The sequence below is a fragment of the Oncorhynchus clarkii genome, chromosome 3, assembly GCF_045791955.1.
Source record: "Oncorhynchus clarkii lewisi isolate Uvic-CL-2024 chromosome 3, UVic_Ocla_1.0, whole genome shotgun sequence".
Taxonomy (NCBI): domain Eukaryota; kingdom Metazoa; phylum Chordata; class Actinopteri; order Salmoniformes; family Salmonidae; genus Oncorhynchus; species Oncorhynchus clarkii.
The window spans coordinates 36,640,419-36,712,507 of NC_092149.1; the positions used below are offsets into that span (position 1 = coordinate 36,640,419).

Genomic DNA, 72,089 nt, shown 5'->3' on the forward strand with positions numbered 1-72,089 from the left:
GCACATACTTACTTATTTTCTCTCTTACACTTCAAGTTTAAGAAAGAAAAGTGTACAATTACACAATTAGATGAGTGCGGTCAAGATATCCTCACACCAAAACACTCCTTCCTCCAGTTCCCCTAATTCTTAGGTTGGACTACGGGAGTTGGACTGATAGGCTAGCAACCTCACAGGACATGATTGGACTGATCTAAACCAATTGTAGAGCTTCCCATGACGAGAGAGGTAAACACATTGATAGAGTCAGCCAATCATTAAGGCACAAATTAGGGAAATGTATTGGGCCTATTTCTACCTAGAACATCCCAAATATTTATGCACCAACTTACCAATTCTTTATTTACACAGTTCATATTGAATTCACGTCACAGGAGGTTGGTGGCACCTTCATTGGGGAGGACGGGCTGATGGTAATGACTGGAGCGGAATGGGTGGAATGGTATCAAATACATCAACCACATGGTTTCCATGTGTTTAATGTCGTTCTGTTTGCTCTGTTCCAGCCATTCTTATGAGCCGTCCTCCCTTCAGCAGCCTCCACTGATTCACATTATATTCATATGATTATTGTCCTGTTTTCCAAATAGTATTGTTCACAAGATGTATCATGTATGTTACTGCCAAGGTCAACATTGTTTGCCAAAAAACTCATAATGAATATAAATGTTAGCAAAGGGGAAATAACCTTATGAAAGCAATCTTCAACAGACAATCGTTAGGATGAGATGTTTTCAGTGCGTTGTGTTGTCTTGTGTGTGTCGTTTATTTCATTTCACGTCTTGCATTCTAAACACGATCGAATTTACAAAGAATCGCCTTACCATGTGGCTAAAGTGGACCGTCTCCTACAGTAGTACGTGACTAAATCATTCAAGTGCTCTCGGGTACGAAGGCACACCACACTGTACAATCAACCTCTTTTACTTCATGATCCTCCACTTTGGAAAATATAAAACCTTGACAATGTAAACACTAGTTAAGTCATAGAGCAAGACCGGCATTCTTCCACTGAAGACATCCAGTCTGGATCCAGCAGTAATGGGATCTTGATTGTGACTTTAGAGTTAGTTACATTAGGGAGTGTTTAAAAATATATATATATATATATAAAAAAAATATGAACCGAGCTTCTGAAGTGTTTTGGAAAAAGGACCCACTTTGGGTTAATTGGTTTGATTTTATTTTCCCTTTGCGGGTGACATCAAGGGCAGCAAAGAAAAGAGAGCTCCTAAGAGGATTGAGAGAGACGGCGGCAGAAGATAAAGTGTGAAAAATAAAATAAAATGTATAGGCACTTTTTTTTTTTGCAATAAAGAACCAGTGATAAAAAATGAAAGCTTCACACTGAGATAGCTGCTCTAAATGAATTACCTGGAGATTGCATGTTGCGTTGCATTTGCAGGGGTATTCAATTTTAATTAGTATTTTGGAGACATCTTTTATCAGACTGTCACTAACCTCCTCTCTTTCAGCTGAGATTTGCTCTCTCTCTCTCTCTCTCTCTCTCTCTCTCTCTCTCTCTCTCTCTCTCTCTCTCTCTCTCTCTCTCTCTCTCTCTCTCTCTCTCTCTCTCTCTCTCTCTCTCTCTCTCTCTCTCTCTCTCTCTCTCTCTCTCTCTCTCTCTCTCTCTCTCTCTCTCTCTCTCTCTCTCTCACGTGCACACAAACACTCAAGAATTTGCATTCGATAGAAATGTACAACAATTTTAATATTAAGGTTCTCAATAAGCCATGAATTGGGGAAAGAAATAAAAGTCTAATTTCAGTTTGGAGAAAATCATTATTTCCACAATTAATTGCATTTTCTGTGGGGCAAAGGTGATAATGAATTTTGCTCAAGAAGACACACAGACACACAAAGAGGCACACCAATATACATACACACATAAAAGTTCAATAGTCTTTTTGCCTTCAGTCCTAAAATCATTTAATTCTATCATGGGACTTGTGAAACTTCTTCCTGGGAAATAAATCATTTCCATTATCCTGCCTCTTCCATTTTGTATATTAAAATCAACTAATTTGTTATATCTGTTAAATGAATGTCACTTTGATATTCCCAAGAATCTAAAGAAAACAATACATTTTTTAAGACCCCTAAATATTTATTTAAAACAATCTACTATCATCTTCTGGTCAGATCAAAATGATGTACACAGAACTACACAACATGTTAATCATTCCAAAATAGACTACAGATGCATAAAACCATTTGTATTTGATACACGTTGCACCCCCCCCCCCCCCCCCCCCTTTCTCCCTGCTGAGTGTTGTGAGGTTATACCCTGTCTCCCTCTCTTCATTCCTGGTCCACTTCCATTGTTAGTCACCTTGTTTATTGGCTGGAGCAGCCGTGCCGTACTGGACATCATCTGAAACTACAAACGACAGGATGCAATAAGCTGGAGAATAGCAGCAATCTGAGGAAAGTTCTCCATTCACTAGAGCTCCCTAACTCTCTGTCTTCTTATCCTGAGCAGAAAATAAAAAAATCAATAGCAGCTCACCGGGCTTGATAAAAGCACTGGACAGGGAGAGTGGCTGCGCTGGATATAGTAAATTAAAGTGATCAAAATTTTCCAGTCGACTCAGCCCGCAGCCTACATAAACTAACAACCCTGTCTCCACAGCTGCCTGTCACCCAACCTCTCCCCACTGTCTTTTCTCTCTCCCCCCTCACCTTTATTTCTGTATTTTCTTACTTTCACTATCCTTTTTTTCTCTCTCTCTCTTTCCTTCCACCCCTTACTGTATTTCAATTTTAGCAGTGTCTTAGCCTTTTGGCTCCTGAGTATTCATGGTGGCAGGTGCCTTTACACACGTATACACGAATGCACACACATACACAGGCACACACACAGATACACAAACGCACACGTGCACACACACACACACACACACACACACACACAACAAACAGGTATTAGTTTCATGAGAGTGCTGGTTGGGTGTGATTTCCCTTTAAGAGCTGTGGGTTTGGAAGTGAGGTGTTACCTGGCCCGTTCCATGAATGTATTTGATTTCTTTGACCTACAGTAGCCTGACATGGACAGTGTCCAAAGCCAGTGCCATGTTCTCAGAGAGGAGCTAGGCTTGGATCATATGATAGTATTTGACCTTCACAAAACAACAGATTCACCATAGTGTTTGGGAAATGATGACACACCCACTGTAAAAGCACTTATCTGAAGAACTATTTTTAAAAGCACAACACTTACAAAGAACATGTACTGTAATGGTTCACATGAATATATTTTGTAGAAAAAAAGTTGGCATTTCCTGAAGATTTCAATGATTTATAGTCCCAAATTGTTTCAGCAACCATGGCTACATTCCCCTCCCAATATGGACGTGAAAGCAAAAGTATAACAATCCTAGCAAATCCTTTTTTGTCCACGTGACTGACTAAGTAAATGTTATGTATGTATAAACATATGTCAAATCCTCAAACAGAGGCATGACCCTAACCCTGACCCATATACAGTATCAGTCAAATGTTTGACCACACCTACTCATTCAAGGGTTTTTCTTTATTTGTACTATTTTCTACATTGTAGAATGATAATGAAGACGTCAAACTATGAAATAACACATATGCAATCATGTAGTAACCCCAAAGGTTTTAATCAAATCAAAATATATTTTATACTTGAGATTCTTGAAAGTAGCCACCCTTTGCCTTGATGACAGCTTTGCACACTCTTGGCATTCTCTCAAACAGTTTCATGAGGAATGCTTTTCCAACATTCCTGAAGGAGTTCCCACATATGCTGAGCACTTGTTGGCTGTTGTTCTTTCACTCTGCAATCCAACTCATCCCAAACCATCTCAATTGAGTTGAGGTCGGCTGATTGTGGAGGCCAGGTCATCTGATGCAGTACTCCATCACTCTCCTTCTTGGTCAAATAGCCCTTACATAGCCTGGAGGTGTGTTGGGTCATTGTCCTGTTGAAAAACAAATGATAGTCCCACTAAGCGCAACCGAGATGGGATGGCGTATCGCTGCAGAATGCTGTGGAAGCCATGCTGGTTAGGTGTGCCTTGAATTCAAAATGATTTCACAGACAGTGTCACGAGCAATGCACACCCCCACACCATAACACCTCCTCCTCCATGTTTCACAGTGGGAACCCCACATGCAGAGATCATCCGTTCCCCTACTCTGCATCTCTCAAAGACACGGCTGTTGGAACCAAAAATCTTTGGACTCATCAGACCAAAGGACAGATTTCCACCGGTCTAATGTCCATTGCTCATGTTTCTTGGCCCAAGTAAGTCTTCTTCTTATTGGTGTCCTTTGGTAGTGGCTTCTTTGCAGCAATTTGTTTTTAATGGCCGTTTTACGGTCTCTTAACCAATTGTGCTATTGTGTGTCTTTTTTTTGCGTTATTTGTAACTGATTTTGTACATAATGTTTCTGCCTCTGTCTCTTATGACTGAAAAAAGCTTCTGGATATCAGGACAGCAACCCACCTCGTACTGGAAGAATATGTTTTCTTTAATGAGTCAGACACAAACGATATACTTCAGACACCCGACAAGGACAACATCCCAGTCATTCGCAGGAGAAAGAGACAGAGATATCGGGGAAGGAGGTCGGGATGTCTTGTAAGGATCCGACAGCGAATGGTTAATCTGCCTCTACCATCAGTACTATTAGCCAACATACAATAACAGGATAACAAAATAGACGAGCTACGATCACGAATATCCTACCAACAGGACATTAAAAACTGTAATATCTTATATTTCACCGAGTCGTGGCTAAACGACGACATGGGTAAAATAAAGTTGGTGGGTTTTATGCTACATCGGCAAGATAGAACACAGCTGGTGCACCAAATATAATAGTAAGGAAGTCTCAAGGTTTTGCTCACCTGAGGTAGAGTATATCATGGTAAGATGTAGACCACATTATTAACCAAGGGAATTTTAATCTATATTTTTCGTAGATGTCTTTTTACCACCACAAACCAATGCTGGCACGAAGTCTGCACTCAATGAGCTGTATATGGCTATAAGCAAACAGGAAAATGCTCATCCAGAGGTGGCACTTCTACTGGCCATGGACTTTAATGTAGGGAAACTTAAATCCGATTTATGCTAAGCTACAGGACTGTTTTGCTAGTAGAGACTGGAATATGCTCCAGGATTCTTCCGAAGTCATTGAGGAGTACACCATATCAGGTCACTGGCTTCATCAACAAGCGCATCGGTGATGTCCCCACTGTGATCGTACGTACATACCCCAACCAGAAGCCATGGATTACAGGCAACATCCGCACTGACCTAAAGGGTAGAGCTGCCGTGTTCAAGGAGTGGGACTCTAATCCGGACGCTGATAAAAAACCCTGCTATGCCCTCCGATGAACCATGAAACAGGCTAAGTGTCAATATAGGACTAAGATTGAATTGTACTACACCGGCTCCGAGGCTCGTCGGATGTGGCAGGGCTTGAGAACTATTACAGACTACAAAAGGGAAGTACAGCCGCAAGTTGCCCATTGACTCGAGCCTACCAGACGAGCTAAATTACTTCTATGCTCACTTCAAGGCAAGAAACACCGAAGTATGCATGAAAGCATCAGCTGTTCCAGATGACTGTGTGATCAAGCTCTCTTTAGCTGATGTGAGCAAGACCTTTATACAGGTCGAAATTCACAAGTCCGCGGGGCCAGACTTCTTACCAGTATGTGTACTCTGAGCATGCGTTGACCAACTGGCAAGTGTCTTCACTGACATTTTCAACCTCTTCCTTTCTGATTCTGTAATACCAAAATGTTTCAAGCAGACCACCATAGTCCCTGTGCCCAAGAACACTAAGGTAACCTGCCAAAATGACTACCGACCTGTAGCACTCTCGTCTGTAGGCACCAAGCGCTTTGAAAGGCTTGCCATGACTCATATCAACACCATTAACACCAAAGACCCACTCTAATTTGCACACCGACACAACAGATCCGCATATGATGCCATCTCTATTGCACTCAACACTGCCTTTTCCCACCTGGACAAAAGGAACACCTACAGTTGAAGTCGGAAGTTTACATACACTTAGGTTGGCATTATTAAAACTCATTTTTCAACCACTCCACAAATGTCTTGTTAATAAACTATACTTTTTGCAAGTTGGTTAGGACATCTACTTTGTGCAAGTCATTTTTCCAACAATTGTTTACAGACAGATTATTTCACTGTATCACAATTCCAGTGGGTCAGAAGTTGACTGTGCCTTTAAACAGCATGGAAAATTCCAGAAAATTATGTCATGGCTTTAGAATCTTCTGATAGGCTGATTGACATCATTTGAGTCAATTGGAGGTGTACCTGTGGATGCATTTCAAGGCCTTACCTTCAAACTCAGTGCTTGACATTGCTTGATATCATGGGATAATCAAAAGAAATCAGCCAAGCAAAAACATTGTAGACCTCCACAAGTCTGGTTCATCCTTGGGAGCAATTTCAAAACACCTGAAGGTACCATGTTCATATGTACAAACAATAGTACGCAAGTATAAACACCATGGGACCACGGAGCCATCATACCGCTCAGGAAGGAGACGCGTTCTGTTTCCTGGAGATGAACGTACTTTGATGCGAAAAATGCAACTCAATCCCAGAACAACAGCAGTGACGATGCTGGAGGAAACATCCACAAAAGTATCTATATCCACAGTAAAACAAGTCCTATATTGACATAACCTGAAAGGCCGCTCAGCAAGGAAGAAGCAACTGCTCCAAAACCGCCATAAAAAAGCCAGACTACGGTTTACAACTGCACATGGGGACAAAGATCGTACATGCCCTCTGGTCTGATGAAACAAAAATAGAACTGTTTGGTCATAATGACCATCATTATGTTTGGAGGAAAAAGAGGGAGGCTTGCAAGGCAAAGAACATTATCCCAACCGTGAAGAACAGGGGTGGTGGCATCATGTTGTGGGGGTGCTGTGCTGCAGGAGGGACTGGTGCACTTCACAAAATAGATTTAAAGGCAACGCTACCAAATACTAATTGAGTGTATGGGAATGTGATGAAAGAAATAAAAGCTGAAATAAATCATTCTCTCTACTATTATTCTGACATTTCACATTCTTAAAATAAAGTGTTGATCCTAACTGACCTAAGACCGGGAATTTTTACATAGATTAAATGTCAGGAATTGTGAAAAACTGAGTTTAATTGTATTTGGCTAAGGTGTATGTAAACGTCCGACTTCCAACTGGAGCTTGTTTCTGGTTAAAAAATTACAACATGCACCTAAAATTAACCTTACAATTAGCAGTGTTGGGCGACCTGGAAAGCCATAGCCAGTCAATAAATAATATAATAATACTCGTGGGAACGGTTTTCATCTTTAGCTCACAATCTGTGGATAATATATAATTAGAAAGATTTTAAAAATTTTGTAAAACGTCACAGCACAATTGAAAAATATATGGCACATGGAAACCAAACAAGGGTGGTCTATGGTTATAGGTGGGATGGGCTGAGAGTGGCTGAGGGTTGGGATTAAAGAGTTGGTAATGTATTGTTGTTATATAAAAAAGTACCATGTACTGTATGTAAAATGTACAGTAATTTGCAAAAGTATTCACCCCCCTTGGCATTTTTCCTATTTTTTTGCATTACAACCTATAATTTAAATACATTTTTATTTGGATTTCATGTAATAGTCCAAATTGGTGAAGTGAAATGAAAAAAAATGACTTGTTTCAAAATATATATATATAAAAAGAAAAAACGGAAAAGTGGTGCATGCATTTGATTTGTATTCACCACTTTGCTATGAAGCCCCTAAATAAGATTTGGTGCAACCAATTACCTTCAGAAGTCACATAATTAGTTAAAGAAAGTCTACCTGTGTGTAATCTAAGTGTCACATGATCTGTCACATAATCTCAGTATATATACACCTGTTCTGAAAGGCCCCAGAGTCTGCAAAACCACTAAGCAAGGGGCACCACCAAGCAAGCAGCACCATGAAGACCAAGGAGTTCTCCCTACAGGTCAGGGACAAAGTTCTGGAGATGTACAGATCAGGGTTGGGTTATAAAAAAAGATCTGACACTTTGAACATCCCACGGAGCACCATTAAATCCATTATTAAATAATAGAAAGAATGTGGCACCACAACAAACCTGCCAAGAGTGGGCCGCCCACCAAAACTCACAGACCAGGCAAGGAGGGCATTAATCAGAGAGGCAACAAAGAGACCAAAGATAAACCTGAAGGACCTGCAAAGCTCCACAGTGGACCACTTTATGCTGTACACTCCACAGAGCTGGGCTTTACAGAAGTGGCCAGAAAAAAAGCCATTGCTTTCAGGAAAAAAATAGGCAAACACATTTGGTGTTTGCCAAAAGGCATGTTGGAGACTCCCCAAACATATGGAAGAAGGTACTCTGGTTAGATGAGACTAAAATTGAGCTTTTGGCCATCAAGGAAAACTCTATGTCTAGTGCAAACTCAACACCTCACATCACCCCGAGAACACCATCCCCATAGTGAAGCATGATAGTGGCAGCATCATGTATGTTTTTCCTAGGCAGGGACTGTGAAACTGGTCAGAATTGAAGGAATGATGGCGCTAAATACAGGGAAATTCTTGAGGGAAACCTGTTCTTCAAGAGTCAAAAGTCTTCAAGAGATTTGAGACTGGGACGGAGTTTCACCTTCCAGCAGGACAATGACCCTAAACATACTGCTAAAGCAACACTCCAGTGGTTTAAGGGGAAACATTTAAATGTCTTGGAAGGTCCTAGTCAAAGCCCAAAGTTCAATCCAATTGAAAATCTGTGGTATGCCTTAAAGATTGCTGTACACGAGTGGAACCCATCCAACTTGAAGGAGCTGGAGCAGTTTTGCCTTGAAGAATGAGCAAAAGTCCCAGTGGCTAGATGTGCCAAGCTTATAGAGACATACTCAAAGAGACTTGCAGCAAAAATAGCTGGAAAAGGTGGCTCTACAATGTATTGACTTGGGGGGTGAATAGTAATGCACACTCAAGTTTTCAGTTGTTTTGTCTTATTTCTTGTCTGTTTCACAACAACAAAAATATTTTGCATCTTCAAAGTGTTGTGTAAATCAAATGATACAAACCCCCCCAAAAAAATCGGTTTCAATTTCAGGTTGTAAGGCAACACAATTGGAAAAATGCCAAGGGGAATGAATACTTTCGCAAGCCACTGTATGTGCAAAATGTATACAGTGAGGGAAAAAAGTATTTGATCCCCTGCTGAATTTGTACGTTTGCCCACTGACAAACAAATGATGAGTCTATAATTTTAATGGTATGTTTATTTGAACAGTGAGAGACAGAATAACATAAACAAAATCCAGAAAAACACATGTCAAAAATGTTATTAATTGTTTTGCATTTTAATGAGGGAAATAAGTATTTGACCCCTCTGCAAAACATGACTTAGTACTTTGTGGCAAAACCCTTGTTGGCAATCACAGAGGTCAGACGTTTCTTGTAGTTGGCCACCAGGTTTGCACACATCTCAGGAGGGATTTTGTCCCACTCCTCTTTGCAGATCTTCTCCAAGTCATTAAGGTTTCGAGGCTGACGTTTGGCAACTCGAACCTTCAGCTCCCTCCACAGATTTTCTATGGGATTAAGGTCTGGAGACTGGCTAGGCCACTACAAGACCTTAATGTGCTTCTTCTTGAGCCACTCTTTTGTTGCCTTGGCTGTGTGTTTTGGGTCATTGTCATGCTGGAATACCCATTCACGACCCATTTTCAATGCCCTGGCTGAGGGAAGGAGGTTCTCTCCCAAGATTTGACGGTACATGGCCCTGACCATCGTCCCTTTGATGCGGTAATGTTGTCCTGTCCCCTTAGCAGAAAAACACCCCCCAAAGCATAATGTTTCCACCTCCATGTTTGACGGTGGGGATGGTGTTCTTGGGGTCATAGGCAGCATTCCTCCTCCTCCAAACACGGCGGGTTGAGTTGATGCCAAAGAGCTCTATTTTGGTCTCATCTGACCACAACACTTTCACCCAGTTGTCCTCTGAATCATTCAGATGTTGATTGGCAAACTTCAGACGGGCGTGTATATGTGCTTTCTTGAGCAGGGGGACCTTGCGGGCGCTGCAGTATTGTGTTACCAATTGTTTTCTTGGTTACTATGGTCCCAGCTGCCTTGAGATCATTGACAAGATCCTCCCGTGTAGTTCTGGGCTGATTCCTCACCGTTCTCCTGATCATTGCAACTCCACGAGGTGAGATCTTAAATGGAGCCCAAGGCCGAGGAAAATTGACAGTTATTTTGTGTTTCTTCCATTTATGAATAATCGCACCAACTGTTGTCACCTTCTCACCAAGCTGCTTGCGATGGTCTTGTAGCCCATTCCAGCCTTATGTAGGTCTACAATCTTGTCCCTGACATCCTTAGAGAGCTCTTTGGTCTTGGCCATGGTGGAGAGTTTGGAATCTGATTGATTGATTGCTTCTGTGGACAGGTGTCTTTTATACAGGTAACAAACTGAGATTAGGAGCACTCCCTTTAAGAGTGTGCTCCTAATCTCAGCTCGTTACCTGTATAAAAGACACCTGGGAGCCAGAAATCTTTCTGATTGAGAGGAGGTCAAATACTTATTTCCCTCATTAAAATGCAAATCAATTTATAAAAAAAAATTTGACATGCGTCTTTCTGGATTTTTTTGTTGTTATTCTGTCTCTCACTGTTCAAATAAACCTACCATTAAAATTATAGATTGATCATTTCTTTGTCAATGGGCAAACGTACAAAATCAGCAGGGGATCAAATACTTTTTTCCCCCTCACTGTAGGTAAAATGTATGTGCTGTATATGTAGCAAAAAGTCTGTAAAAAAAAACTAAGATATTTGTCCTTCGAAGAGGGGCGGTGGAGGGGTTAAATAAAACATTTTTTTAAAGGGCTTGTAAGTAAGCATTTCACTGTAAGGTCTACTACACCTGTTGTATTCGGCGCATGTGACGAATACAATTTGATTTGACTTGATTTGACAATGAATGCCTGATTCACGCAGTCTCCTCTTTGAAGCATTACCTTGGGCTGCAATTTCTGAGGCTGGTAACTCTAATGCACTTATCCTCTGCAGTAGAGATAACTCTGGGTCTTCCTTTCCTGTGGCGGTCCTCATGAGAGCCAGTATCATCATAGCGCTTGATCATTTTTGTGACTACACTTGAAGAAACTTTCAAAGTTCTTGACATTTTCCAGATTGACTGACCTTCATGTCTTAAAGTAATGATGGACTGTCGTCCTCTTTGCTTATTTGAGCTGTTCTTGCCATAATATTGACTTGGTCTTTTATCAAATAGGGCTATCTTCTGTATACCACCCCTATCTTAACACAACTGACTGGCTCAAACACATTAAAAAGGAAAGAAATTCCACCAATTAACAGGCCCACCTGCTAATTGAAATGCATTCCAGGTGGGTGACTACCTCATGAAGCTGGTTGAGAGAATGCCAATAGTGTGCAAAGCTGTCATTAAGGCAAAATGTGGCTACTTTGAAGAATCTCAAAAATGAACTATATTTTGATTTGTTTAACAATTTTTTGGTTACTACATGATTCCATGTGTTATTTCATAGTTTTGATGTCTTCACTATTCTTCTACAATGTAGAAAATATATTTAAAAAATGGAATGGAACCAGTAGGTGTGTCCATACTTTTGACTGGTACTGTATATTGCCAGCTTTGGACAAATGGTGTCCTTCAGTAGCTCTTAAATTAAAGTGCATTTGGAAAGTATTCAGATTCCTTAACTTTTTCCACATTTTGTTACGTTACAGTCTTATTCTAAAATCGATTCAATGTTTTTTTTAGCATAACTGAATAGTGCGCTGGGCTTTCATGAGTTGTCTTACAAAATGCAATTAATCAATTACAGTAATGCAGTAGACAGCTGACTCATAAGGCTAAGGAGGCCAACCCCTTGCAGCGACCCTTGGCATTCTGTCCTGAGAATAGTGAGTAGGGATTAATAAGGATTGACCAATCAGCTCTAGTCTCTAGGTGATGGAGCTTTACAAGAAAACATAGTGGCTGTGCTCCTTCTTTGTCTCTCAACATCAACAACCCATATTATTCCAAGTCGTTTTTAGTAGTAGGCGCATCATGTGTGGCACCATGTTCAGGCTATACGATTCCACATAACATGTTGTGTACTTTTGATCGCCTTCATCTATGTTTTGATGATCGTGAGGTGTGATGTGGAGGCCTGTTTGTAGATGACCCTTTACTGCCCCTACTTGAGTGGTAGGACTGTGGGCTAGCGGGAGAGAGAGAGAGGGTGTCTATGTGTGTGTGTGCCTTGGTGGTTGCGTGCTTTGGTGCGTGTGTGTGTGTGCAGCCTGCACTAGTTATGGCCTAATAGCCAGCTGACCTACAAAAGGTCAGACAGCCTTGAGACGCTTAAACCCAGCGGTAACCCCAAGCGCCCTGCAGTCTCTCCGCTTAGCCCAGACCAACCTCTCTGCCTTCCCAGGGAGAGGGGTCATGTCCTGGCCAAGCTGCCACTCCTACAGCCCCCAGCTCCAGTCTCCACCCACCCACCCAGCCACCAACCCGGCTCCTCTGTCCACATCTGAACACCTCTAACTCACAACTCTGCTGTGATCTCTCAATTCACCTTACTCAATATGTACAATAGCACTTATTTTGGATTTGCCATCTGTAGTCTACAGACTATCAGTAACATTTAAATTAACTATCTATTAACACTAATCCTAGCCCTAACTCTATCTTTAACCCCTACTCTAACCTTATTCTAAACCTAACCATAATCTTAGAAAGCAGTTGCTTATCAACAGATAGTGTGTTGATAGTATGACAGAGCACAGACGGACTATCCAAATAAAGTGTGACTGTACAATATGTTATTTTACTTTATAATGTTGTTTAAAAAAGTGTTTAATAAAAAATAAAAAATAAGTTTGTTTTTCTTTATGTCAATTGTTTAATGCCCTGGCATGTTGGAATTTGTATCATTTAAATTGAATAATTAGTTTATCATATTTAGCCTATAATTTGCACACTGATTTACATTTCATTTACAGTGTAAAATATTAATTGCTGCTATACAGAAATAAAATTTAATATTTACTGAACAAAAATGTCAACACAACATATAAAGTGTTGGCCCCGCATTTCATGAGCTATAATAAAACATCCCAGAAATTGTACATATGGAAACAGACCTCAATTGGCAATTCCCACAAAACACCAGTCTCAACGTCAACAGTGAAGAGGTGACTCCGGGATGCTGGCCTACTAGGCAGAGTTCCTCTGTCCAGTGTCTGCGTTCTTTTGTCCATCTTAATCTTTTCTTTGTATTGGCCAGTCTGAAATATGGCTTTTTCTTTGCAACTCTGCCTAGTAGGCCAGCATCCCGGAGTTTCCTCTTCACTGTTGATGTTGAGACTGGTGTTTTGTGGGTACTATTTAATGAAGGTGCCAGTTGAGGACCAGGGAGGCGTCATTTGTGCACCGGGGCCTCCCACTCCTCTTTCTATTCTAGTTAGAGACAGTTTGCGCTGTTCTGTGAAGGGAGTAGTATACAGCGCTGTACGAAATCTTCAGTTTCTTGGCAATTTCTCTCATGGAATAGCCTTCATTTCTCAGAACAAGAATAGAAGAATAAAGAAAGTCTTTAAAAATCTGCCGTTTCCAGCTACAATAGTAACAATGTCTACACTGTATTTCTGATCAAATTTATGTTATTTTAATGGACAACAAATTAGCTTTTCTTTCAAAAACAAGGACATTTCTAAGTGACCCCAAACATTTGAACGGTAGTGTAGATTGACACTACCCTCATCAGAAACACTTATCAAATTACTCAGACATGCCATGTGTCATTAATGTGTCAGAATAAAACTGTAAAACATTTTTTCTAAGTCTACATAAAAAAACATAAAAGAAATCCAAGGAAGCCCAGACATACAGTACCAGTCAAAAGTTTGGACACCTAGTCATCCAAGGGTTTTTCTTTATTTTTTACTATTTTCTACATTGTATAATAATAATGAAGACATAAAAAACACAAAATAACACATATGGAATCATGTAATAACCAAAAAAGTTTTAAACAGATCCAAAAATATGTTATATTTGAGATTCTTCATGTGTCGGTCCTCTTGAGAGCCAGTTTAATCATAGCGCTTGATAGTTTTTGTGACCGCACTGGAAGAACCTTTCAAAGTTCTTGACATTTTCCAGATTGACTGATCTTCATGTCTTAAAAACTTCTTATGGATCAAATTCCGTTAACGGGATCGATTTGACAACATCCGGTGAAATGGCAGAGCGCCAAATTCAAATTAAATTATTCGAAATATTTAACTTTCATACAATCACAAGTGCGATACACCAAAATAAAGCTTAACTTCTTGTTAATCCAGCCACCGTGTAACTCTTACAGTGCATTTGGAAAGTATTTGGATCCCTTAACTTTTTCCACATTTTGTTAGGTTACAGCCTTAATCTAAAATTGATTAAATAAATTGTAACACAATACCTTGAAATTACAAAGAAAAAACAGGTTTTCAGAAATGTTATTAAGAAACTAAAGAAATATTGGATTTACATAAGTATATCATTTACTCAGTACTTTGTTGAAGCACCTTTGCAGTGATTACAGTCTTGATTCTTCTCGGATATGATGCTACAAGCTTGGCACACCTCTATTTGGGGAGTTTCTCCCATTCTTCTATAAGGTTGGATGGGGAGCGTCACTGCACAACTATTTTCAGGTCTCTCCAGAGATGTTTGATCGGGATCAAGTCCGGGCTCTGGGTCGGCCACTTAAGGACATTCAGAGACTTGTCCCGAATCCACTTTGGCGTTGCCTTCGCTGTGTGCTTTGGGTCGTTGTCCTGTTGGAAGGTGAACCTTCGACCCAGTCTGAGGTCCTGACCACTCTGGAGCAGGTTTTCTTCAAGGATCTCTCTGTACGTTGCTCCGTTCATCTTTCCCTCAATCCTGACTAGTCTCCCAGTCCTTGCCGCTAAAAAAAACATTCCAACAGCATGATGCTGCCACTGCCAGGCTTCACCGTAGGGATGATGCCAGGTTTCCTCCAGACATGACACAGAGCGTTCAGGACAAAGAGTTCAATCTTGGTTTCATCAGAACAGAGAATCTTGTTTCTCATGGTCTGAGTGTCACGGTTTTCGTCATCTGAAGAAGAGGAAGAGGAATCATCGGCCCAAAGCGCATCGTGGTAAGTGTTCATGCTTTTTATTTTAACTGAACACTATAACAAAAATAACAAAGAGAATAACCAAAACCGAAACAGTCCTGTAAGGTGCAAAACACTAAACAGAAATTAACTACCCACAAAAACTATGTGGGAAAAAGCTACCTAAGTATGGTTCCCAATCAGAGACAATGATAGACAGCTGTCCCTGACCATACACAGCCAAAACAAAGAATACAAAAACATAGAAAGAAGAACATAGAATGCCCACCCAAATCACACCCTGACCAAACCAAAATAGAGACATTAAAAGCTCTAAGGTCAGGGCTTGACACAGAGTCCTTTAGTTACCTTTTGGCAAACTCCAAGCAAGCTGTCATGTGCCTTTTACTGAGGAGTGGCTTCCGTCTGGCCACTCTACCATAAAGGCCTGATTGGTGGAGTGCTGCAGAGACGGTTGTCCTTCTAGAAGGTTCTCCCATCTCCACAGAGGAACTCTGGAGCTCTGTCAGAGTGACCATAGGGTTCTTGGTCACCTCCCTGATCATGGCCCTTCTACCACGATTTCTCAGTTTGTCCAGGAGACCAGCTCTTTGAAGAATCTCGGTGGTTCCAAACTTCAATGCTGCAGACATTTTTTGGTACCCTTCCCCAGATCTGTGCCTCGACACAATCCTGTCTCGGAGCTCTACGAGCAATTCCTACGACCTCATGGCTTGGTTTTTTTCTCTGACGTGCACTGTCAACTGTAGGACCTTATATAGACAGGTGTGTAGCTTTCCAAATCATGTCCAATCAATTGAATTTACCACATGTGGACTTCAATCAAGTTGTCGAAACATCTCAAGGATGATCATTGGAAACAGGATGCACCTGAGCTAATTTTCAAGTCTCATAACAAAGGGTCTGAATACTTATGTAAATAAGGTTTCAGTTTTTTTCTGTATAAAAAATATTTTTCTATTTGTCATCATCAGGTGTTGTGTGTAGATTGATGAGGATTTTTTAAATATATATTCCATTTTAGATTAAGGCTGTAACATAACAAAATGTGGAAAAAGGAAAGGGGTCTGAATACTTTCCGAATCCACTGTATATTCAGCCTGTGGCAACCATACACCATGCTCAACGCTGTACAATATCTATCTATTTGAATCTCTTTATCAAGAAAAAGGATTGCAATTGCAAATGTCAGGGGTGGCAATCCAATTGAAAACAGTTGTCAGTCCTATGTTTAAGCAGTGATTTACCAGTTAAAACCTTAAGGAAAGATTACCCCGTTCACCCCTTCTTTAAAGCGTGCGTGCAACATGCTCAGGATGTAATGACTAAATCCTCTGAAACTATTTCCTTAAGTGTTTCTGTAGAGACATGCGATGGCAAATTAATTGTGGGTTTTACTGTACAGTGCAAAGCAGTTCAGGAAATTAACTTCAATTAATGCTAAGCCTTATGTCTGTGTGATTTAGACAAGCCTTAGGTCTGTGTGATTTAGACTGTGGAGTATACTGTAAATTAAGTATAACTATAATGAACTCAATGGAATGGCTCAGCAATATATGTTGTATGTTAATTATGTGAATGACTAGACTCAAGAACTGGAATACAATGTGATCCATGATCTTACTGGATGCTTTAATTTAAGTTAATGTGTTCATAAAAAAATACAGGTTTTCCATGTGTACATTTGATTATAGTAATCCTATCAATAAGAAGGATGTTTTAGAGTGTGTGTGTGTGTGTGTGTTCAGGGATGTTTTTGTATCCTGGCTGCAGGAGCTTAGTGATGCTTTTCCCTCATCAATACCCAGCATGCTCTGGAGACATGGCCCTCTGTAGATGCTGACATTGCCTGTCCCCTCCCACCACACACACACACACACACACACACACACACACACACACACACACACACACACACACACACACACACACACACACACACACACACACACACACACACACACACACACACACACACACACACACACACACACACACACACACACACACACACACACACACACAACCACTCTTTTAAATAATTTCCTAGCACCTTAATCACAGCTAAGCCACTAACTGATCCATGACAGATATGAGGAGCAACTTGAGCATGCTAACAGGGTTCTATTCTTTTCATCTATTTATTTATTGTCTCTCGTTTTAGAGATAATATTTTGTCTCTGTTAACAGGCCTCTAGACGCTGGTCGGGTATTAATTAAAATCGAAATACTAAATATTGATTGATACGTTATCAGTGCATAGCAGTTGGTCCTCGGGCTATTGATCCGCCCTGTGATTTATTATCATATTTAAGAAAAATCATTTTGTGTGATTATAAGAGGTAATGGACTTTTAGTGAGGGTTGTAATTCTTGTTTGTATCACGTTTGTTGTGTGGGAGGCGGGAGACGATTTCTCAATCGCAGTCGGAGATCACCGATATCCTTGGAGCTGCTCTCCCTTGCGTAAGAGAAAGATCCTGGCCTCTGTCATTGGGAATAATGGGTATTGGGATTACCTCTTTAATCACAACAAAGATTAACAGATGGTATGAGAGCAGTTATTAGCAAACATCTTGCACTCATCAAATCAATAAGTTGATTTGTAATCAGGTTGTTGGTGGGTGTAGGTGGAAAGGGGAGCCGGGGACTGTTCCCAGTGAAAGATCCTGGCAATCAGAGGCTTCTGTGTAGCAATTACCTCTCAGCAAAATAGGTGCTCTTCCTCTTCAATCTGGCAGGCCTCCAAAACACAAGGCAGACAGATAGGAACATGGAACATTAACACACCGACACATACACTGCATGAGTAACCCTGTTTCTGAAACACCCTCGGATGCGATTGATACATTTCCATGTCAGTGTTCTAACTTGTCAGAATATCTCATGACGTTGTGAAGTGTCCCTGTTGAAATACGAGACCGGTGTCTCTATGTTCTTAGAAAACAAAATGGCAAACGCCGCACGCTTCCGTGAGGAATTAACGTTACTATAGATTCGAAAGACGAGGATTCCACAGCCAAGTGTAAGGAGAGAGAGAGAGAGAGAGAGAGAGAGAGAGAGAGAGAGAGAGGGAGAGAGAGAGAGATAGAGAGACAGAGAGAGAGACAGAGAGAGAGAGAGACAGAGAGAGACAGAGAGATAGCAGACTGGGGACCTGGCAAACCCAGACATGAATTCAACAAGTCAAGGACTACTTACACAAAGCTGTTTCCAGCTGTAGCCTCAGTGACCTGGGCTTTAGCGGCATCATTTTAATAAGCCTTTTGATTCATATACACCACGTTGTTCTAATTGATGCTGTCTCTTTATCATGGTAATGCTCTACTCTGCCTTTTCACATGCAGAACCCACAGTGCTGTCTGCAGCTCTTTTTAGTTGTTGTTTTGTTATTGCATGCTGCACATATGAATTTCAGACACACAACTGTCCATATTAGAGGGGGGGAAGCGCTTTTTGTTTTGAAGAGACAGTTTTGTTCTCTCTGTGAGAGTTCTGAATCCAGCTCGGTTTCTTTTTTTGTATTATATTATATTATACTCGATAATTATGCTGTCTCATGCTTGTACTGACTACAACTATTTAATTTTTCTCTGTTGGATCTGACTCAGGGAGAGGTAGATGCAAATCAGTAAAAAAAAACAATTTTCTCCATCTAAGATCATTGCAGTGTTCAATGATTTATGTGGATTAGTCCCATGGCCTTTAGCATTTCACTTTGGTGAGCAACACCCTTTTTTCTCTCTATTCACTGGCTTCCAGACAATTTCCAGACAACACATTTGTTCACATTGAGGAGTATCAGCTTAAGTGACTTTTTTCTTCTGCTTTTAGGGCACCCAAGGGCTGCCGAGCTTTCGAGCATTTCAATAGACCCTACTTGTTCGCATTGAAACCCACCTCCGTGGTAGAGACCAAGGGAGTTCAATTAAACATGGCTGATGCAGGATAAGGTAATGTGGATTGAAAGGAAACAGTCATTGGAGGAGAGCTCGCAGAAACACACATTTTCCACCTTGGCGGATTGGTGCATTCATTACAACAAGAACTAACTACTCATGCGTGAAGAATCTATGTGGGCAATCGCTCTCCTTCATTCTCTCTTTCGCACTCTTTCTCAGACACCACGCGTGCACGCACGCACGCACGCACGCACGCAAGCGTGTGCACACATACACGTTGTTAGCCCATACCCTCTACAAACAATGCCTTAATGTTGTGATATTCATTTCTAATAAAACACACGGTTAGTTAAGTCACCTGAGCACTATCCGTCCCTCCCGACACTGTCAGATATGCACTTACCAAGGCCAAGGGTGCCAAAACAATGACAGTCCGGGGTAACTGATGCTGTTTAAAAATTCAAAGGCCTCTATTGAACAGACAATGTGGCACACATACCACTGGTCTAGAGACCCCAGATCCCCCCCCTCCATGGTCTGCCTCCTGTCCAACACAGACAGTCTCTGTCTCACGATCTTCGACCACTTTAAGTGCATGTCTTATGCTAACATGCCTCTCTCGCTCTGCCTCCGATTTAAATTGGGTACGTTTAGCATCACATACTGTATGTGAACTTTACGTTACAATTATGAACAGGGAATTGTCACTATGCGGAATGTTGGTGTATAAAGCATCAACTGTCATTTTCCGCAAGTCCCTCTTCGCTAGTTCACATCTCTTAATATCGATTAAACAAACAAACGTAAAATGATTTATAATGTCTGTGCCAATTTTTTTTCTTCTGAAACACACTTACATATCATAGACTGAAACGCGCAAAACTATTTTAGATGCATGTGCACACACAAAAGCACGCACAGGAAGACACACACAGACGAAGATGCAGGGAGACACACATAAGCACACACGCGCACCGGGTGTCACTTGTCGAGTGGTTAATATCTTTCCAAGGTCAGGCCTGGCAAGGAATTCCAATGCGATTAAGTGTCATCATTGAGGCTTTAGCCCTTTTCTGCTCATTGTTCTTGGAAATGGCATTAGAGCCACAGCTGACCAGACCAAGGCCTCAAAGTAATTGCTGTACAATCTCTCCTCCACACCGGCTACGTTCCTTCAACGCTGGATATATCTAACGGCCACCTCTACCACACACATATACTCCATACACACGTACGCATGCACACACGCACAGACGTGTACACACACATGCAAGCACCCACTTGCACGCACGCACAAACACACACACACACACACACACACACAAAAACTCATTATGATAATGCATTATGAGAATCGCTGAAAAAAAGTTATTAAATTCAGTTATGCACTAGTGTCTTTTCCCTGCATGAGAATCTGACTGGTTAAGTTAAGGGCTAAGGTTTGGGATAGGGTTGAAACAGAAACGACTTGACTGTTAAGTTTAAGCATGACTTCTGAATGGTTAAAGGCAGGCAAAGGTCTCCACAACAAACAAAAAAAACACAACACTACATAATAATGCTAATTTAGGCTTCATTAAATAGGTCTCAACAACATTTTTGTCTTTGACTACATTTTAGGTGTACTTTCTGCTTTTTGGTGAAGATTTTTTGGCCATAGAATGCAAGGATTACATCGTTTGAGGGCAAAAAATAAAAGAATAATGGCTTACTGCAAGGAGCACAAGCTAGAGACAAGGCTTCTATGAGTAATTTTATGGATAAGAAATGATACTGATATGATGTGAGAAGACACTTGTGTATCTGGGAAATAAACATGTACGTCAATAATACTGACTCACGGCCCCATTATCTGCAAATAATGAGATATGATCAAGCTAGATAGCTATAGCCAGACAGTGTATTTTAATTGATAAGACTCGTTGTATGACACAACAGATGTACACTGAACTAAAATATAAACGCAATATGTAAAGTGTTGGTCGCATGTTTCATGAGTTGAAATAAATGGTCCCAGAAATGTTCCATATGCACAAAAAGCTTGTTTCTCTCAAATTTCGTGCACAGATTTCTTTACATCCCTGTTTTTGTGCATTTCTCCTTTGCCAGGGTAATCCATCCACCTGACAGGAAAGCTTATCAAGAAGCTGATTAAACAGCATGATCACTACACAGGTGCACCTTGTGATGGGGACAATAAAATGCCATTCTAAAATGTGCAGTTTTGTCACACAACACAATGCCACAGATGTCTCAAGTTTTGAGGGATCACGCAATTGTCATGCTGACTGCAGGAATGTTAACCAGAGCTGTTGCCAGGTCATTGAATGTTCATTTCTCTTACATAAGCTGCCTCCATCATTGTTTCAGAGAATTCGGCAGTACCGCAGACCAGGTGTAATCACGTCAGCCCAGGACCTCCACATCCAGTTTTTTTCACCTGCAGGATCTACTGAGACCAGCCACCCGGGCAGCTGATGAAACTGTGGGTTTGCACAACAGAATAATTATTGCACAAACTGTCAAAAAACGTCATAGGGAACTCATCGTCCTCATCAGGGTCTTGACCTGACTGCAGATCAGCATTGTAACCGACTTCAGTGGGCAAATGCTCACCTTCGATGATCACTGGCACATTGGAGAAATGTGCTCTTCACAGATGAATTCCAGTTTCAACTTGACCGGACAAATGGCAGACAGTGTGTATAATGTCTTGTGGGCGAGCGGTTGCTGATGTCAACGTTGTGAACAGAGTTCCCATGGTGGCGGTGGGGTTATGGTATTGGCAGGCATAAGCTACGGACAATGAACACAATTGCATTTTATCGATGGCAATTTGAATGCACAGAGATACTGTGACAAGATCCTGAGGCCCATTGTCGTGCCATTCATCCACCGCCATCACCTCATGTTTCTGCATGATAATCCACGGCCCCATATCGCAATGATCTGTACACAATTCCTGGAAGCTGAAAATATCCCAGTTCTTCCTTGCCCTCCATTCCCACCAGACATGTCACCCATAGAGCATGTTTGGGATGCTCTGGATCGACGTGTACGACAGCGTGTTCCAGTTCCCGCCTATATCCAGCAACTTCGCACAGCCATTGAAGAGGAGTGGGACAACATTACACAAGCCACAATCAACAACCTGATCAACTCTATGTGAAGGAGATGTGTCGCGCTGCATGAGGCAAATGGTGCCTCACCACGTACTGACAGTTTTTTTTTATCCACTCCCCTAACTTTCTTTTTAGGTATCTGTGACTAACAGATGCATATCTGTATTAACAGTCATGTGAAATCCATAGATTCGGGCCTACTGAATATATTTAAATTGACTGATTTGCATATTTGAACTGTAACTCAATAAAATCCTTGAAATTGTTGCATGTTGTCTTTATATTTTGTTCAGTGAACAATGAATGTTAGCTAGCTAGCTAGAAATATTGTTTCCCACTAAGTAAACCATCTATCCATTGGTGCTGCAGCCAGCAAGCTAAGTAGCTAACCAGAATATGGCTAACTACCACATGAAAATAATTCAGCAAATTTGACCATATATAGCTAGCTAGTCCCTTTCTGACAATTGCACTGTGGACCCAAGATTAGCTAGCTGGATAGCTAGCTAATAAACATTAGCTATCCCAACTGTGGCTTAGCTAGCCAAGAACATCCATGATCTTGATCTTCCCTGGTGAATTTGCATAAACCCGACCGACAAGAATGTCACAGTGCAGCACTAGTGAAAATTGAAAACTATTTTGATATATCCTGGCACCGGATTAATTCCTGACTGGAATAGCTGGTCCAATGTGAAATAGAGTTCAATTTTTTTTAATCAACAGTACAATATCCAGCAGGTGAGCAGATTGTGCACTAAAATCCGATAACTTTGAACCATCATTTCCAAGCATTCCTGTCACGCCCTGAACTTAGAGAGCCTTTTTATGTCTCTATTTTGGTTTGGTCAGGGTGTGATTTGGGTGGGCATTCTATGTTCTATTTTCTAGGTTTTTGTATTTCTTTGTTTTGGCCAGGTATGGTTCTCAATCAGCGACAGCTGTCTATTGTTGTCTCTGATTGGGAATCATACTTAGGCAGCCTTCTTTCCCTGTTGTTTTGTGGGTAGTTGACTTTGTTACAAGCATTATAGCCGAAGTTAAGCTTCACGGTCGTGTCCTTGTTTTATTGGCTCCATTTCTATAAATAAAAGGAATATGTACGCTCGTTGTGAGCTGCACTTTGGTCCACTTATTCCTTCCAGGAAGACGGCCGTGACAATTCCAAAGGAGCATGTTGACAGGTAGCCGTCCCTCTTTGTGTGTTATATCAAGGATACAACATCTACCTTGACAATTATATTACTGCAGATCATTTGTATGATGTATTTAGCTGTTGTATGTAGAAAGGTTTGGAAAAACAGGGAAACCTTTGCCTGTGACCTGTAAGTTAAGTGCTTTGGTTTGGAATAGGTTTTACAACAAGAAAACTAAAAACGAGTGCCTAGCAATGTATGCTCGTGGCTTGCTAGAGTGTTTTTATATATTTTTTGCCCCTAATGGCCATTATTCACGTAATCTCCCGATGGGGACCTGGATGAACGTGTGTGTGTGTGTGTGTGTGTGTGTGTGTGTGCTCGCGTGTGTCCATGAGCACACATGCATACGCGCGCACACACACACACGTGCACACGTGTTGATACAGTTATCTCTTCACATCACGAGCACAGATAGCTGCCCCAACACACACTCTCACATACACAAACTGCTTTATCTTCAAAGAGATGCTCCTGATTTCATGCCTGCGAAACTCACAGCATTATTTCATATTCAGTCACTCGTCACTGAAATATTTTTTTCTGTAGCAATGCCAGAATTTTACATGTACAACTTAGCAATAAAAATAACTACATTATGAAAAGATAAGAACACATCTATGACACTCTGAATGTGGTGAAAATATACAGGATATACAGTGCCTTGCGAAAGTTTTCGGCCCCCTTGAACTTTGCGACCTTTTGCCACATTTCAGGCTTCAAACATAAAGATATAAAACTGTATTTCTTTGTGAAGAATCAACAACAAGTGGGACACAATCATGAAGTGGAACGACATTTATTGGATATTTCAAACTTTTTTAACAAATCAAAAACTGAAAAATTGGGCGTGCAAAATTATTCAGCCCCCTTAAGTTAATACTTTGTAGCGCCACCTTTTGCTGTGATTACAGCTGTAAGTCGCTTGGGGTATGTCTCTATCAGTTTTGCACATCGAGAGACTGAATTTTTTTCCCATTCCTCCTTGCAAAACAGCTCGAGCTCAGTGAGGTTGGATGGAGAGCATTTGTGAACAGCAGTTTTCAGTTCTTTCCACAGATTCTCGATTGGATTCAGGTCTGGACTTTGACTTGGCCATTCTAACACCTGGATATGTTTATTTTTGAACCATTCCATTGTAGATTTTGCTTTATGTTTTGGATCATTGTCTTGTTGGAAGACAAATCTCCGTCCCAGTCTCAGGTCTTTTGCAGACTCCATCAGGTTTTCTTCCAGAATGGTCCTGTATTTGGCTCCATCCATCTTCCCATCAATTTTAACCATCTTCCCTGTCCCTGCTGAAGAAAAGCAGGCCCAAACCATGATGCTGCCACCACCATGTTTGACAGTGGGGATGGTGGGTTCAGCTGTGTTGCTTTTACGCCAAACATAACGTTTTGCATTGTTGCCAAAAAGTTCAATTTTGGTTTCATCTGACCAGAGCAACTTCTTCCACATGTTTGGTGTGTCTCCCAGGTGGCTTGTGGCAAACTTTAAACAACACTTTTTATGGATATCTTTAAGAAATGGCTTTCTTCTTGCCACTCTTCCAGAAAGGCCAGATTTGTGCAATATACGACTGATTGTTGTCCTATGGACAGAGTCTCCCACCTCAGCTGTAGATCTCTGCAGTTCATCCAGAGTGATCATGGGCCTCTTGGCTGCATCTCTGATCAGTCTTCTCCTTGTATGAGCTGAAAGTTTAGAGGGACGGCCAGGTCTTGGTAGATTTGCAGTGGTCTGATACTCCTTCCATTTCAATATTATCGCTTGCACAGTGCTCCTTGGGATGTTTAAAGCTTGGGAAATCTTTTTGTATCCAAATCCGGCTTTAAACTTCTTCACAACAGTATCTCGGACCTGCCTGGTCTGTTCCTTGTTCTTCATGATGCTCTCTGCGCTTTTAACGGACCTCTGAGACTATCACAGTGCAGGTGCATTTATACGGAGACTAGATTACACACAGGTGGATTGTATTTATCATCATTAGTCATTTAAGTCAACATTGGATCATTCAGAGATCCTCACTGAACTTCTGGAGAGAGTTTGCTGCACTGAAAGTAAAGGGGCTGAATAATTTTGCACGCCCAATTTTTCAGTTTTTGATTTGTTAAAAAAGTTTGAAATATCCAATAAATGTCGTTCCACTTCATGATTGTGTCCCACTTGTTGTTGATTCTTCACAAAAAAATACAGTTTTATATCTTTATGTTTGAAGCCTGAAATGTGGCAAAAGGTCGCAAAGTTCAAGGGGGCCGAATACTTTCGCATGGCACTGTAGGGCCAAAGTGATCCAGACTACAGTAGCAGGGAGCAGTGTTCACTATGATGGTTAAAGTATGGTACAGGCTCTGTATTGGTTCATCCAAGAGGATTTTGAGTGTAAAGTTGGTCTAAGAGATTCTAGTAGGGCCCATCATTCTACTCCCAGGAGGATTAATTCAAGGGAACTAAGGGAACTTTGACGACTCCCATTTCTCAGTCAAGAGTATAGTCCGAGTCAGGATTGGGGTCAATTCCATTTCAGGTCAATTCAGAAAGTAAGCCAAATTCAAATTCTAAATGTTCCTCGTTGAAAAGCATTGAAGAGAATTGGAATTTCTGTGTACTTCCGAATTGACTGGAACTGAAATGGAATAGATACCAACCCTGGTCCGATTATAATCTGCCATAGCCCTGACCCCTGGGACAAGGATCAGAATCACACTATGATGAGACTGACACATTGCGTTACGTGACATTACATGCCACAGGAAGAACAACGGCAAGTGTCCGGTATACCCCCCCCCCCCCCCCCCCCAAAAAAAAACGATATTTTGCCAACTCATTCATACTGTATCTCTGTCTTCAGGGGCACTTCATCTCTTGTTTCTCCACACGTGCCACAATATTGTCTGACGCTGACAGATGCACCAAATATGTTTTGTTTGTGTGCTGAGCTGGTAACACAGGGGTCCTGTCAATGCGTCCGGTTGCATTTGGTACACTGCCTATCACGACCAATTTGACACGTTGTTCTTTCTTGAAAACGATGAACATTTCACTGCGTCTCCCGTGCCAACTCAAAGTCCAATTACACCCAAGCTACAAATTTAATTACAGTAGCAGATTAAATTGGTCAACTCAATTAATTTTAATAAGGCTTGATTGGGCCAGTCAGATCAAATTTGACTCATCTCCGGTACAAGACCTTTGTTTCATTTTTAGTTAATCTTGCCTAATTTGAAACAGTGTAAACATAAACTCAACGTGTCAAATCACTTAATATTGATTATGCTATGACATCTGATAGGTAAATCAGACAGTATTGTTAGTATAAATATACAGCCAAATACCTAGCAAGCTAGCACATAGTGTTGCTAACTAGCAAGCTAGCTAGTTAGCCAGCACACAGTGTCACACCAGCTTCCCGCCTGCTGTGCTAGAGTGAAGCGGGGGCAACCGGTACACAATGTCCTTCACCCCCGTTTGTCGGGCACACTCAAAAGTGTCACACAGGCATGCAGATGTGTTGCTCGTGGGGGTTCATGCAGGAACCAATGGGATGCTCGGGGACACAGGAATGCTCCAAATTGCGTGCTGCAGTTGCACACTATTGCAAGGATCTGGCAACGTGTGTGTGTGTGTGTGTGTGTGTGTGTGTGTGTGTGTGTGTGTGTGTGTGTGTGTGTGTGTGTGTGTGTGTGTGTGTAATTTATACAGTACCAGTCAAAAGTTGACATACATACTCATTCCAGGGTTTTTCTTTATTTTTACTAATATAGAATAATACTGAAGACTTCAAAACTATGAAATAACACATACGGAATCATATAGTAACCAAAAAAGTGTTAGCCACCCTTTGCCTTTGACAGCTTTGCACACTCTTGGCATTCTCTCAACCAGCTTGTTGAGGTAGTCACCCGGAATGCATGTCAATTAACAGGTGTGCCTTGTTAAAAGAAAATGTGTGGAATTTTTCCTTCTAATGCGTTTGAGCCAATCAGTTGTGTTGTGACAAAGTAGGGGTGGGATACAGAAGATAGACCTATATGGTAACAGCTCAAATAAGCAAAGAGAAATGACAGTTCATCATTACTTTAAGACATGAAGGTCAGTCAATCTGGAAAGACCCAGAGTTACCTCTGCTGCAGAGGATAAGTTCATTTGATTTACCAGCCTCAGAAATTGCAGCCCAAATAAATGCTTCACAGAGTTCAAGTAACAGACATCTCAACATCAACTGTTTAGAGGAGACTGCGTGAATCAGGCCTTCAGGGTCAAATTTCTGCAAAGAAACCACAACTAAAGTACTCCAATAAGAAGAAGATACTTGCTTGGGCCAAGAAACACAAGCAATGGACATTAGACCAGTGGAAATTTGTCCTTTGGTCTGGAGTCCAAATTGGAGATTTTTGGTTCCAACCGTCATGTCTTTGTGAGACGCGGTGTGAGACGCGAGACGCGGTGTGGGTGAACTGATGATCTCTGCATGTGTAGTTCCCACCGTAAAGCATGGAGGAGGAGGAGGTGTTATGGTGTGGGGGTGCTTTGCTGGCTACACTGTCTGTGATTTATTTAGAATTCAAGGCACACTTAACCAGAATGGCTACCACAGCATTCTCCAGCAATATGCCGTCCCATCTGGTTTGGGCTTAGTGGGACTATCATTTGTTTTTCAACAGGACATTGACCTATCACACCTCCAGGCTGTGTAAGGGCTATTTTACCAAGGAGAGTAATGGAGTGCTACATCAGATGACCTGGTCCCCACAATCACCCGACCTCAATCAAATTGAGATGGTTTGGGATGAGTTGGACCACAAGGTGAAGGAAAAGCAGCCAACAAGTGCTCAGCATATGTGGGAACTCCTTCAAGACGCTGGAAGAAGCTGGTTGAGAGAATGCCAAGAGTGTGCAAAGCTGTCATCAAGGAAAAGGGTGGCTACTTTGAAGAATATAAAATATATTTTGATTTGTTCAAGACTTTTTTGCTTATTTCATAGTTTTGATGTCTTCACCATTATTCTACAATGTAGAAAATAGTAAAAAATAAAGAAAACCCTTGAATAAGTAGGTGTTCTAAAACCTTTGATGGTTAGTGTATATATGTGTGGGTCGGTGTCTGTGTACGCGTGCATGCACAGCCAGGTCACCCTTGATACAAGTAAGTATTTGACTTCCATCCATTTCGGGAGGGGATGTGGAAAGCGGTCACTAGGGGCAACAGTGAGCACTGTTACCGTCAAGTAAATGTTGGTTTTGCTAGGGCTTTGTGGATGGGGTTGGTGGGTGAGTGTAAGCACCTGCCTCTGATTAGGAAGTAGTTTTAAATATTTTAGTTTGAAGCCCTATCCCAAACCTTGACCCTTACCTTCACCATTCAGAGTTAAATGCCGAACCTTAAGAATTGAATTCCTGAACTTAACCTTAAACACTTCGAAATTTGACTTTTGAGAAACATGGGGATGGATGTCTAATGCTGTGCCTGTGAGAGCTGGGGTTGTGGTGTGGTGTCCTGAAATTTAAACAACAACCACAGATTTAAATATATCAAGCAAATAGATTCCGAGTTCCATGACGTGACCTGGTGTGTGTCTGTTGCATAATACATCTGCTCTGAGATGTGACCCACTGTTGGTTTAGTCCTGACTTTGGGCTATGACAAACCAATACAAAATAATGTAATAAATTAGACCACTGGGGTAATCTATGTACTGGATTTCGTAATATATTTAATCAACAAAGCCCAGCAAGACAATTTACTTCAGAGCTGTGGCCTATGATGAAATGTTTAGCCCCAGACAAAACTATGCACATTGGTGAGGGTGGTGGCTTGTAAAACGCATCCTATCGGATTAGAAATCACAATAGCACAAGTCGCAGCAACGGGAACTCTCTCTGTGTTTTAGCAAATTTGAGACATGAATAACGAAACATTGACTACTGCGGATATTCCCCTCAAAATACCGTGATGAATGATGATGTATTACCTCCAACAGATAAATGACCACCCCACACAAACACGTTTCTGTTATAACACAGCTACATAGGATAAATGACGAAGATTACTTTAATTTGCTTATTCGTCCCTATGCATGCAATAGGCTACATCCCCTTTACAACGACTAGGACTGTAAAGCAACACTTTACCTTCAAGTCCCATTGTAACAGTCTCGCGGCCCCCTGTGTATCCTTTGAAGTAGATACTGTAGGCTATCTGTTCATCGCAGGGTGTTTGGAAAGAGTATGGAATAAAAGTCAGCCGGTACATTTTATGTTAACAATACAGTACTAGCAGTAGAAGTGCCCTGTTCTTACCTTACGACACAAATCCAGGGGGAAAGGACTAAAACGGTTGTTTGGGTGATTACATGTTTCTTGTTTGCCTCATTCCCTCCCTCCCTTTACCAGCGCACTCTCCCTCAAGGAGCGGATACAGACAGAGTGCACGGTTAATAGCATATATGCAACAAACATTTTATTGTAAGCCTAATACAGTCATCATTAGGCTAACAGTGTTAAAAGGCAGAAGAGTTGTATTTCCGTATCAGGTTCACAAAATAGTTATACGTATATTTTATGCATGTGTTTGGTAGGCTATTCGAGTTATTGATAATCTCCATATGTTTTTAATCCAATGCCAACAAAACTACTCATTTACAAAACCTAATTTTCCATTAAAATAAATATCCAACTCAAACCCCAAAGAAAACGCCATAACTGTCCACAACTGCATCATAAGAATGGTGACAGGAATGGCGTTTTGGGTGAAGGAGTGGGCGGGAGGAACAGGGTATTAGACTATTTTAACGTGATGAATGAGTGCCTCCCATAGTGCCAGTTTCACGCAGGTGAAGGTTACGGTAGGTTTGAACTAGAACAGTGTTATCATCTTTAGGAGCGGCATGTAGCCTACTGATTAGAGTGTTGGGCCAGTAACCAAAAGGTTGCTGAATCGAATCCCCGAGCTGACAAGGTAAACATCTGTCCTTCTGCCCCTGAACAAGGCAGTTAACCCACTGTTCCTCGGTAGGCCGTTATTGTAAAAATGATTTTGTTCTTATCCGACTTGCCTAGTTAAATAAAGTTGTTTTTTTATCTTCGGAGATTGACGTTTATGGAGACGCGTGCGCCCACAGGCTACATCAATCAAAAAAAAGCACGTCAAATGAATTAACAATTTCAACATAAGCCTCTCCAGTCGACAATACTACTGATCCAATTGTGTCTTTCTTTCACACAAGGTGTGTGTGTACAGGATTAAATGGCATTTTGTATCTTTTATTTTCCTTTCATCATCAGCGAAGTAAAGATTAGAGAGGAGATTGTGAGAGCTCCCTTTAGAAGGCACAGGGGATCTTCATTCCTCTGCCTTTGTGATGATATTGATGATGATGATGGCCAAGTGGACAGTTTGATTTTTGTGTGGCGAGCTAGTTATAAAGAATCAATATTATATCAAGGGGTAACTTTCGTGATAAAGGACTTTAGCCACTCTAGCTATTCATCATAAGTCTGTAGCAAGCAGATAGGTCAAAAGAAATTATATTGCTCTAAAGAGTCTGTCTTCTTATCTCTCTATACCAGGGGAATGGAGGACACGCCGATCGATACAGTAGCTGCGGTATACTCCTTGCAATTATCAATAGCTGATTTTGTCTTCCCAGGGCTGCATCTATTAATACCAGATAATAACATCCTTCTGGACATAACTTCTAAGGGGATGATGGAATTTTTTAAAAGTTTGCTCATTGGATGACCTTGTTGTCAATGAAAATGTGTCTCACCACATGTTAGACACAGGGGAAAAGACCCAGCCCAATGCAATGAAAAATACTCAGCTGTAGGCCTATCTTGATAGCAAACACAGAGGATCCTCTAACAAGGTGCACTATAGGAAATAAAACGACATAAACTAAGAATGTAATTTATAATCGTATTTCTTAGGTTAACTGACATATGTTAAGGTATTAACCTACGTTATCAGATCATTTACATTTGGTTGATAAGCTGCTGTTTGATTTGGGGACAATAGGAAAAGTGCACTTTTATTGATGTAATTGTTGAGAAAGATTACATTTCATTTTTTGGGTGGGTGGGATATATATAAAGGACTATACAGAATTTCACAGTAAGGAAATATTCAAGTGTTAGAATGGTATCCATACACGACGGGGAAGTGCTCATTCCTGTTCGTTTCTGCATCAGGGAAGAGAAACAAATTGATAGTCTACTATGATATGAAAAATAACTAAATTAATTATTACTTACCGTTTTCTATGTGGTTAACACAATCTGACTTTTGAAAATCAGAAGAAAAAAATGCTTGACGTAAACCATTGACAAAATATGGCAACACAGGTGTTTGTCACTCATACAGTCCAACCCCGAATTAACCCCTCCCAACCGCCCCAAGTCCCACCCTTGCAAACTAGGCTACTAGGCTACAATGTAAATCACCATTTGCAAGAAAATGTAGCCAGGGCATGTTTATTTAACACAGGAGAACACCGAGGAAGAGAAAAAACACACATTCATATTGTTTCACAGATGAAAATACATTATTGGTTGTTTGTTATAGCCTATCTTGAACTGAAACTGAACTAAAACACGTTGCACACTAAACATGTAATTGTAGACTGCTGCAAATAAACGCTCTTGTGGATAATAACGCTATTTTTAAAATTAATATTGCATCGAAAGGGGGTGAAGTAGGCCTCCAGCACAGCATCACCAAAGTCAAATGTACAATGAAATACAAATTAACTCTTTGTGTCAACACTTTTGTTTCCAATCTTTTCTTCCACATTATGTACACACATTTAAATTAGGGCTATATGATAAAATATAGAGCACATCGTTCGCAATAAATTAATGTTAGAAGCTATAACGAAACGTAATCTAATTAGATATACATAAAGTCACAGACCCATTTTTAGATACATTTATTTACTACACTAGACAAACTGATTATTCCGATGGTTGATATTTGGAAATATATGTCTCTATATGGTATCAAATACGCTTCGTCGTGGAATCCAGAGCCTAGTGTAAAGCTTATGACTTAAACAGTAACGGTGTGGTACATCCTAGCGGTCGCTCAACGCAATGGGCTGAACCTAGCCCAAGGTTTAACTCTCTCACACACACAGCACAGTCCCCACACACCGAGCTAAAGGCGAGGGCAACAACGGCTACATCAAACCTCCCAAGCAGTGCTCCTGTTACGAACCCTCAAGTGAAGTCGAAGACGACTGTCATGTTCGACATATGAGAACGGAGATCGATCCGGAAAAAAATCTAAAGCTCCTTGGAAAGGACCGGGGTCTTTGGCGAGCCACTGACGGAAGAGAGGGGACTTTGGAGAGCAGCTCGAGACAAACGCGCAGCCGGGAGCAAAGCACCACGAGGGGGAAGAGCACATCTAGCCACCCAGCGCCAGCTGGGGTGTATTTTTTGTACTTTTTATAAACGCTCATTATACAAACGATTAGGTGCGTATAGAGAGAGACAAGGAACTATTTCATACTTCATAACTCCGACAAGGCGCGCCGATTCTGAGAAGACGCAAAACAAACTTTGAGTGGCAATTCGAACGAGTATGTTCCTTGCTTGTCCGCTGGCAATCAAACCGAACTTTTATAATTCCCCTTTACAACGGAATTGCATCATCAAGGCGCACTGGGAACAACTCACAACCATCCTCAAAAACTTTATCCGTCCCATCCGCTTCTAGCGGGTGTCGGCGACTGATGTCCAACGGCAAGGAGGTTATTTGAATGAGGATGCTGTCAATTACATGAAGATTTAAAAAAAAAGACTGAACCACTTCAGGGACATTCAAAACACTTTCAGATGCACACAGCCACATTCACAGGAAGTACTCAGTCGTGGGACAAAAGTTATCTAGCCTAAATGAGATGGAAGAAAAGATGGACGGAAAGTATGAGCATTGAGGCAAACTGTTCGAATTCCGTCATCTAAATTATCAGAAGTTCACAACCCAAGTGGAAAATACTACTTAAAAGCATGGCTGAAGTATTGGATACACGCAAGAAAAGAATTGCATCAATGAATCTCCAGCACCAGTGAAAGAAAGCTCCACAGAAAAGGAGAAAAGCTGACCTTCCGCGACGTAGACCCCCATGAATGCTGGGCGTAACAAGCGAGATTTTGTGTGTTGTTGGAGGAGGTGGATAGTAAGAGAAGAGAGACAGATAGTCTGAGAGTGAAGCAGCTAATTGCTTAGTCTGTCTCTCATTACCATATCCAGTGTGTGTCCGCTGGACTTCAGCCAATCCCTCTCACACAGTACCATTAATCGTAATGCATTATTCACTATCATAATTATATACCGACATGCGCAATCCACGCAACAGCAACACTAGCTAATTCCCGTAATTTTTGCAACCAGACTATTTGTGATTTTTTTTTTTTTCATTTGGTCGCTGCTGATGTATCTGCAAAAAGCAGAAACATCTCGCAGCGTATCAGCAGCATGTCCCGTCGCAAGCAAGCGAAGCCACAGCACCTCAAGTCGGACGAGGATTCCACAATAGCCGGGGTGGTATCCGAAAACGGTAAGTTATGCTTCTATCTGCGGTTGGGACAATCTTTTTAAACGCATGTCCAAGTCTACAAAACGTATTGTTTTCTCCGAATGCAAGCTTTTCCGGGACATCATTTGTGTTGGAAAGGCTATGTTTTTATGTAGAAGTGACTTTATAATATCGGTCATATGACTTAAAATTGAATGTGTTTCTAAAACATTTTGTCGCGGTCCCTGCGAAACTTTGCTTATGGTTTTACGCATAGATCTCCTTGTCGCTTCCACCGGTTTCATCATGTTGTGAAACCCAACGCAACCTCCAAATGAGATGGGAACTCTTTATTTACTTACTCCAATAACTAGCCTACCTGTTTTATTACAAGAAAGTAATTTGGTGACATTTCAAGCTTTATTCAGAGCACGTTAAGGTACTATCAAAAACACTTTTGAAGTCACTTTTAATAGCCTACCGTTGTTGGTTGTGCTTTTAGGTAACAAAGCAACATAACACAAGCAAATGCAATGGCCTCAAGTCGGTATTTAACCGTTTTAATTCGATAACTCCCACAACAATTTCATACCTGTCTTAGTTGTTACATGCAAATAGATCTCCTACTGCGTTATACGAGTGCAAGTGAGCTATCTGTTTCAGAGTATGGTTCATAAGAAACTCCGTTTTCGTATCAAGAAACTAAACAGTTTGAAACTATTTTAATATGAGTTCAAATATTATATGAATCAAAAATGTTTTTTCTTTAAACGCAACCTCATCAGTTGGTGTGGCTCTCTCTCTCTCTCTCTCTGACACACACACACACACACACACACACACACACACACACACACACACACACACACACACACACACACACACACACACACACACACACACACACACAGCACGCAAGATGTAAACATTTGAAATACCAAGCAATGTAATTATGTTGAACATACCACGCTTTACATCATATTTATGGCTTCGGACTTTGAGAAAGTATTTACATCAATACATTGCATAACATTTTCTTCCTAAAAGAGGACAATACATAGTCGTTTTGATTTATTTCTGTCGGCATACGGTAGGTTATTTTCCAGTGTCGATGCCTATCCTGGCATTCAAAGGAGCGGATTGCATATAATGCGATAGATTAAGTGCAGAGCATGTTTTGTCATGGAAATGTTTTTGTTTACTCCCTCACATAAATGTATCACACTTGGTTTGTTTTCGTGTAGTTCCCTATGTCTACACGGTCAGTTGGCAGGGTTAGCCGTGTGAGAGGTCACTCTTTTCTAGAAATATGTGCTGCATGCGCCTGAAGAGTGTAAAACCTTTTAATTAGAAAACTAAAGTGAAATCTTCACCCAAAGCACACGACACGAAAATGCATGTCAGTTTGTTTTTATAGCCTATCCGGACATTTTTTTAAATAAAGATTAAAAAAATTCCTCCATATATTAATGTTGAAAAACCTTTTTTATCGAATACAAATCTTCGATAGCGTTTTACATCAGGTCCCGGTGATTTGTCTATAATGTAGTTTAATGCACATGTAAACGCATACATGGGTAATTATGCACGATTCATTATTGAGTAAAGATTCGTTCAATATTTTAACTACATTGTTTGTTTTGTTATTTATTTTATATTTCAGGAATCGTGATCAAGCTACATAATTATTTGTAAAAATAATTTAAGTATCTGCAGCTTGCAAAAGTTCCTATTTACCTTAAAAATAATATAAATATATTTAAGTTTAGTGCGATATTTTACCATTTAAAACCTTCACAATACCTCTTTGTTTTTCCTATCCAAAATGTATATTGCAATCCTAAGGATTTTTCAAGTCATTTTAACAGCATTCTGAAATTACCAACACGTTATTTTCCTTCTTCCTATTAGATCGAGAAAGAGTGTCATGTGTTAGTCAGCATTTCTTATTGACCATCCATACAGCTTACGTGGTATTCTCGACAAAACAACTGTCATTATCTTGAACCATCGCTGACCAACACATACTGCACATCCTTTGTACTGATCCTGTAAAAAAAATAATTAAAGTGTGATGTCATCCCTAGGGAAAAATAACAGTCTTATTTCCTTGTGAACATTTTAGGGTGACCGAGTCACAATGCTGAGCATGGGTTGTGATTCATTTATTCACGCGTTGTCTTATCATACCAGACGTAACACATGAATAGGGCAGTCAGTGTCCCCCCAAAAATGTAATGTAGCTAGCTAAGCTGATTGGACAATACATCACACTTGCCTCGCTTGTAGGTTGATTATAGCCATGAATTGCAAGAGTAAAGCCAGGGTTAAAGTATCATCTGTATAACAGGCTAGAAATACATTCTCTTGTATATATCAAGAACCATGAATAGTGAAATGGCATCTATCTATTAGTTACAGGCATATATGCTGAAAACAGCGTGGTTATGATTGTCATATGCCATCTATTGTGTTTTAGAGGGTAATAATGACCTTATAAAGGAAAGCATTCATTTAAAGATGATCCTCGTTAACTATAAGGGCGTTTTACGTGAGTAGGAGGAGGAAGGAGATCCGTATTTTCCAAATGAATTCAATAAGATGAGAAAATAAGTGCTCTATGTGACGCATTCTTAAGAGCCTACTGTCATGGGCCTGTTCAAGAAAAAGTCACATCTCCTTCTCTCATATCAAAATATCAAAACAGCTGTGTCAATGAGAAAGCCCTCTTCAGTTCTGTTGGTTTGGATATTTTCCTTTTTATGGCAAATAGATCTGAGTGGAATGCCTCTCTCCTTCTGTCTTCTAAGTCTTGACTTATGAAAAGAGATGAAGACGAACGTAGTCGGTGGATCATGCTGCGACCAGCTCTCAGAGTCTCACGTCAGAGTTAGACGTTCTTTTAAACGTCTAATTTCAATACTGACTTGACCTGTCTGCACACACGGCTACACTCACTCATAGACATGTGCGCGCACACACACACACACACACACACACACACACACACACACACACACACACACACACACACACACACACACACACACACACACACACACACACACACACACCATACATGATGGCTGTGTGTGAACTACCGACGCCATACTGCTTAGCATTTTAATAAGTTGATGTCGATTGCTACGGAGGATCCTTTCTGATGTTGGAAGAATGCACTGACTTGCTTGTTGTCAGAACAGACTGTGCTTCACTGAGAGAAGCCTTCACACGCCTTGGACAAAAGACAGTGATATACCATTGGATAAGATACCCTACAATGCCGTATTTCCACCGATACGACCTGAAGTAACCATACCACTTTATGTCAGACAAAACGTATGATGTAACTGTGATCCGTTTACGTACTGCCGTAGTACAGCTACTGACAACAATATTGATTACTCTGCCTGAAGTCAAAATGGCGCATGTTGTATGAAGGAATTCAGAGGGTCCAATTCTCTTTCAGTACACTGTTAGGACTTATTCTCCATTCTGTTAGTCGCCGACCTGGCTGATTGTGTGTAACATCCCAGTCACGACACAGCAAGGGAACAGAGGCCTACAGAAACGAGTTGCTATACCTATACCCTAGTAGACGTTTTTCTAAATGTTATTGGATGAATCCAGACTTCTATTTTTATATCATATCTTTTCGGGGTTCCGGGTTCTGCAATTCTGATATCATGCTGTTGCTCTCGGCTGCGTTACACCTCCTGTCTGCGTCTAATTGGGATTTATCAGTTACTTAAATCCCGCCTTGATTTGACCTTTTTTTTGTGCTTAGGGCTTTTGTGGGGAATTTACACTGTTGTCTAATGTAGCACTTTAGGGCCCTATTGTGTGGTGGCCCTGAAAAAGTGGAATCGCATGCAGTGCCAACAAGCGTCTCTCGCCCCCCTACTCCCCCTTACACCCCCCCAACCCCACCCCCCAGGCCTCCCAGCCACTTGCCCTGAAGTTGGCTGGTTAGAAAAGCTATGATAGAGCTGGCTGACTTAACCTTTGCCCACCTCGCCCTGCCAGGGGCTGCGGCTAGATGTCAAGCTCATAATACAATTAGAACAGCTGTGCCATTGACCTTGGCAGCGCGGCTTACCCGTGTCCTAGACAGTGTTAACAGCGACAAGCTTTCATCTCACTGCTGCTTCCTCTGCATCAGGTCCCTTTAGAGCTCTTTCCTCAGGGGTGAGGGAGAACACACACACACACACACACACCTACCTGAAAATACAACTATTTAAAGAGAATCCTCTCCAGCCGTTCATAATGGCAAACCTCTTTAAGTGACGCAGTGTTAGGGTGTCTGCTAACACTTAGGAAACATTTGCAAGTGAACGAGCGAAGCAAGAGAGGGAAAACATATTCAAGTGGATGGATGGAATTAAGAAAGAGATAGAGAGATGATATATAGTGAGGGAACGTCCTGATAGCAGTGACAACATAGGCTGTATCCCCACTTGCCATTCAGTGAGGCTTTGTTTGGCATTTGTTTTAATCCTCTCTCATCATTTCAGTGGAAGACTCTGGACCACCCACACAGCCATGCCAAATATGTTTCCAAGAAGAAGGAACCCCAATAGGGCTGTCTTTTAATTAACACCCCGAGAGCTTAAAAACACACAATAACTATCATTCCCCTTGATGAAGAGGAACTCGCCAACGTCGTGACAAACAATCATCCGGAGAGAAGGCTGTCATTGAATACTGTATTGCATACGCTTAGGTAAACACATCGCTAATGTTTGGGCTGGGGCCACATCTGCATGCAGTGACAAAGACCCCTCTGTCAGAGAGGATAGGATATTACTGTACCACTATGTGTGAGGGCCAGGCCTGTGAAATAGAGAGCTCTGCCTGGTGGGGGACTGCTCTGCAGGTGCGGATGGGGATGTGCGTGATGTTCCTGGTGGGGAGATCCGAGAGAGAGGAGCTGTTTGAGACGTGGCGTACATACATCACCAGCGGCTCTGTCTTGGAGGTTGGAGGGAGGCAGCAGGGATAGTCACCGCTGTGTGTGTGTGTGTGTGTGTGTGTGTGTGTGTGTGTGTGGTGTGTTGGAGAGGTGGCATTTTGGGAATGTCCTCTGCTCCTTAGCCATCTTGACGGGACGGTTGTCGTACAAAAGGGTAGTCGAAATGTAAAAGCAACACAGGGAAATTGGGGGAGATAGTGAGAAAAATAATGCAGTGGAAAAAAGTAATTTGTACAGGAATTCTAACATTGTTGAACCCTGCAGGCATCCTTATTATCCCTCCTCCTCATCCCCCTGTCTCACAGCTTGGGCTGGACCTATAGCGATTCATCTCTCTTTTAAGGATCCTAAGCTCTCCTAAATGCTGGAGGGAAAAACATGCTTTTTAAAGGGGAAGAGGAGTTGGCGAGTCCGGGGATGTGTGATTGAGGCTGAACTCGGACCTAAGTGGAAGTGCTTGGTAGAGGGTTCAGGCCATGCTATCATGTCATCAAGCATGAGATATCATAAGAAACAATGTTTGTTTAGGCAAAAGAGAAGCTTTTAAATTAGATCATGTAATTTTCCAGAGTAAAAAGCTTTTGTAACTTGTGTAATAAAATAATTATTTTCTAACATTTTGGGTGCTTTCTATTTATTTTGTATGATTATAGAGTTTATATGAATTGCAAGTGTGTGTGTGTGTGTGTGTGTGTGTGTGCCTGCGTGCGGGTGTTTGCATGTATGACTGTACCTCACACATCTCTGTGTGTGTGTTTGGGGTGTAGGGGTGGTGTGTGCGTTTGCCCTGCTGTTTGTGAATCTGTAAATTGTTAAAGGCCCAGTGCAGTCAAAAACATGATTGTATATATATTCCCACACTACGAGGTTGGAATAATACTGTGATAATGCCCTTTTAGTGTAAGAGCTGTTTTGAAAAGACCACCTGAAATTTCAGGCTGTTTTGGTGAGATGGAGATTTGGCCTGCCTGGTGACATCACCAGGCAGTACATTAGTTACGTCCAATAAGAAAGAGAGTTCCTAACCTCTCTGCCAATAACAGCTCGTTTTCAGTTTTCCCCACTCAAACCACTCAGACAGTCCTAGAACAATTCTTGCTTGGAAAATAGCTCTTTGCTAAGAATCTATTTGAGTTTATATTTTACCATTCTTATTGAAAACAATCACAGTGAGGTACTTAAGTGTTACCCATAAATGCTTCAATGTTAAGATAAAAATGGCTGCATTGGACCTTTAAGAATGGAGACTTTGTAATTGCTTAATAATTTGCTAAATACATTGCTCAGTGGCTGTCACAGAATCAGTAGAGAGCATGAATACCTCTTTTGAGGTAACATGTGAGATTAGCGGTTTCCGTTAGCATGCCGAAGATTGCTGAGCAAGATAGTGGATACAACGATACAACGTCTTACAAGCCCCCTATTGATTGTGTTGAGCTTCATATTTGCATTTGAGTAAAGGAAGACTCTTAAAGAAATGAAAACCACATTGGATTTTCCAATGCCTTCCTTTCTCATGCTATAAGAGAATCAATACAACCCCCCCCCCTCACACACACACACACACACAAAGTCACATTCACACGAAACAAGATCTAGCCTCAGTCGCATAGAACCTAAAGAACAACCTGTCTGGTGTATTATACTTCCTCTAGAAAAGGTAGTTAATTTGTATCATCTCAAAAAAAAGAATGTGTTTCATTTACCACGTATTTGTTTTATTTGCAGAGATTTGCACCAGAATGAGAAAATCAACCCCGTAATCAAATGCTTATCTTCCCAGAAAGAAGTCTCTAGTTGTCTCAATAAGACAGCGATAACCTTCCCAATGTTAGTCCTGAAATGATATTCCTATGTAACAAACTGTACCTTCCAGATTGTAGGCATACTAAACAAAATAAATATATATATATTGAATATTTGCATTATACTACTGTCGTCTGCTTTTATTTTAGCGATAGGGATATGGATGATTCACATATGATCTCAATCAGTTCACAAAGTCAATGAAATAAATAAACCATTGTGGTGATACGTTTCTATGACACATGTATGTGGACCAACACATTTTAGCAAAGAAAGGGATTGTTGAAAAGCGGTGATGCCTCAATTTCAAATTCTTGTTCACATAAATGTTCTGAACAGTAGGACATGGCCAGAATTGGGGCCTCAACTTAACTCTGTTGGAATGCAATGAAATGTACAGTATGTGATACACACATCCTCAAATAATTGCCCTTCAAATTCAATCACTTACATTAATCTCACTTTTGTGAGAATTCTCAATAGATTCATTTGTATTCATCTTGAACATGCAAAATCCCCAAAATGCTTAGATCTAGATAACAGATATTAAAATACTCAAATCACAATTGATCAATGTAGGCCAACAAATGCACTCACTTACAAAGCAAATTGTATGAATGAAATTAGAGATTGACAATAATAACTGCTATAATAAATGCTAATAACGAATCGGTTTATAACAATGCCTACTCATTGAGATTATTGACCTTTCACCCTGAATTATGGAAATGAGCCCCTGTGTCAGTTGATCGGCTAAGAGGATTTCTGCCTTCAATCACGTGGCATTTCTATTTCCAATAACTTGCTCTTTTCATAGTTTTGTATTGGTGTCGTGTGAAGTCAATAACTAATTTCACACAAAGCATACGTAGGTACATTTGTGCAAATGGAAGCTGTGTGGCCTATACCACTAAAATTACTTCATGTACACCACTAAAGACACAATATATGAAAAATACTGTTTGAATGGTACGCAATTCTTTCATGCCTGGCTCCCACTGGGCGTCATGTTTGTTGTCATATCGTTAACTTAATTTTGTATATTTTAAATGTATGCCATTGTGTCACACCACACAGGAAGAAATCAAACAATGCCTGCAACTGGCGTCACTCTGCCATCAGTGTGCTCCTGGGGATGAACGGATAGCATTTCCAAAAGGCCTTTCGGTTGATTATTAATTAAGTTAAAGACACCGGACCCTGATGGTGTAGTGTTGTCGCCCCCTTGGCCAGAAATTACAAGAAGAGTGATGAATTATTTCACTAATGACTCATTAAACTGACACGTAGGAGTCACAAAGGCCGTGATACAGGTCGGCGATGTCGTGCCCTTCGAAATGAACTGAAGCATAGAGCAACGTACGTTCCCTCACTGTTTTCTGCGTGTTGAATGAACCACTGTAGTCTGTAAAATGTAAAACGTTTGGATTGATTTAGGGAGGGGGGGGGGATAATTTATGGTAATGAGAAGGTATTCCTGTTGTTGATGTGTGTGTGTGTTCCAGTACACCTGTATAGTACACCCTCAACCACAGCATATTTTGGCCATGGCCACCACTTTTGTCTAAATAGTAAAAAGGAGGGTGTATTGGGGGTGCAAGACAGTTGTATGTGTGTTCTGACATTTTGAAAGTACATTTGAACAACAACAACAAAAAGCCACCCGAACCAGACTCCACACTATTCTAAATGTAACCCTTAACTGCAAGCATCAACACCGCATGTGTCCTGGTACGTTCCTCCCATTTGTTGACTTGTGGCTGAGTGGTTCCCTGGAGAAGTGCCATGTTTGGTTTTGCTTTGATTTTTGTTTCACCTGTGTTTGTTCCTTTGCCCCCACAGGCAAACATGCTCATACATAAACACCTACAATACCCTATTATCTCTCTCTCTCTCTCTCACACACACACACACACACACACACACACACACACACACACACACACACACACACACACACACACACACACACACACACACACACACACACACACACACACACACACACACACACACACACACACACACACACACACACACATAAACATGACTACCTGGGATGGCATTTTGAATTAGGTTTTAAAACACTTGCACTAGGGTTAGTGTGGGACTACGACTTAATATCTCCACTCTCTGTTACTGGGTGAAAAAGTATTTGTAGTGGATCTGTTGGATTTATTTTCATACAATTCAATATGTTTTTATTTTGAGTGAGTTAAAATTCATGTTACTATTTATAGTTGTATTATTCACACACACACACACACACACACATACATACATATATATATATAATTATTACATAATTCACTGATTGAGATAATATACTAATTGGTAATAAATAGTCTTGAAATGCATTTTCAGGCTGAAAGAAAACACTGAACCATAGTAACCTAAAAGGTGATCCATGTCTTTACATTTGACCATTTTCAAAGGTTTCACATCGACCCCCACTATTTCTCTCCTTGTGATTTTTTATTTACACACAGGTTAAGCACTTCAAAACAAGCACATTATGTTTCTGAGGAGCTAGAAAACACGTCTATGGGTGTCAAGTCATAGTGTCTGGGGTCTCTGAAGTAAAGCAGTCATGCAGTTTTTCATGTAGGAGAGTAGCAAGCTTTCACTATGGGAATAATTAACACACGGTCCACACACGCGCACACACACACGCACACGCACAAAGACTCAGCCATGCATCCACTTGAACATGAGATAAAATAAACGGATAAGGGGGCATATATTCATGGTTTGATCAGGTGTGAATTAGGACCATGTTCGGATGAACCTACTTGCTTTCTTGGCCCTTGATGGCAGTATGCGGAAGAGGAAGTGGCTTCTTACAACTGTGATTAAACATGTGTAACTAATCAGAGACTGCTGCCATGGCACTAGCATGTAATTTGTTGAGTCTCATTTCAAAAAGGGAGAGAGAGGAGGAAAGATGAACAAACCTAACTGAGTAACAAAAGCTGCATGTTACTCATTTAAAAAGAGAATGTTTCTCATTTCAAAAGATGTACTGTCATAAGGGCACAATTTTCAGTAATTCATATATTTTGGGCTCACATCCTCATTTACATTATGGGTCAAATTTCCCAGGACATTCTGGGAGAAATAAGCAACAACAATAGCAACAAGAAGTCTCAACCATTTTAATTTGAAACATATTCTATAAATATCTCTCAAAGTAGAATACACTGGGCCTCCATATTGCATTGCAGCTAGTCACAAGCAGTTGCTGAAGGTTGAATTTATTTATTCACTTATTCACTTTAGATGCAGGGCTTATGTATTACCTTAGCAATGCTAAATGAAGAGGCTCAAGCATTTGAAATTCAGGTGGAAATGGCGGGGCTTGATAGCATAGGAGAATCATAATGGGCCCATCAAAGACCTGATTTGTACCCAACAGATGAGGCAGCTGTGAATTGCATGAAATATTGGAAATCAATAGCTTCTATGGAATTTCATTAAGCGGCAGTATCCACAATTGATAGGCCCTCATAATTTGATGGATTGCACAAAGAAAATTATTAGCCTGGCTCTATTGAGAGGGCTCGAATGCGCAAAACTGGGTCTTGAGAATTGGTGAACTAGGGCAATTTGTTCAGACTAAAAAAAAAGAAAAGAATATTGATTTTGGTCACGTTAAAAGAAAGAAAAAAAATAATTAAAGGTTAAATCTTTGCAGAGCTGCTCTGCAGAATATGTGTTGAAATTCTATTGATTATTTATTCATTAATTCTTATTTTTTGTCTCCCTCCCATCATTCTGTCTTTCTCCCTCCCCCTTCCATCCCCTTCTATCCTCAGCCACAGGAGAAGTGCTGGATGACGCAGACAGTGGGAATGAGAGCCGCAGTGGGAGTGAGGAGACCCATGTGTGTGAGAAGTGTTGTGCCGAGTTCTTCAAGTGGTCTGATTTCTGTGAACACCTGACGAGCTGCATCAAGAACCCCCTGGTGCTCATAGTAAACGAAAACGAGACTGAACCCTCCCGGGAGTATCCTGCAGAGCCATCGCCCTCGCCAAGCTGTCGTAGTGACCAGGCAGACAGCGAGGACGCTGGAGAGGGCAGCAGCCACAGCCCCGGTGAGGACGATGAGGGCGCAGAGATAGCCCTGGAGGGGAGCAGTGCCCTGGACAAGGAGGACGAGCCCATGGAGCTGTCTCTTGAGAAACCGGTGGACCTCGAAGAGAGTGACACCTCCCCACAGCCAGATGGTGCTCTACCTCAGCTTTGCGATCCTGCCCCATCCTCTGTGAAGAGCTACAGCATGCCGAGCACCAACGTCACCCTGGAGACGCTACACAGCACCAGCGTGGCAGTGGCTCAGTTCTCCCAGAGTGTCCATGCCGCGGTGGCCGGTAGTGGGGTCTCCCCATTGGCCATCCCCATGATCCTGGACCAGCTGATGGCGCTGCAGCAGCAACAGATCCACCAACTCCAACTGATCGAACAGATCCGCAGTCAGGTGGCCTTGATGCAAAGGCAGCCCTCCGTCACCCAGCCAACCCAGAACCATCACCGCCACCACCACAGCACAGTTGCTGGCTCCCAGGGGCCGTCATCCTCCAGCCTCCCTGCCGTGCCCAGCCAACTCCAGCAGTTACACAACTTCATCACTCCCCCTGTCCACCAGCTACCCATCAGGTTGCCCTCACCGCTAAACAGCCTGGGCTCCTCCTCCTCCTCCCTCACCTCTGCTATAGATGGGCCCCTCTTCTCCCATACCCAGCAGAGTAGCAATCAGCAGTCAAATGTTTCGATGCCCAACACCACCTCAGCAAACTCCTCTTTCCCTCCATCCAGTGGTAATGTGCTGTCGTCTCTACTGCCTCCCTGCATGGCTTCAATCACACACAGCAGCAGCAGTGGAGCTGAATCCACAGGTGGAGGAGGCATGAGCAGCAGCAGTACAGCTCTGCCAAGGAATTCCAGCAGCCCCCTTTCACTAGGCCACAGCAGCCTCCTGAGCACCAGTCCCTCCAATCTACCACTGATACCTCACAGTTCATCTAGCAGTGTCATCTTCCCAAACCCGCTAGCCAGTATAGCTGCCACGGCCAATGCACTTGACCCACTCTCCGCTCTGATGAGGCACCGCAAGGGAAAGCCCCCCAACGTGTCTGTCTTCGACACCAAGCCCAGCTCCGAGGACCCCTTCTTCAAGCATAAGTGTAGGTTCTGTGCCAAGGTGTTTGGCAGTGACAGTGCCCTGCAGATCCACCTGCGCTCTCACACCGGCGAACGGCCCTTCAAGTGCAACATCTGCGGAAACCGGTTCTCCACCAAGGGAAATCTGAAGGTCCACTTCCAGAGGCACAAGGAGAAGTACCCGCACGTCCAGATGAACCCTTATCCCGTGCCAGAATACCTGGATAACGTGCCGACCAGCTCAGGCATACCATATGGTATGTCCTTCCCCCCAGAGAAGCCGGTGACCACCTGGCTGGACAGCAAACCTGTTCTCCCCACAGTCCCCACCTCAGTCGGGCTCCAGTTCACCACAACTCTCCCCAGCATGATGGGAGGCTACGGTGATTCCCCGAGCCTCACTCCCCTTAGCAGATCACCCCAGAGGCCCTCCCCACCCTCCAGTGAGTGCGCCTCTCGGTCACCTAACCTCTTCACTGAAGCAGGCATGATCACCACCTCACAGTCTCCACAGCCCAACTTAGGGGGTGACATGCCTCCCATTCTTAAACCAGAGGGCATCCACCTGCCCCCAAACCTACCCACTTCCAGGCCTGGTGAGAACACCACCACCACCACCACCGTTACTCAAGTGGTCCTCGCCACCACGGTCAACGCGACCACATCCACTAGCAGCTATACTGAACCCATCATTGCCCCCTCCTCGGTTTCCCATCCAATCCTTCCCATGATCTCTGATCAGTTCAAGGCCAAGTTTCCGTTCGGCGGCCTCCTGGACTCTATGCAAACGTCTGAGACCTCAAAGCTGCAGCAGCTGGTGGAGAACATCGACAAGAAGATGACCGACCCCAACCAGTGTGTCATCTGTCACCGTGTGCTCAGCTGCCAGAGCGCCCTCAAGATGCACTACCGCATTCACACAGGGGAAAGGCCTTTCAAATGTAAGGTCTGCGGCCGAGCGTTCACCACCAAGGGCAATCTGAAAACACACTTTGGGGTCCATCGTTCCAAGCCCCCTCTCCGGGTCCAACACTCCTGCCCCATCTGCCAGAAGAAGTTCACGAACGCTGTAGTCCTGCAACAGCACATCCGCATGCACATGGGGGGCCAGATCCCCAACACCCCCCTGCCCGAGAGTCTTCAGGAGATGGACACCGACCTCTCCTTTGACGAGAAGAGCTTAGACGCCATGAGCAACTACGATGACGAGCTACTGGATGAGATGGAGGCAGCTATGGAGGACGAAGCAGAGCTGAAAGAAGGAGAGATGATGATGGACCCATCCAAACCTCTCCATCCATATTCAGGAATGTCCCCTGGTCGCTCCCCACCTACCTCTGTCATCTCCAGCATTGCTGCTCTGGAGAACCAGATGAAGATGATCGACTCCTCTGTCAATATGAGTCGCTCGTTCGGGCTGAAGCCCATGCAGAATGGTGGCGGGTTTGGAGGGGAGAATGACTTCTTCAACAATGACTCGCTGTATGCCTCGGGGGACCTGGAAGGCCAGAGTGTTGGAAGCCCGGCACTATCTGAGTCCTCAGGGTCCATGCAGCCCCTCTCCCCTGCTCACAGTCACCCTGAGAGTCATCGATCCAAGTCCCCAGGTACACTCAACCATAGCAGCAGCACTGCAGCAGAGGGGCAGGAGAACAACGGGATGGCTACAGTGAAGTCTGAGAAGTCAGACACCCCATCCCCGGCACCTGTGTCTGAAGGTAATGTGGCATTGGACCTGACTGCTAGTCTAACCCAGCCTAGCAGGCACTTCATCAAGGAGGAGAACCACTTCAACATGATGTTCCTGGGCAGAGATAGAGGTATATTCAATGATCCTGGTTTTGATATGGTTCATTTATTGTTAATTTGTTTCCTAGGAAAATTAATAAATACAAATCACAGTTTACATGAATGATATCTGAAATGTCTAAAATCATTGTGTTCCACGTGTCATTTGAATAACACACGTCTCCGTTCTCCCAACTAAACATATCCTCTTTTTTTTTCTCTAGGTCTGAGCAACTCTAGCTTGCTAAACACAGCATCCAACATGATCAAAATGGAGATGAATGGGCACAGGCACAGAAAGCCCATGTCCCTGAATGACGGTCCTTACATGCCTGTGGGCATCCAAGTGCCCGCTTCTGCACCCCAGACCAACATGAGCCCCAGTATCACCCCCATGCTGGCACCGCCAACTCCCCGTCGCACCCCCAAGCAGCACAACTGCCACAACTGTGGGAAGAACTTCTCCTCGGCTAGTGCCCTGCAGATCCATGAGCGCACACACACAGGAGAGAAACCATTTGGCTGCTCGATCTGTGGAAGAGCCTTCACCACTAAAGGCAACCTGAAGGTATGAGAGAGAATATAATAATAAAATGCATTTAAAGTATAGGAAAAGGGGTACATTTGTCTGCCTCAAAAATAAAGTTATATAAAGAACATGAAAAAAAGACCAGAGGCTCTTGAATAATAATGTCTGTTCCTTGTGTTTCCTGTTGACTGAATGCAGGTGCACATGGGCACCCACATGTGGAACAATGCGCCAGCCCGTCGTGGACGCCGTCTCTCCGTGGAAAACCCCATGGCCTTGCTGGGCGGAGACGCCATGAAGTTTAGTGAGATGTTTCAGAAGGACTTGGCGGCGAGGGCCATGAACGTAGACCCTGGCTTCTGGAACCAGTATGCTGCCGCCATCACCAACGGCCTGGCCATGAAGAACAACGAGATCTCCGTCATCCAGAATGGAGGCCTCCCCCAGTTGCCCGTCAGCCTGGGTGGAGGAGGTATGACCTCGCTAAGGGCCATGTCTGGTGGTATGGACCATATGGACCGGGTGAATGCCAGCAGCAGTCCTCCCATGACTGGGATGGATAAGACAGGTCTGGAGGTTGGGGCTAGACGCCCCTTCGCTCGATTTATGGAGGAAAATAAAGAGATTGGGATCAATTAATGTCTTTATTATTAGTAAGGAAACGACTGAGGAAAGACAAGAGTCTTACGAAAAGGAAAGAAACTGCTAATCCAGTTTGAACTCTTATGTACTATATTATGTACAGAAAACTTTTTTTTTTGGTTTGGTTTTTGGAAATATAATATTTAGTATTCGTTAGAGGTCTTTGACTTTCGCCCTTTCACCCCTCCTCATTGATATTTCGCTCATACGAAGAATACTTTGTCTCTTGTTTGAGAATATGCCGTCTTGCAAGATTTGCATGGTACTTATTGGTTTCTATCAGTATGTTTGACTGCTTTTAAGGATTATTTTTTGAAAAGTAATATCTTGACTCAATTGTGATGGGCAAGCCTCTTATTGTGGAAGGACTAAAATGAAGCTGAGCGAACTCTTGTATGTGCATAGACTGACTAGCTGCTGTTTGGCTGATGTTTATGTTTGCTCTTAGATAAAGAGCAATGGACTGAAGTAAATTGGAATTATGGTGTTACTGTGCTGGCCTACAATTTTTTTCTCATGAAGTAGAACACTTGAAAAAACGTTTAAACTATTTTAATCTTTACATTAAGTCTCCCAGCATTGTCTTATAATATTGTCCTGTGTCTTTAGTATTTATGATATTGACAACAAAAAAAAGCGGGTATACGAAAATATATTTAATGACCCCAGCATTTTATTGATCCTTTTTTTCTAAACTGCAGACTTCACTTATAAATATCTCTTTCAATAAAGACAACATGTCATTTCAGTTGTACGACAGAGACACATTGTGAAGGTTTTATTTGGATATCTAGCCAAGACTATGTGTAACATGTCTGGTGCACAGTGAAGAAGTTGAGATATCTGAAGCTGCTATTATCACAAACCTGATTTTAACCTTTTTTTTTTTTTTTAAAGATGGGGGAAAATGTCATTTTAAAGAAATACATATGTATAGAAATACAGACAACTCTAAAACAGGTATGCATATTTTGTATCACATGAAAATAGACATCCTTTGAGAGTATTTGTCATGTTTGTGAATGCACTTTTTAAACAAGACGTTTTGTCCGTGACTTATCGTTAACCTTTGACTGAGCTGTCTATCACGTGTAGTTTTGATTGTTTTCAGCGTACCACTCCTACTATTTGCAGAGTTGGCCCTCTGGTACGGTATCTTATGCTACTCATCAGAGTACAACCTCATCCACTCAATCAAATCCTTCTCCAATAAAAAAAAAAGAGAGAACAGGTCACTTGTGTTTGACTGGTCTCCTTCTCTACATTTGCTGTTGTTATTATTTCTTTAATTTCAGGCTGGATTCCTGGTTTCTTTCAAAGGGGGTTAGAAGGTTGTGATGAGATTATATGAAGTAAAATATTAAGTGTATAGTCTAGGTCTTTTTTTAAATGTGATTTTTTTTCAACCTCTTTCTCGTTCTACTGTATATTTACTTAGAAAGACATATTTGAAATAACATTCAAAATAAGCAGTTAGGAATGTCCTAATTCTTGTTTGGGCATTTTATGTCACATGGTGTTCGAGAGAAGCCCAATACCTCAAGTTCAACAATTTATATTTACAGTTTGGTGCTGAATGTTTTTATAAAACCCAAAGATGCAGAAAAAGTTTCTAAAAGTTTAAAAGTAGTAAACATGTAGCATTACTGTCCCCATAGGGGAAGCTGCTGTCCCCATAGGAGAACCCTTTTTGGTTCCAGGTAGAACTATTTTGGTTTCCATGTAAAACCCTCTGTGGAAAGGGTTCTACATACAAGACAGCCGAAGAACCCTTTTATGTTCTAGATAGCACCTTTTCTTCCCTAGGAGTGTACCCAACAGACCCCTATCTTTAATCTCTATTTGTTCACAGCCAATCAACATATCAAAACAACCACAGTAGCCGTCGTAGGAAATGCTTCCAAATTTAATTCCTGTAATATTTTTTTTGTGTTTAAATAATGTTCATCAGCAGCTATGATTTCTTTCCTTTATACTGCCGACATTAACTTTTGAGAAACAAAAGACACGTTATTGAATAGCATAGGCAAAATATGGTATGTAAGGGTAGTGAATAGTTAATGTAGCTTTTCCAACATCATTACAAGTATCAAAAGGTATTCTCCCCCTAATGTAGGTTGTCATCCCCAAGGCATCGGTTGTGAAATCAATAGGCCCAGTAAAAATACAGAACTTTTGCTTTGAGGTGATGTTAAAAAAAAAAAGACTTCTGTTTTATGTAAAAGCATTTTCCTGATGGCCCCTTTGAAATGGCCCCTTTATTTTGGGAACATAAAATAAATAGTAGTGTCCTTCTGGGGAAGAATAGCAGTTAAGAGCTGGATTCCCAGACATTGATGGCGAATAAAACATATATGAATCCTGACAGAGCATGAGAGGGAACATGTTCAATTTGGGAACATTTCTTTTTCCCTTGAAGAGTAAAAAAATAAAAAATCTAATGAAATAATATAATTAGCAAGCATCTGTCCCCCAGCTTCCCTTGACTAGGATGTCTTGTATCTGGAAGGGAAAAAAAGGACACTTACACTGCACAGACATGATCTGATCTTAACCTAATAGATTGGTGATGTAAAAGTTTGTTTATATCACTTGATAACATGGGCAACATATCTACGATGATTTAGTCACAAATCACAGAGTGTGTGTGTGTGCCTGTGTGTGTGTGTGAATATTAGAAGATAGCCGTTATTCAAACCTGAGGAATAGTAAGTACTGCTTGTCCTACTGCTCACTGCATGGAAATGGGAAAATGAAGTTAGGATATGTGTAAACAATGCAGGTTTACATCTACAGTGTTCCATGCTGATGATATGTAGCAGAAAAGTTATAATATTTACAAATCCGATCCACTTTATTTCTAACACTAGTGTTGGCAAATATCCTTAAGAGCTTTTAGTGCAGCCAGTTATATGTACAAAAACATTTTTGAAATGATATTGGCTCATGACCCACTTAGTATAGCTTTAAATTATGGGGTAGCCTATCATAAGTAAAGATGGTGCCTTGTTTGGTTTACACGATGACACAAGGTAATACAATTTTGTTCTTGCTGTAATACTGAAACGAGACATGGTAGTGTACTTTGCAACTCCGAGTCTTTTAAATAAAAAGGTACTTTTAAGTTTCAAAGTACTGCAGTGAATACTAAAAAAAGTATTTCTGGTACACATATATGGTAATAATAATAATAATAATAATAATAATAATAATAATATAAACATTTTCCATATTACACTTGTTTCAAATTATGTACATATTTTTTGTTGTTGAATCATTTCCACTAGAAATTATTTGATTTGTTTGAGCAAGTTCTGTTGGCAGACAGCATATTGTCTGCTTCCTTAGCAAATGTAGCTGGAGTGGGACACTGATTCATGCCCCTTTAGTAATGACATGGCCCCAAAAGAGCATTCGTCTCACAGACATATTACACTGTGTCACAGAGAATATACCTTCGTTAGTGTGGAATGACAGCAATGACAGGTCACATGATCGATGGCAGATGTGATAAAAAAAATTAAAAACTCTGTTTGTACCAGAGGGAAAGATTCTGCATGTGAAGATGATGTTCCTCTATCACCAGCAGTGTAGTGACAAGTTCTCTACTTGATCACATTCAAGATGCAATCCTTCATATTGCCGTGGTGTGTGTGTGTGTGTGTGTGTGTGTGTGTGTGTGTGTGTGTGTCTGACAGAGAAAGTGAGCACTGGTGATCGGCCGCCCAGCATCGCCCCCTGGAGTGTCACACAAAACCTCCCACATGGTCTGCATGCACGCACAGACACACGAACGCACAGAGATGCACGCACAAACACACTGCTGATGTTCACACAAAGGCCATCTGGTAAGAATTAACATTTCCTGTGCTGGTGTGAGATCGAAACTCCCGTGTTGAGATACTTTTGTTGTTAACTCATTTTAAATAACCCTCCTATCCAGTTATGTCTGTGTTGTAGGTAAGGCTGGATGTCATCTTCTTTATGCGCAATCATGAACACTTTATTATCATGTTTTTCTAATTTGAGATACAATTAAACCCAACATTATCATGCACTTGCAGACAGAGCATTTAGATAAAATAAAAATGTTTGTGAATTAAACCTGTAAACAGCAAATTCCATTTGCACTTATGTCAAGAGGAACCAATGTTTCTCTGTCATAGCCTTGTCTCTGCCAATAGGACATGCAGATATGATGGACGATAATGTAGCCTTTGATATTTGATTCCTTAATACAATATTAGGTGAATTGTTAACACTATTTTAAACACATTTTCCATTGCAGTTTATTAAAGAACGTCTTTCAATTTAACATGAAAAGAAATGATGCATGAGACCAAAATAAAACCGCTGAAGTAGCTCCAAAAGGCAAATATGATTATTTGATTACAGCTTTTTTTTATTGTCCCTCATGTATACACCACAGTGTCCATGAAAATGAAGTTAATGTCTTGGCCATAATTGTCTCTTCCCCCTTACCAGCATCCTCTCTCTAAGCAGCTGATGGCTATGACTACGGGGCTGCAGACTATGATAATGACTTGATCCAATCAGAGGGCCTCAGGGCAGAAAAATGTATGTAATCATATAAAAAGTAATATGTGAGGACAGAGCACTGTAGAACACCTACAGTGGCAGGTAGCCTAGTGGCTAGAGTGTTGGGCCAGTAACCAAAAGGTTGCTGGATCAAATCCCTGAGCTGACAAGGTCAAATCTGTCTTTCTGCCACTGAGCAAGGCAGTTAACCCACTGTTCCCTGGTGCCGAAGACATGGATGTCGATTATTGTAGCCCCCCGCACCTCTCTGATTCAAAGGGGTTGGGTTAAATGCGGAAGACACATTTCAGTTGTACAACTGACTAGGTATCCCACATTCTTTTTACCTATTGTAAAACAAGTTCACAAAACAGCACATCAGCCTTTGGCGACTGGATGCAATATTTTGTCTCTAGTGATGAGTGACAGTATAGGGGCTGAGAGCCTGCTTACCCAGAGCCCTCACGTTAACAAGGAATTTAACCACATTCAACATGACAATAATTACTACACGTAATAGGATTTCTTTTCAACTTTACTTATTTGTTGTACTGGGGTATTACACAACGGTTTGCGACTGTCAGTTGAGTTTGCCCTGAGGTGCACTTCGGTGCTGATGTGGAAATGTATGCCACAGAGTATTTCTCAGCTGCATTTTGTGTCACTGCAATCAGATGTGTCCTTACCGAGGCTTTCTCAAGTCATTCCTTGGCAAATTAATACAATTTCATTTTTGCTGTGCTTATTTTTGAGTACAGCATTCCACACATCCTTGAGCTCATGTGCTGGCAATTACCAAGTGAAAATTCTTACATTTTCCAGACAGGACATAAAAATATAAAGACTTTTGTTCAACTCTTGGGGAGTAGCAGTTGTGTGGCATTTTATAATATAATTCAATAGCCTGTAGCTTAAAGACGCAGTCTGCGATTGATACATGCATTTTTTTGACTTGTAAATGAATGATATATACCCACTGATTCTTCAAGAACATAACTTTGAGCTGTAGAACAGAAGCCAACATATAAGCTCGTTTTACTACAAAGTCTGTAGACAAGGTACATGTAAACAAACACGGTACAGCCTCAAAATATGGTTAAAACAATATTTTTGATATCATGGATGACCAGTCCTTGCATCCAGAGAGAGAGGTCAAGGAATTTGAGAGTGGTTATATTTCTCCAGCCCCATCCCTCAGCTTTTTACCAAAACAGTGATGGGGTAGTGGCTCAGTTACGGTTTGAACTGCTGATTGCCGCTTTAACCTTCATAAAAAGCACTTTGTGAAGGAAGGCCGTTTTACCTCAAGTGATTTCAATTATGGTGCACCAGCCTGCAGAGCAGGAGGTTACATAGGGATTCAGGGCAGAGGTTGATAACACACAAATGGCAATTCGGTATACATTTGATACTTTCGTAAACCCAATATCATAACATGATTTACTAAGGTAATGCATCTAAGTCTATGTCATCGCAGTGAGAAGTGTTTACTGAACGTGACATTATGTGTAGAGGACATTTTCACTTGGTTGTGCATAATGTTTTCCAGCTACTACTTGATGTTAACAAACAAACGATCATTGTTACTGTATAACTGTTTAGGCAAATGTGTGTCAGAATGGCACTATTGTCACTGTGTTCATCACACTTCAGAATAATGTTCTCCTCAAACGATCTGCAATTTGACCAAATCCTGAACAAACTGTGGAGTGAAACCATAGCCGCCCGCGCTACAGATCGCTCTATCTGTCCGCGGGTATGAATGAAATGCGCCTGCTTTATTAGTGAAACGCTCTCTGTTTCTTTCAGACTGTCTCGTGTTGAAATAATAGCCTAGCGCCCTCCCATCTCTGGCCTGCTGGTCTAATACCCGTTTAAGTGAATGCGCGTGACATTTTGGGGCGTGACACAGTGTAGACAGACAGAAGGACAGACAGACAGACAATTAGACAGACAGAGCGTCCTGTCATTGGGACGAGTCCTGTCTTGTGTTTGTTTAATGCCCTGCCCACTGTGAAAGTCTCCCTGAAACAGGTGCAGTAAATATCCCTATTGATCCAGAGGCAGGGGGCCCTACGATGATGCAGTGGTTGAGAGCTAAGCGAGTAAATCTGCCCGACAGTAATCCAATCCTATTCTCAGGGCCCTTGGATCTTAGATAGGTGCTTTAAATTGAGAGAAAAAAGTGTGTGTTTTGTTTTGCACAATTTCCCTTCCTTTTGTTGTTGATGCCAAACCCTAGTCGGGAACCCATTTGCCCTCGTAGTATGACTGTTTTTTAAAATTGATTTTACTGCTGTTATGATGTGGGGGCAAAGTTCGTGTCAGGGCATAGACAAACACATTATCTAGGATACACTTCCACACTCCATTCCCCCAGGGGGCAGCAGCAACCCGGTCGAGGTGTTGAGCCTATTTGATAAGCACATCAGGTGCTGCCAATTAACCCCCTAAGGTCGATGTTGGTCAGAACATCTTCTCACAAAATCATCTGAAGCGTCCGAACAGTTTGGCCTACAAACTATTATGACCCCTTTATGGAAAGACGAGACTCTCATGAACACGACAAGCGTCTCATCTGAGGTCGGTACAGCCAATCTGCCAACGTTTGTCCGTCATGTCTGAACAATTTCGGCTACACACTAATATGACGCCTCTGTGTAAAGGTGAGACTCTCATGAACACGTACATATCGTTTTTCCTCAAGAACGCCCACAGGCCTCATAAGGTCATAAGGTCACCCGGTACCAATCCCCAAAAAATATGGAAGTATCTATGGAGACTGTTCAGTGACACAAATAAGGGGTTAAATGCATGTCAAATGAAACAAACAAATGTTTCCTGATGTCTCTCAGATATAGGACAGATACTTCAAAACAAACTTCCTTTCAATGTTTTTTTTGCTTTTTTTGAGGAGGGGGGTCTATTGTACCGTGTAGTGAAAATGTTATTCAATGTGTTTGGATGGGCTAATAGCAGATAAACCTTCAAGGGGTCTTTAAATTCAAAATCAAATAGAAAAATGATCATTGGTATGACCTTCTTAAAACAATTCCATATAGCTTAGTAGAAACCCCCCGACTTTTGCCCCCCCTCATGGGTAAGGTGATCGTCAGTCAGTGTCCCAGTATGCAAGCCATGAGGCGGCTGGTTTTGTTTGGTGGCCAAGAGGAATTTCATTATGTTTTTGAGTCTTTAGTTTGGGCATGCCTTCTGTATTTTCCTTTTTGTACATATTTATGTGTCGTCTCCATCTGAACAAATAATAATCAGCTTAGATGGCTGACCAAGAGGTCAAGACAGAGCTGGCCCTGGAACAAGGTAAGGTTGCTGTATCCCTGGGTATATTCAACACCTAGGCGCATACATTGATTTCTCACGTAGATGCATGTTTTAAATCAGGTTACAGACCAGTTAACTAGGCCTAAGACCCCTAGACTTTGTGAGTGCAACAATATTAGTAGGCTAGTTAATCGGTTTCGTAACACTGGACATGTTACACAGCTTTAACAACTAAACCCAGCATAAAAAGAAATGTCCCTTTTTCAGGACGCTGTCTTTCAAAGATAATTCGTATAAATACAAATAACTTCACAGATCTTCATTGTAAAGGGTTTAAACACTGTTTCACATGCTTGTTCAATGAACCATAAACAATTAATGAACATGCACCTGTGGAACAGTCGTTAACACACTAACATCTTACAGACGGTAGGCAATTAAGGTCACAGTTATGAAAACTTAGGACACTAAAGAGGCCTTTCTACTGACTCTGAAAAACACCAAAAGGAAGATGCCCAGGGTCCCTGCTCATCTGTGTGAACGTGCCTTAGGCATGATGCAAGGAGGCCTCAGGACTGCAGATGTGGCCAGGGCAATGAATTGCAATATCCATACTGTGAGACGCCTAAGACAGCGCTACAGGGAGACCGGACAATTTGTTGTTTGTCCTCGCAGTGGCAGACCACGTGTAACAACACCTGCACAGGATCGATACAGCCAAACATCACACCTGCGGGACAGGTACAGGATGGCAACAACAACTGCACAATCCCTCAATCAGTGCTCAGACTGTCCACAATAGGCTGAGAGAGGCTGGACTGAGGGCTTGTAGGCCTGTTGTAAGGCAGGTCCTCACAAGACATCACCGCTCCTTGAAGCGGCAGCTCTAGCCTTTAGCTTGGTGCAGATGTTGCCTGTAATCCATGGCTTCTGGTTGGGATATGTACATACGGTCACTGTGGGGACAATGTTGTCTATGCACCTATTGATGAAGCCGGTGACTGAGGTGGTATACTTCTCAATGCCATTGGATGAATCCCAGAACATATTCCAGTCTGTGCCAGAAAAATAGTCCTGTAGCGTAGCATCCGCATCATCTGACCACTTCCGTATTGAGCGAGCCACTGGTACTTCCTGTTTTAGTTTTAGCTTGTAAACAGAAAATCAGAAGGATAGAATGATGGTTAGATTTGCCTGAATCAGCCTGCATCACCTGTTCCAACAGAAACAGAGACCACCCTCTCTCTCTGGTTGGCATTGTTGCCCAGGGAATGTTACCCTTCTCTGACGATGCCATTGAATAATATTCTGGAAACTCTGAATCTCCCCCTGAGGCTGGAATTTCCCTCTGAAGGCCAAAGGCTGCCGCTTGACTGGTCGCTTGGCTGCTTCAGTAAGTGTTAGTTTTCACAGCGGCCCTCGAGATGACAAAGTTACGCACTCCAGATCCCCTGGTATAGGATTGTGTGGTTTACCAATTCAAATGCTTTCCTGTGTGGATTGTTAAGAACCTCTTAGGCATGGCTACACTTTAGCCTCTTGAACAGGTCCAATACATTAGATGCTCATATTGGGTTCTCTGTCCAAACAGTTGATGGACAACTGCTCTGGAGTTTCACAACACAATTCACTGTTTTGTTTAATACCTGCTCCCACTTGAATGTTTAAGTATTTGAGCACATAGCATAGTCTACTTACACAGTGGTCAGTGATGTGTTCAGGTAAGGATTACTTCATCACACAAGGGTTAGATTCTGTCCACCATGTCCATATTTACTGTAGCATAATGTGATGGTGTTTTTTCACCAAGTCTTCTCCTTTACTTTACCTTCATTGTGGTGGACAAATCAACAGTATTCAACTCTAGCTGGAGGACAAGAGGCCTCAAAGGCTTGTGAAATTGACACTTTTCACATATACGTTTGTAAATTACCTCATTTCAAAAGGAAAATATACTTGGAATTAAAATGGAACAAATTAGAGAGTTTTTATGTAAATATAACAGTTCATGTTTTTGCCGATCACTGCGCTGAGGTATTCCCCACCTGAAACTGATACTCCACAGGGACTGTGTATGTGTGTGTATATGTGTGAGAGTGTGTGTGTGTGTGTGTGTGTCAAAAACTGGTTCTGAAATCCCAGGCCACCACATAGTAAAGGTTATACAGGTTTCAAAGGTTTTTAGTTATCAAATCAAATTGTATTTGTCACATACACATGGTTAGCAGATATTAATGTGAGTGTAGCGAAATGCTTGTGCTTCTAGTTCCAACCATGCAGTAATGTCTAATAAGTAATCTAACAATTTCATTTACAAGTGTAAAAGAATAAATAAGAATATGTACATAAAAATATACATGGATGAGCGTTGGCCAAACGGCATAGGCAGGACGCAGTAGATGGTATAGAGTACAGTATATACATATGAGATGAGTAGTGTAGGGTATGTAAACATGATATAAATCGGCATAGTTTAAAGTGGCTAGTGATTCATTTATTACATCCAATTTTTAGTTATTAAAGTGGCTAGAGATTGAGTCAGTATGTTGGCAGCAGCCACTCAATGTTGATGGCCTTGAAATAGAAGCTGTTATTCAGTCTCTCGGTCCCAGCTTTGATGCACCTGTACTGACACCGCCTTCTGGATGATAGCGGGGTGAACAGGCAGTGGCTCGGGTGGTTGTTGTCCTTGATGATCTTTTTGCCCTTCCTGTGACATCGGGTGGTGTAGGTGTCCTGGAGAGCAGGTAGTTTGCCCTTGGTGATATGTTGTGCAGACCTCACTACCCACTGGAGAGCCTTATGGTTGTGGGTGGAGCAGTTTCCCTACCAGGCGGTGATACAGCCCGACAGGATGCACTCGATTGCGCATCTGTAAAAGTTTGTGTGTTTTCGGTGACAAAACAAATTTCTTCAACCTCCATACTCATCTCATATGTATATACTGTACTCAATACCATCTACTGTATCTTGCCTATGCCGCTCTGTACCATCACTCATTCATATATCTTTCTGTACATATTCTTTATCCCCTTACACTTGTGTCTATAAGGTAGTAGTTTTGGAATTGTTAGCTAGATTACTTGTTGGTTATTACTGCATTGTCGGAACTAGAAGCACAAGCATTTCGCTACACTCGCATTAACATCTGCTAACCATGTGTATGTGACAAATAAAATTTGATTTGATTTTGATTTGTACAGGAGAGGGCCGAGAACGCACCCTTGTGGGGCCCCAGTGTTGAGGATCAGCGGGGTGGAGATGATGTTTCCTACCCTCACCACCTGGGGGCGGCACGTCAGGAAGTCCAGGACCCAGTTTGACAGGGCGGGGTCGAGACCCAAGGTCTCGAGCTTAATGATGAGTTTGGTGGGTACTATGGTGTTAAATGCTGAGCTGTAGAACAGCATTCTTACATAGGTATTCCTTTGTCCAGATGGGTTAGGGCAGTGTGCAGTGTGATTGCGATTGCGTCGTCTGTGGACCTATTGGGGCGGTAAGCAAATTGGAGTGGGTCTAGTGTGTCAGGTAGGGTGGAGGTGATATGATCCTTGACTAGTCTCTCAAAGCACTTCATGATGACGGCGGTGAGTGCTACAAGGCGATAGTCATTTAGCTCAGTTACCTTAGCTTTCTTGGGAACTGCAACAATGGTGGACCTCTTGAAGCATGTGGGAACAGCAGCCTGGGATAAGTATTGATTGAATATGTCCGTAAACACACCATCCAGCTGGTCTGCTCATGCTCTGAGGACGCGGCTAGGGATGGGCCGGCAGTGTTAACACGTTTAAATGCTTTACACACGTTGGCTGCGGTGAAGGAGAGCCAGCAGGTTTTGGTAGCGTGCCATGTCCTTGACACTGTATTGTCCTTAAAGCGAATAAGTTTTTTAGTCTGTCTGGGAGCAGGACATAGTGGTCCGTGACGGGGCTGGTTCTCTTTTTGTAGTCCGTGATTGACTGTAGACCCTGCCACATACCTCTCGTGTCTGAGCCGTTGAATTGCGACTCTACTTTGTCTCTATACTGACGCTTAGCTTTTGATTACCTTGCGGAGGGAATAGCTACACTGTTTGTTTTCGGTCATGTTTCCGGTCGCCTTGCCCTGATTAAAAGCAGTGGATCGCGCTTTCAGTTTATCACGAATGCTGCCATCTGGTTGGGGAAGGTTTTAAAAGTTGCTGTGGGTACAACATCACAGATGCACTTGCTAATTAACTCGCTCACCGAATCAGCGTATTCGTCAATGTTATTGTCCGACGCTATACGGAACATATCCTAGTCCACGTGATCGAAGCAATCTTGAAGCGTGGAATCAGATTGGACGGACCAGCATTGAACAGACCTGAGCACATGCGTTTCCTGTTTTAGTCTCGGTCTATAAGCTGGGAGCAACAAAATGGAGTCGTGGTCAGATTTTACGAAAGGAGGGCGGGGCAGGGCTTTGTATGCGTTGCGGAAGTTAGAGTAACAATGGTCCAGGTTTTTTTCCGCCCGGGTAGCTGAAACCATTCACACACACATTCACACCAACTTAGCAATACTAGATTCCGACCCTACGCTGACTCACAGCTGCACTGGGGTCGGACAGACTTCCTGTTTAGATTAAGACACAGCGGAGCCGGTGTGAGATATGGCTCAGAAACATATTTTTTTGTCCTTGGGCTAGATAGCAGAAGCCACAGCAGCCCTTTTGGAATGGCAGTATCAGCCATTCAGCTCCTTTGATGTTCAACGTAAAGTGTCATTCCATAATGGCTGCTGTGGGTACTGCTAGCTAGCATGAGGACGAAAACCACGATTTACTTCAAAGCGAGCAGTTGTTCAATCTTCTCGGTGTAGCAGTTGGGATAATAGGGCAATTTGTGGTGAAATGCGTTTCTCATCTCTGGATAGAGGTACGTTTTCTGAGCCATATCTCGTGCCGGCTCCGCTGTGTCTTTATCTAAACAGGAAGCCTGTCTGACCACAGTGCAGCTGTAAGCAATTCTGGTTATGGTGTTGGGGAAGCTACTGTGAAAATATTGTTTACCAAGCTACCAATTACTTCACACTGGAAGAAGTAAAGCTACACCAAAGCTACCCTCAAGAAAACTAACTAAAGTTACTCCATCCAAACTACTTTGTGATATATTATCATATCTAAATCTGAAATGTCAGACTTAAAATTGCATTAACAGATCACTCTGGAATCAGAATGTGCAATTAAAACTATTAAACACAAAAACAAGTGACAATTAGGCAGGTCTGATGCCACAAAAGCTACACCACTAAATGTATTGACTACTGAAAACACTGTCAAGATGTTCATTTAGTTCAACTACCTATAAGCTACTGCATAACGTAGTTAAATTACTAGTTGAACTACATGTAGTTCACGACTCCCCAACACCAACCATACGTTTAGTTGCAGAGATAATCCATGCTGCTGCAGGGTAGTTAAGATGGCCATGGAGACTAGCCAGGGGAGATGAGTCTACAATAAATCAATTAGGAAATACAAAAGGGAGAAACACAGCAACACATAGAAAATCATGTAAAAGTATCAAATAAGGCACGCAATATCTTAAAGATCACTGCAAACCAAAGGGAAAATATAAGGGAGGGCAACATGTGGCATGTGCATGCGTGTGAGTTCTCAACTCAGCCTTGTGCCCCACCATCAGTGACTCAGTTATCCATGATTGGGGGATAGCGATATGAGAAGAGGGACATTTTATTTTTCTTCTTTTCTTTTTAATCAGTTCTCATAATACTTTGAAGTCGAAACACCGAGCAGGCCTCTACACTAACAAAGAGGTACATTCATCAGTGCTGCTCAAGGATCTAACCGGCTGGTCGTGGGCCTCTTGAAGGATACACCACTTGGTGTGGGCGCTTGTCAAAGTGGGGAGTTTATCTTGTGTAGTTGGGTCATGAAAAAAAAGTGAGAAAAGAGAGAAAAAAAGTGTTTTGGAAAATCAATGAATGAGTAGAACATAGTGGTGATCCACCTCAAAAGAAACATGTCATCAATTAAACAAACTTGGAGAGCAGGCTCCATCCATCAGAGGCGGCGTGGATCAGCTATTGGGTTCAGCTTCGACGTGACGAATGTTGGACCTCCTCTGCGGGCCCAAGGTTGCCGATCAATAGAGATCATCATTCTGATGTGGCCTTTTATCTCCCACACCGGCTCCCTCCAGCCCTACATTATTCCCTACACACAGATCTCGTGGTTCTCGGGGAGGGGGTTAGGGACCTTGATTGTATCAGTTATTCTCCCAACCTTTCGGTCTATGGTCCATCTCCATTGGGCATCAAGGTGATATGGGCATCCCAAACTTGTCACGTTCGCCGTAATGATGAGACCAAGGTGCAGCGTGATAAGAATACAGTCTTCTTTCAATGAAGAATAAACACTGAACAAACTACACAAAACAACAAAATGACCGTGACGCTATGAGACACTGACAGGTACTGACAGGCAACTACACATAGACAATAACCCCCCAAAAAATACCCAATGAATATGGCTACCTAAATATGGTCCCCAATCAGTGACAACAATAAACAGCTGCCTCTGATTGAGATCCAATCTAGGCAACCATAGACATAGAAACACCTAGACTAGAAAAAACCCATAAACATACAAAAACCCTAAACAGGACAAAAACACATATACCCACCCTCATCACACCCTGACCTGACCAAAATAATACAGAAAACATAGATAACTATGGTCACGGCGTGACAAAACTTTAGAAAAACGGCACTAAGCAAAAGATGTACTGTACATGAAGAAATTAAATCTCCATTCCTTCATAGTTTTTTTGTCTCATGATGAAACTGACAACTCATTGGTGTATAAGTACAGGTGGCTCAAGAGGTCACCTATATTTGACACTAAAAAGGAGTCACAGTTCTTGTTTTTTCGTGATTTCAGTCCAAGTCTTTCACCGATACATGACCCATGTCAGTCCATAATTTGTCAATTTCAAGCTGTTTTTCCCCTATCTACAGGCAGGTAGAGCATGAATATCACATCAGATGCTATCGTCTCTTTTCTCACAGACGATGAACCTCAATACCGTCCTTTATTCTCCCCTCTGTGGTAGTTATTCAAATATGTCAAATCCGGGAGCTGGCGTGAAAGCCTCCTCGGTGGCTATTGATTGGTGCCATTATGGAATTGTACGCCAATAAACTGTCATGACTTACTGTAACACTCCAATGATTAGGGCCAACTCTAGTCACATGACCTGCTGGAGCTTCCTCATTAGCAGGGGCCATTATGAGAAAATGGAGTTTTACAATCGAGTTAGAGAATGATACATATCGATTCATCTCAGTTTTTATCGGCCAGTTTAGCCGTGTTATGTTTGTATTGGACTATAGAGTTCCCAGTAATTGCATGTCTTGATGGCTATAAGCTAATTTTTTGTTGTTGATCTATTTGAGTTCATACGGTATGTGTTGGAAATCTACTGGTTCTTTGTAATATCATCAAACTCCAGCTATGTATTCCATATTTTGTATCCAACTCCCCTTTAACACGTCTTTGTTATTCCTATGCACTGGTTTGATAATGAATGCTTTAGACTATGATATTGGCATAATAGCCTCACCACAATTTGACTATCACAGTAGTATCTCCACATGAAACGCCATATTGATTTCGCCTCTAATGAACAAATTGGATTTTTCACAGCCAACCAATTTAATGCTTTCCACTACTTTCCGTGTGCTTAGTTTTTAGGGATTAAAAACAAGAAATCATTCAAGCAGAATGACTCGTTGATCCCAATTTCCATTATTTAAACATATTTTCATTTGTGCAAATAATCTCTCCCATGACTCAGGAAGTAGCCAACATTTGGCACATGGCAAGGGAGTGCGTAGGGAGGCCAATACAAACACCACTTCATGTTTTCCTTTTTTTCTTTCTTTTTTTCTCCTTTTTTCTCTCTTTCTTTTTAAGAGGAAGGGTCTTATTGACCTGTGCTGAGGTTGTAAAGACCTGATATAAGACTGATTTCTTCAGATGACTGAATGAAGAAGGAATTGCATTTAGAGTGTTTTTCCACTGGGTCATACAGCATTTTTCAGTGTATTTGGATAACACCACATCTACCACCAATATGTTGCCCCAACCTGACACGGCATTGTATTTCCTATAGTTTATCTGCTATGTTTAAATCCACACTGCTCTAAATGCACTGGCCGAATGATTGCACATTACTTCCTGATGTCTGGAAATTTCAGAGTCACTGTCAATGATTGACATGATGAGGGAATCAATGCAGAAGCCCCCTGTCAGGCAATAATAACTGATCACGCTTAAAATTGCCTCCAGATTTGGATTCTACGTGCAGCCAAGAAACATGTAAGTACTGAGTAATAACAACAAACCAATGGCGTAATGTGCTATTTCAATTCTGAAATATTTTCTTGTGGAAATGGGGTGTACTGTATGGGAAAGAAAAACTAAATATTGGATTTGTTAGGGTACAGTCAAATACACTGTATCTGACATAGGTCTAAAGTGTTTTGCTGTTTGCCCAGTTGCTTTAGTAATACAACAGACTAACTTCCTGATAAAGATCTTTTCCGTTTTTCATTTTCTCCATCATAATCTTCGAGTAACATGACATTGGCGCCACCAGGGGAAAACAGCACGCCTCCTTTTAACCGTCCTCTGCTTCCGTGGAAACCACAAACTGAAGAGTAGGTTTACCTGCTGCCCACACGCAATAGGAGGAGCTTAATGAAATGACAGAAGACTTTGGCCAGAGCATGGCTAGTGGTGGAGGCCTGCAAATTGAGTACTGATCTCACCACAACCGTCTAAATAAATTCATTCCGAATGTATGAGAAGCAACAGTTAGCCACGATAGCAGCTTGGCAGCCTGTGTGTGAGCCGGGCACACGGCCATCCATGATCACAGCAGGCCATTGCATTACACCTTATCAGTTCCTCTAGAGATGCAACTCAAACCTGAATCTCATCAATAATGCACTCTATGATCTCCCGTTTCCGAAGATCTCAATGGCAGATCGAGCATGGTGCAACGCCGTATGTTTCTGACTGTTGTTTAAGTGTAGCAATAGTAGTAATTCTCACACTTGGAGATTCTGGGAGCTTGTCACGGCCCACATACTAACAATCCGAAATGCTCTCTTATGTGCAGGACCCTCGTTGGGGTTTTAATTTTCTACTAAGATCTTTACCATTAGTCTAATGCTAAGCAAGTGCCTGAGTTCCACTTTGTCTTTTTTATTAAAATACACTAAAGCGGATGTGTCCGTAATGATAAAAAATATATATAAATGGTTTGGTTAAAGCAATAAAATGTCCAACATGCACGCCTTTAGCAAGACAAATATTCTTCACTTTATTGAGCCCAGTGTTGCTTCTCTCCCTCCAACTGAATTATTAAATACACCGAATCTGGTTAAGCAGTGTACATTTTCCTAAAGGTCAGAAAGTTCATTAACTATGGAGTGCCATTGATTGCATCCCCCTGTATGTCTCTGTGCTTGGTGTAGGCTTCCACACTGATTATAGGGTGTACACCTTCTGCAATACCAAGACTAGCATTAGAATGGGAAAGGGATGGAGGGGAGAAGTGTGCTAATTGCTTTATAAAAAAATATAAAGTACGAGTCTTATTTTTCCATAAGATTATTTTTCTTGACAAAACTTCTAGTAATTAACAGCGTTCCCTCTCATGGAGTCTCTCTCGTCCCTCCTTAGAAACAAAAGCTCTGACAAACATGATATTTTGTATTGATATTGTGTCCATGCACTGTGCTTTGAGAAAGTACAGTATTCAAGCGTAATGTGAAAGTGTTCTCCTTCTCAAGCGCCATTTTTTCTCCATTTAAATTTGAGCCCACGCGTTCACAGTCCGTCACATTTCCTCTGGCAGTGATAATCTTGCTGCTTTAAACAGAAAAATCCATGACGACCACGACAGCCTCTGTATCTGTTACACAACAATCCGCTCGTGTCAATCAGTGTGATGCAAGATACAGATCTGTATTTTCATTGAACGTGTGCAACACTGCTCAATACATTACACAGTGGACTTTGATGTTAACCCATTTGAAGTGATATCAGATGAACCGCAGTGGGAAAAAAATAATACCCCATCAATCCGAGATGATTTCATAAAGAAAGCTCTTAGGTTTCAGTGTCATAAATAACTCACGGTAATCCCATATTTCTCTGACTTCCTCTCATTTGGGCTCGGGCTGGAAACAGCGGAGTTGTGACAAACATTGTTAGCCGTGCTGCCGTGAACTGGACCTGCCGTATAATATGTCTATGCTGCTCTATTTGCTTTATAAAGGGACTCGAGGATGGCCCAGGTTATATTTCATGTCCTCACTATTTCTTAACCCTTTTCCACGTGGGTTTGATATTCTTCTTGAGGCTAAATAAAACTTAATAGGCTTTTGCTTAAATTGACATTTAAACCTATGTAGCCGCACAGTAATAACTGAAGTAACATTGTATTAAGTCCGAGCAATTGTGTTGTGAAAGCACATTGAGATCACATTTTAATATGGTTTATTTTAAGAATACCACCTATAAACTTGGCTTTGTGGCCTACTGGATATATTTTGCCTATGGGGTCTGTCATAAACAAAAGGAGGCTTTACTCTCTCATGTGCTGTTCTGTTTGTCTCCACTCTGGTGTGTGTGTGTAGTTTAACATTTTTTAAATGCTGTGATTCATAAGTCATTGGTACCCTGCTGGGAAACCTTCCTACACGTGCAATTTTCCAAGGTCAGCGCCAGCCGAGCAATAATTATGTTGAAGTTTTCAATTACACTCCTTCCATTTCATTAACAAAAAATCTTTGGCTATTGTATAATTAGATATATGAGCTTACCACCTACATTTAACATAGCGGCTATGCAGCAGCTTGATGGGTAACAGAGATGGGTCTTAACGTGTTCATTTACTGTGGTTTGGTAATCTGCAATAAAACTAAAATCAGTTACACATTATGAGGCACTTTTTTTCGCTGCATTTTTCCATCAAGTGTGTTTCTCCATTACTGTAATCTACAAGGAACATATGGACTTCAATTGAAGAAAAAAATAATACTTGAAAGGATTTGATGAAACCAGAGCCGGTTCCAGGCTTTAGCGACATAAGCGGTCGCTTAGGGCCCCCGGATGATTTTTAATTTTTTAAATAACTTAGTCGGGGTCTCAACTTACTATCGAGAGGGGTATACGGTGGATATTTCTCATCCGCCTGCCGCTAACTTTTGCAGGCTTGTAACTGCGCATACATGTCACACGTGGCGTCGAGGATCGTTGAAATCTTCATTGAGGCAATGCTGAAACATCAATGCATGGGCGAGTCAGTGCCACATTTTCAATTTGTGCCGAAAACAAAATGAAAGAAAAGTTACTAGGCTAGGCCATGGTGTGAAATAGGCTTGTTGAAGTGCCATCTTTATTTCATTACTTATCGTTAATGCTGCCTGGGGAGCGCTTATCATGCACGAGCAACTTCTATCCAGCTACTATAAAATAATTGTATTAAGTCATACACAAGTTTTACTGTGAGTGAAATTTCAAATGCATAATGCACTATGTGTAACGTGATAGGTATTTTAAACAAAATGTATTACACAAAAAAATATACTTTTGATTCATACAATTATTATTCAGTCGTCTTCCCCAAACGAAGGGGGTGATAACGCAATCTTTGCGAGAGGGAGGATATCTGATTTAATTGGCCCTCAACTCACGGCTCAGACACTTTATTCAGGATAAATGGAGTTATTCCTGAGTTAGCCTGCCCGGATGCAGGTTAGTTCTGAAGGACTATTTACCATGTACATTTACCTGAATAAAAGGTGAACCACTTTGGTCAGAGTTGACCAAAGTTGACCAAAGTTGCCTCTAACTCCTCAAACCACATAGGTAGTCGAGGTGCAATTTCAAAATTTGGTTGTACATCAGCAGTTTTTCTCTAGTTACGTCACTGACAGTCACTAAATTAGCAATGTCAGCTAACAATTTTTAGATTGGTAGTTAGTCTAGCCAGCTAACTTGTAGTAATCATGGCCGAATACTGACCAGGCAGTACTCATTCTCACTCAGATATCACATTAACATGGCATAAGTCATTACAAAATGTGTGAATTGAAAAGGCAAAAAATGTATCTCTGCTTCATGGAATTTATTTTAGAATTGCATGACATTTGTTATAAAATCGCTACGTTTTCTTTCCGCCCCATGGCAAAATGTGTAAAATTGCAGAAAACCAACTTTTAAACTGCAACATTTTCTCCACGCCCAATTGCAAAAAGTATAGAATTGTCAAGAGAGTGGGGTGGGATGGCTCCCCAACCAAATCTCGCTTAGAGCACCCAAAAGGCTAGAGCTGGCCCTGGATGAAACATTTGGTATTATGGCTATAGAAGTTATATTCTTAGACACAAAATGTGTAATGGCTATAGAGCCCTTTCCAGTACAGGACACACAGACGTCACGCACAGATGTGGCGGCAGTAAAAAAGCCATCACCATCTGTGCCCATTCAACATAGCCTAGACTTATGTTTTTATTACTTCTAAACATCATAACTTTTGGGGGATCTCATACGCTTACAATGATGTTTTGATTCTTGTTTGAACAGTCGCTATGTTTTGGTTGTGATCTTTGCAAAATAACTATTTTGGATGCAGCAGTAGTTAGCTAGAATGCTAACACTCATTGATATAGGCTGTAGGAAAAGCTATTTTACTGGTTGAAGTGGTTTTTTTTTTACTTGCAATGATGATGAAAACATTAAGTAGGACATTCATACGAACCTTAAAATCCAATTATAATCCAGAAGTAGTGTGAAATGCACTCATGTCACACCCTGATCTGTTTCACCTGTCTTTGTGATTGTCTCCTCCTCCCTGTGTATTTATACCTGTGTTCTCTGTTTATTTGTTGCCAGTTCGTTTTCTTTCGTCAAGCCTACCAGCGTTTTCCCCTCTGCTCCTGTCTATCGATTGTTCCTGTTTTCCCGGTGTTGACCATTCTGCCTGCCCTGAGCCTGCCTGCCTGCCATCCAGGACCTTTGCCCCACCTATCTGGATTACCGACCTCTGCCAGCTCCTGACTTGATTTTTGCCTGCCCCTGTTCGAATAATAAACTGTTCTTTTGACGTCTGCATCTGGGTCTGACCTGAAACGTGATACATAAGCAACATGTAAATATATCTTTTTTTGCTGGTGTTCTATAAGAACTACCCCGTGTTCTGCCACAAAACTTGCGCCCATCGGCAATGTTTGCAAACACAGGAGTCTATCATTATCTGTGCACCTGGTTAGTGTTACAACTGACTGCAACATCAAGGCATGTTACTTTCCCCAGCAAGAAGACCAAATATTGTCGCTCAAACAGAAGGGGGAAATAACAAAGAGTCGCTGACAACAACCAAAGCGAAACAGGTGGAGTTTTAGGAGGTGTTCTGAAAGACGCTCCTGGGGGTGTCCACTGAAAATTGACTAGCAACAGCAACTGAAACCTAAAAGACAGCCACCATGAGTGCCCGCAAAATTTGCCCACTAAGAGGCAAACAAAAGAAAAACCCGAACCAGGAAGCAAACCAAAAACTGGAGCAAAACAAAAACAGGGAAGATCAGATAAAGGAATGTTTTTCTAGAACTCAACTAAAAATGTTGATCCTCCACCTCTCTCAAGATAACTGGAGCACTGGTCCAGCCACTCTTAAATATCACCTGGGCCAGCACGGGTGAAACATCTTCCGACATATGAGATGGACAAGCCAGCACAGGTGTAACACATACTGACTAATGAAGTGACACCAATCAGTGCGCCCAACATGCTAACGTGCTATACGTGCTAAAGTCCAACCTCAAAACAGAAATGGGAAAACCAAAACTTGTAACAATGATCAGTTCCACGAGCTCATGTCTGACACTGTTACCGACTGTGCCAAACCATGTGTACCGCTGTAGAGATTTTTAATTACCTTAGTACCTGGCATGTATTCAGTAAGAACAAATCAAGTGGATCTTCTCATTCTGTCTCAAAATGTTTTTCAAGAACAAAGTTCTATTGCTAGTTCTCAGACCTCTGCATCTCCCCTTTCCCCCCTGTTGAATGGTATGACCCAAATATTACAGTTTTTTACAATTGCTTACACACCACAGGTGGTACTTTGGGCATACTCAGTGAAACCATTAACTCATGTACCTCATGTTCAGACCAAGTCTGCAAAACTGCAAGCCCATTATCTGCTTTACATTCAGTTTGCAATTGTAAAACACATTTTTTTGCAAAACACTAATCACAGTTCTCTACATTAGATACATCATTCAAAACTAACAGGTCTTGTGTTTCTTTTGGAAAACACTGCCATTCAAAATGCCACACTCATTTACTGATTACCTACACCCAGTGAAAGCACTTATGGCTAATTTCTTCACTTAGAAATCTAAGCTTGAGCAGTATAAATAGGCTTCAGGTTTACTTTCTTGGTTTGGACAACAATGGAGGCCCATTTTGGAGAGAGAGTTAGAGGAAGGGGTGTGAGAGAACAAGGAAGAGGAGGCATGCCATGGTTGGATACGCCACTCCCGACGCTACTTCATGCGCTGCTTTGAGGTGCTGTGGCCAGACCCAAATAGGAGACAGGACGCACCCTAACTATTTTTGTCTTGATAGTGACAAGCCTGTTTGTTTATCTTCTACTGTATTTGTTCTGTCTGTTACTGTTCATCCCGAAATCTGGGTGAAAATACAATGTTTTGAGAAATAAATACTTTAAATTTTTTCCCGCTTGCATTTCTGTTTATTGTGTAAATATACAGTAGCAAGAAAAAGTTTGTGAACCCTTTGGAAATACCTGGATTTCTGCATAAATTGATCATAAAATATCTGATCTTCATCTAGGTCACAACAATAGACAGTGCTTAAACTGCAGTTTTTTCCAACTGCTTTACACACGTTTTCAAAACTGTCTCCTTTTTTCAAAACTTGATCTGAGGGGGGTCCCGGTGGGGCAGTCACTGGTAGGGGGGGGTCATTGGTAGGGGGGGGTCAGTCACCAGTGCTAAGCTACGCTTCATCTCTTCTCCGGCCTGGGTCTGGCCACAATACTTCGTCCACATCACAAAATACTTTTTCTCTTGCCAAACATTGAGGGAAGTATCTCCTAGCATGGCGTATCCAACCTTGGACAGAGGCAACCTCTATGTCCACACATGCGTCCTCCATTGCCCGGAGAAGCGGCATGCGGGCATAGGGTTGGCGATCATACACTTTCCAGTGCCAGGCTGAGAAGAATTCCTATGGGATTTAGAAAAGGTGAATATGGGGGTAAGGTACAAAACTACAAATTGTGGATGGGTGGCAAACCAGTTTTGGACCAGAACAGCTCGGTGAAAACTAACA

General features: G+C 41.7%; 1 protein-coding gene and 1 long non-coding RNA gene across 2 annotated transcripts; one reads left to right on the forward strand and one right to left on the reverse strand.

Annotated features, from left to right (window-relative positions):
- Nucleotides 1-2,293: 2,293 nt before the first annotated feature.
- LOC139405951 (uncharacterized) lies at nt 2,294-29,794 on the reverse strand. The gene is made up of 3 exons (XR_011633925.1): nt 29,729-29,794; nt 29,561-29,627; nt 2,294-2,380 (listed from the first exon to the last, which is right to left on the reverse strand). It is a non-coding gene; the product is annotated as an uncharacterized lncRNA (long non-coding RNA).
- Nucleotides 29,795-32,576: 2,782 nt separating this feature from the next.
- LOC139405952 (sal-like protein 3) lies at nt 32,577-50,078 on the forward strand. The gene is made up of 4 exons (XM_071148407.1): nt 32,577-33,990; nt 44,545-47,709; nt 47,902-48,245; nt 48,405-50,078. The coding sequence occupies exons 1-4, from the start codon at nt 33,909-33,911 to the stop codon at nt 48,843-48,845; spliced, it is 4,032 nt and encodes a 1,343-aa protein (XP_071004508.1). The 5' UTR covers nt 32,577-33,908; the 3' UTR covers nt 48,846-50,078.
- The last annotated feature ends 22,011 nt before the right edge of the window (nt 50,079-72,089 follow it).

Coding starts and splice junctions, on each gene's coding strand:
- LOC139405952 (XM_071148407.1), top strand. CDS start 33,909: ATGTCCCGTCGCAAGCAAGCGAAGCCACAGCACCTCAAGTCGGACGAG. Junction 47,710..47,901: donor GTTCCTGGGCAGAGATAGAG/GTATATTCAATG, acceptor TTTTTTCTCTAG/GTCTGAGCAACTCTAGCTTG. Junction 48,246..48,404: donor CCACTAAAGGCAACCTGAAG/GTATGAGAGAGA, acceptor GACTGAATGCAG/GTGCACATGGGCACCCACAT.